This window comes from Nelumbo nucifera, chromosome 6 (assembly GCF_055504915.1).
Source record: "Nelumbo nucifera cultivar China Antique chromosome 6, China Antique-T2T, whole genome shotgun sequence".
NCBI classification, from domain to species: Eukaryota; Viridiplantae; Streptophyta; class Magnoliopsida; order Proteales; family Nelumbonaceae; genus Nelumbo; species Nelumbo nucifera.
In genome coordinates, this window is record NC_142654.1 from 2,064,013 (window position 1) to 2,136,101 (window position 72,089).

The window sequence follows — 72,089 nt, forward strand, 5'->3', positions numbered from 1 at the left end:
TTCTTAGTTTGGATGGTATCATTCTGAAGTTTTGCTTTGTCAAGAGGGATTGTGTTTCAGTAGCTCACTGTCTAGCTTCAAAAGGCTCGGCGGGGTTAGTTGTTTCCTGGTTTTCTCCTCCAATTTGGCTGGTTCCTCTGTTGGAGGCTGATTCTGTTTTATTAGGTTTTGGGGTTGATAGACCTCCGTGGGTTGCTGGTTTGTTTTATATTCTTTGGTTTGCTGTTTTGTTTTTCCTTTTCTGCCTATTCTTTGTTCTTGTTTGTTGTCTTCTTGTTTGCAATCCTTTTTATCAAAAAAATTGGAGAAAAATACCATGCCTGTAGGAGGTGGATGTAGCACACTGGTAGCCCATTATCCTTACAGCACTTATTCAAGTTAGTAAAAAGGAACCCCCCCCCAAAAAAAAAAAACCGACATCTTCCTAACCTTTAACAATTTGTGTAACTGTGCTCATTCAGAGAAACAAATTTGGTAGTGACTGACAGGCGAAATCCCTCAGTTGGTTCAGCACTGGCAGAACTACATTACCTAAGTCGGGTCGGTCCTTCCGCCGAAGCTCACAACACTTCAGCGCAAGTTTTGCAAACTCAACAGTCTCCTTCATCGGCCAGTCATTTACCCTAGGGTCCAACATCTCCTCCAGCTCACCAGCGTCCATTGCTTCCTCCATGTTATAAGCAAGTCCCATTGGAGGCTGTGCAGTGATGAGCTGCAAAAGGATGATGCCAAGGGCATAGACGTCAGACTTCATTCCCAGCAGTCCAGTCTTCTGATACTCAGGATCAATGTAACAGAAGGTCCCAGCAGCAGCCGTCATGCGATATTGGGTTATAGCTTCAGCAACAGAAGGCGGTAAAAGGCGTGCCAGGCCAACATCAGCAATTTTGCTATTGAAATTGGTGTCGAGAAGGATGTTCGCCGGCTTGAGGTCACGATGAACTAAAGGTTCTGGCTTCATCTGGTGTAGGTAGAGTAGTCCTGTTGCAATATCTGCAGCAATCTTAAAGCGTAACTGCCAGGTGAGAGGGGGAGTGTTGTTCCTGCAGAAGAGTCGATCTTCTAGGCTGCCATTAGCCATATATTCATATATAAGGCATCCATATTCAGGGCAGGCACCCAGAAGCATGACCATATTTGGGTGGCGGATGCAGCTCAAAACTTCCACCTAGACAAGTTGCATAACGTCATCATGGTAATGGCAGTAAAGTAGTGAAGTAGTAAAGTTAAAAATACTAAATACAAGGCAATAAATAAGAATCCATTTCAACTTGGAAATTCAACTTTTAAATATAGAGTTAAATTCAGGCAGATCAATGAAGAAACTATGTCAAGCTTTCACTCAACTGAACCTAATCTAGGCATCCAGTCAGATCAATGAAGAACCGACTTTATGGCAATCATCCACTCAACTGGCCCTATACTCGGCATCCAGTCAAGTTATCAGTTTGGAAATGAGTTCAACATGTATGTGGCCGTTATAGTTAGAACCACCAAGCATTACATAGAAACCAATATGGTGTCAAATAAAAAAAATGGTGGCAATTCAAGCTTATGGTTATTTGCCTGAATAAGATAAAAATTTTAGATTTTGGAACAGGCTGATAGGCATATCTTTGCGCCAAGGCAAATGCCAGGTTCTAAATTGTTTGAATATAGAGCACACCCACCCCTCGCAGTGGATAGTAACAGGAAATGGCACTGGATAGCAAGAAAAAAGACTTATATTGAGAGACAGAAATAATACCTCCTGCTGAAATTGTTTCATTCCTTGATCAGCATCAGACCTTAGAATCTTGATAGCAACAAGAGTGTGATCGAGAGTGGATTTGAAAACAGGTCCATATCCACCTTCACCAATCTTGAGATTATCTGAGAAATTATTTGTGGCCTTCTGAATTTCCACAATAGTATATCTCTTATACTGAAAATCTGGAGAAGCATCACAGACTTTCATCTTCTCCATTTGGGCAGCTTGATCTTCTCCCTGTGCTAATTTAAATCTCTCTTTCTCATTTCCTGCCATTTCCTCTGCAAAGTTTTCTCCTATCCCTTTCTTCCCAGCCATCCATGAGTCAAGATCTTTAGCCTGTATACCATAATGACAAATGAAACACAGAAGGAAAAGGTAAAGTCTTTAATGTATTACAGGGGATAAAAGAAATTCCATACAAAATAAATAAAAAAAAAAAAACTTAGCAGAAGTCATTAGTGCCTGCCTTGTTATGCACACCCATCATTGGATGAAATTCATGCTTCAGCCTACCTAATTCCGCTTCCTCTCCTTCCTGTGATTGCAAAAAGCAAGAGTCCAGTGACTCCCTGGTGAATATGAGACTAAGAAAACTGTTGGCAGGGTTCTAATTTCCAGATTCATAGGTTACAAAGACCACACAAACACAGATTGGAGTCATAGTAAGATATGCTGTAGAGTTCTGCATGTGTGAGAAAAACTTTTGATGCTAAATTTAGAAACCCCAAATTTTCAAAAAACAAAAAAAAAGTTCAGCAATAATAATAAGTTTTATTTTTCCCATTTTCTTGGGGGCAATCACCAAAGGGTTAAAGGCTTAAATTCACTAATTGGTCACAAGCTAAGAATTTTCCAATATTAATAAAGAAATCCCTAGTCTTTTATCTGAATAAAAGTGCTAATTTATCAACGGGGGGATCCAGAAAGCATGACTTCATTTATCAACTTAAACTTTTGTGCACTAAATACATGATGGGACCATTTAAAAAATAGTAGTAGGAAAAAAGTGGGCATTGCTGTCACCATGTCTGCATAGCACTGAAGTGAAGGGAAATGCATAAATTGCTGCTTGTTAGAAAGTTACAAAGACAAAATATGAAAACTTACGCATAAAGAAACTATTAAGAAACAAAACACACAAGGTTTAAAATGTCATTGTCGGTGGTCAGTCATCCAAATATAGAAAACATGTTGGAAATGTTAAAATGTTATATGAAAATATTGTAGATATTGTAAACATGGTAGAAGCATTGTGAAATGTGAAAAAAAAAATACACAATGATATTTTATGAAACAATAAAAGAAGCAATAAAAACACCTTTTTAGATTATTATCTTATTCCAAACCATCAAACAAGCCAAGAAACTAAGGTCAATAGACAAAATAATACACTGCAAAGTTGTCCTGTGGACTTTGAAAGTTTCAACTACATAATAAAGTTCAAGCAAAACTTAAACTCATAGAATATACAAATAATTCTAATAGATCAGCCAAATAATCTATTATACAATCAAAAATTGATATTATTGTCACATTCAAAAAGAAATTTTAGCCAGATCAAAGTGGTCATCATCTCCATTAGGCAGGTGATAATACTATTGTTCCACATATATAGAATACTATTGCCAACTCATCATGTTATTATACCACCATGTACATAATGCCACTAATTTTCATTGGGGAATATGTTGATTCCAGTAATATTTTGTGTTGGTACCCATAGAAATGGAAATATGTCATGGAAATATTAAGAAATATGTCGACATTTTAATCTCACCATATATGGATGTACATATCCATAGAGGATGTATTGTCTTCCAAAATTGATACTAACAAGCAATGATAAAAAATGGTACAAACAGGCCCTAAAGCAGGAAGTAGGTAGGTCAGAAGCATACCAGTGATTCTGCAGAGCAATAAGATTCAGTACTCTGGTGTGAAAGTTCATGCAAATTCAATCCTCCAGACAATTTCTGCTTTCTAAATGTACTCAAATCGAGGCTTCTAATATGTGCATTGGGATCTTGGTGCAGATTTGAGAAATGTGACTTCTGAACCCCAACATCTACATAATCTTGTTGGTAGTAATTAAGATGTTGATCAATGCCAGTCCTACCTGGGTTTGGACATGAAGCTGTACTTGGATATAAAAATTCTGGATTAATCCTTTTATGCATGTTGCCATCATAGCTTCTTGTAGAAAACTCCCCTTCTTGACCTCGTCCAATTCTTCTATTTCTCACCAACAGAAACATGATATCAGATAATGGCTCTAAACTAGGAAGAGAGCATAATAAAGCCCTACGAGAGAGAAAAAATGAGAAAATTTTTGCTTTGTAAGATTGGCTGATTGGGGATTTCAATAAGATCAGAAAATGGTAAAACTCCATTTATATATAGCAGACAAGCATATCCATGGTTGGTATTTGGCACCCATCAAGGGAACTTCTAAAGCCAACAATTGGATCCAAAAGGGTAGAGTTCAAATTTTGTTCTGGCAGATATCTTAGGTGTGCCAATTGGAGAGCAGGTTTTCCAAATGCCAAATTTATGCCACATGATATGCAAGGGTAAGATGATGTCCTCCTATTTTGCTTCTATTGTTCTTAAAGTTGTTTATTTGCTTCATAATTACTTGTAAGAATATTAAAGAAAAAGCATGGATGAGAAAGTGAAGTAGTTCAATAATTGCAACAATAGCTGGTACCTTGACTGCTTTTGAAGCTCGAATTCACTTCTAGGTTATTGCCAATCAAGATATGCAAATGGATTATGCCATTACCCAAATTCTACCTAATACTAAATACTTATATACATTTATAAATGGATAGGAACCAGAAACACCAAACATGATTAACCTCCAGTTTGGCAAATATAACTTAATCTGATCAATTAGGATTCTTTTTTTTTTTTGATGAGTAGATCATCTAGGATTCATCTGTACATAGTTCACCAGTTTCTGCCACGCGGAGGAATCATGTGGTCAATTGGACAAGGGACTGTCTAGATCAACCATGCCTTTACATACCCTGTCTATTATGCCCAGATACAGATACATACATGGACACGGTTATGGGGATGAAAACCTCTGTGACTTCTATACAGTGCACCCACAACCTGTTTATTATGCCCTGCTACAGTGCAAACCTCTACAATAGAATTGTCAGCTTCTATGAACCCACCAAATAGATTGTTCTTTTAAGAAGGTAAAAGTATTGTTTTGTATTGATAAAGAATGGAAAAAGAGAGTACATCATCCCATGTACAATGAGAACCTGTACATTGGGAATATACAGAAAAAAAAAAACATAGAAATCATCCAAAGAAAGGTCTTGCAAAAAAGAACCAAGTTGGACACCCTAAAATATTCTTTATACACCCAACCAATAACAAAAAAAACCTATAAGATTACTCTTAACTTCCTCTCTAAGTCAGAATACTTGTTATCTGTTAGAACTGTTAATATTTTATGTAGTATGTGCCGCAGGGGCACTAATGCCTTTTTACCTTTTTTATTATGTCACCCTATATATAGTAATAGAACTGGTGCCGCCAGAACACTTTTTTAGACTCCAACACTTTTTTATTATGTCACCCAGTGCAAATACTGGGTCTGAACAGATCGATCAATTTTCCTCTTCTTTTTCTTGCTGTCTTCCCCAGATTGGGTTCAAGAAATATACCTACAACTGATTCAGAAGAAATTTCTTTTTTCTCTCTCTTCCTCTTGGTCATGTACCAAAAAAATCTATAAAACTAAGGTGGCTGAATTCGTGAAGAAGGTTCAGTGGTTTTTTAACCCCTGTTTGTGGATTGTGTGATCCTTGTGACTGAATATGAGTTTCCTCTAGGTCACGAATGACCTGCTTTTGATGTGACAGCACTAGTTGTATTGTCTCCAGGTGGTTGTGGTGATTAAGTGGCCTAGGATTGTGGTGGACTGTGGCTGTTGGATCTTTTTTAGACTTGAAAACAAGCTTGGAACCTGTTTTCTGGGGGCAAATAGTGCTGTGTGTCCAGACTGTAGAGTAGTTTATGTGGACTGCAGTTCTAGTGTTCCCCAAGGGCTGACCTGTGTTAGAAGTGATTGTTGTGTGCTTCCATCAGTTGTATTTAGAGATGAACAGTGAATTTGATCATGTCCTCTGAAGAGTATGCATCTTCTGGTGTTTCCGCAAGTCCAAATGGTCTGAGTGGGGGGATTTCCCTATGGCTGTAATTCCCCTTGATGGACTTAAATACCTCAAGTGGTCTAAGGGAATTAAGCTCTACATTACTGCAAGAGGGAAGATAGGTTATATCAATGGTAAAGGGAAGGAGCCAAAGTTGGAAATGCTGAACATGATAGATGAGATCAAGAGAATAGTATGGTAATGTCGTGGCTCTTAGTTTCTATGCTGCAACAAGTGAGAAAGGCCTTCATGTGGGCTGAAACAACTTATGAAATATGGGAACGGACAAACCTACCTATTCAGAGCAGAGAAATTATGCAAAGATATATCAATTGCAAGCTGAATTGTCCACTTGTAAGCAGGGGGAGAGGAGTCTTTCAATATATTACTCAAATTTGACATCAATTTGGAAGGAGTTGCATCATTATCAAAGTGTGGATTGGAAATGTGATGGAGATGCAAAAGACTAGAAGTCTCTTGTCTCCCAACAGTAAATATTTGCTTTCCTCTTGGGGCTGAGTCCTATGTATAAGTCTATCAGGGTGCAAATTTTTGGAAGTAAGGATCTCCCTTCAATCAAGGAGATTTATGCCTTAGTACAATCTAAAAAGAATAGAAGAAATGTGATGAATTGTTTAGATGGGGAGCCAGTTGCCTTGGCAGTCAGAGGGGGTACAAATGAAAATGGTGGGAGTTCTTTTAAGAAGGGTGACTTCCAAATGAGGGTGGATGATAAGGATAAACTTTGGTGTACTCATTGCCAACGGTCCAAGGACACTAAAAAGACATGTTGGGATCTTCATGGAAAGCCTAAGTGAGCTCAAGAGTTAAGTAAAGTCAGCATCTAATCAGACTAAGAAACCAGTTTGGCAAAGTCAAAAGAAGTATAACAGCAAATATGGGCTCTCAAGAGACTTGCCCCACTATATCTCAGGAACGTCCCTCCAGTTCTGATCCCCACAAAGGAGTATTTTCACAGTGATCTCACTGAGTTCTTTGCTTCGCATGGGTCTCTTCACCTAAGTTCCTGTGCTAAAACACCTCAACAAAATGGTGTTGAAGAAAGAAAAAAAAAATCATCATCTTATTAAGGTTGCTCATGGACTATTATTACATATGCATGTTACCAAACGTTTCTGGATGGATGTTGTTATGTCTACTGCATATATCATCAACTATATGTCATCTCGGTTTTTAGAGTACAAGGCTCCACATCAACTTTTGTTTCCCAAGGCCCCTTTGTTCTCTATTCCTATATATGCCTTTGGGTGTTTTTGCTTTGTTCATGACTTGGCTCCTACTCATGGTAAGCTTGACTCTCGTGCTTTGGTCTGTTTTACACAAGTACTGTCTCCATTGATGTGTCCTTCTTCGAGAGTGAACCCTTCTTCCTTGTTTCTCCTCAAGGGGAGAGTAGGGATGAGGAGAACCATGTTCAGGTTCAACTTTCTCCTCTTCTTGATCCTCCTCCATTCCGTGTTTTCCTTTGCCACCATAAGGACTAGCAAAGTTTAAGAGCCATGGAACAATCTGAAGCTATGCTACCGACACCATCAGACTCTCTAGAGGAAAATTCCTCTCAGCCAAGTACTCTTGTTTCTATTAATATGCTTGGTCCTATTGAGATAGATTCTTCTGCTATTGATGATCTAGATATTCTTATTGCTAATAGAAACAGTGTTAGATCTTGTACTATTAATCATCCTATCTCTCACTTCATTTCCTATGATCATGTTTCACCTTCATTTCGTGCTTTTTTATCTCCATTGGCAGTGTTCCTAATGTTGCAAAAGCTTTATCCATACTTAAATGGATAGATGCAATGAAGGAAGAAATTAATGCCTTACAGAATAATGGCACTTGGGAGTTAGTAGATCTTCTTAAAGGAGAAGAACCAATGGGATGTAAGTGGGTCTTCATAGTGAAGCACAAGGATGATGGTATGATGGAAAGATACAAATCCAAATTGGTGGAAAAAGGGTTCACACAGGTGTATGGAGTGGACTATGCAAAGACCTTTGCCCTTGTAGCCAAGATGAACTCTATTAGAGTCCTCCTTTCACAGAAAACTAATTTCGACTAGGATCTTCACCAATTGGATATCAAGAATGCTTTCTCGAATGGTGATTTAGAGGATGAGGTATACATGACTCGGCCTCTTTATATGGGTTGAAGCAGTCATCACGGGCCTAGTCCAGTAGGTTTAATTTGGTCATATAGCAGATGGGGTTTAAACAATGCTAGTTTGACCATACATTGTTTGTAAAGAAAGGTGAAGGAAAATTTGCAACGTTGATAGTGTATGTTGACGACCTAGTGGTCATAAATGATTCGAAAACTGAAATATAGAAGTTGAAGGAGTTCTTAGCCATTTAGTTCAAGGTGAAAAATTTAGGTCCCTTGCACTATTTCCTTGGGATTGAAGTTGGCCGCTCGCAAAAGGGATTCTTTATTTCTCAAAGGAAATATGTCCTAGATCTATTAGAAGACACAGGCAAGTTAGGAGTGAAGCCAATTGATTCACCCATTGATCCTAATCATTGGTTGGGTGACAATCAGGGGGAGGCTATAAAAGATGTGAAGTAGTACCAAAGATTCATAGAGAGACATTTATATCTATCCATGACCAAACTTAACAATGCTTACGTTGGGGTTGTCCTCATTTAGTTTATGCATAACCCCAAGACCACACATTTTGAGGCTATTGAGAGGATTCTTAGTTACCTCAAGAAGTTTCTAGGGGCTGGTTTGTTATTCTAGAAGCATGGGCATTTGAAAGTTTGAAGTGTACACATGTTGACTGGGTAGGGGCAGTAGATGACAAAAAATCTACCGGTGGATATTGTACTTTTGTGGGAGGTAACTTAGTCACCTGGAGAAGTAAAAAACAGAGTATGGTGGCTAGGTCCAGTGTAGAAGCAGAGTACAGAGCTATGTCCCATGGAGTTTCTGAAATTATGTAGATAAAGAACCTATTAGGTGAATTGGGTTTTGTAGTTAAGAGTCTCATGTCACTCTATTGTGACAAAATGGCTGCCATCAATATTGCAACCAACCTAGTTCTCCATGATAGGACATAACACATTGAAGTGGACAAGCATTTTATTAGAGAGAAACTTGTAAGTGGATAAGTGTGCACTCCCTATATTAGCTCATATGAACAACTTGCAGATATCTTCACTAAGGGCCTTTATCACTTGCAGCACAATGGCTTGTGTGACAAGTTGGGCATGATTGAAATCGATGGCCCAAGTTGAGGGGGTGTATTAAAACTGTTAATATTTTATGTAGCATGTGTTGTAGGGGCACTAGTGTCTTTTTACCCTTTTATTATGTTGCCCTATATATAATAATAGAACCGGCATCACCAAAACACTTTTTTGGACTCAAATCCTTCTCTTCTCTCTCTCTCTCTCTCTCTCTCTCTTCTCTCCTTTCTCTCTTCTCTCTTCATTATTTTTCTACTTTTTTCCACTGATAATTATCAAATATATGATGATTTCTTTCCTTCCAGATTGTCCAAATGATGGCATCTAGGAAAGAATTCTGTAATAATTTTATCCTATTGTTCAGACCCTTAGTTATCCATCCTTTAAGAAGCTGTAAAACTGACTCGGGCAAGCAGAAGTGAATACCAAAATAGGACAATGCCATTCTCCACAGCTGATGAGAAAAGTTGCAATGGACAAAGAGATAATTTGAGGACTCCAGGATTCATTACATAAAGAGCAGAGACTTCTAGGCAAAAGCATCCTTCTCTTCTTATCATTTGGTTTGTAGTTAATCATCTTTCAAGACCTGCAGTCCATACCAAGAAGGCTATTTTTTATGGGATGTAGGAGCACCAAATGCTGGCTCAAGGAAAAGCATTTTCTTGCTTGAGTAAGAGATTCCCATAAAAGGCTGAACTGAAAACTTGCCTAATTTCTCCCAAGACCAAATTCTTTCATAATCTATTTGGATGTTAGACTTTATGCTTGGATGAGTCTTAACAACTAAGCAGCAGGCTAAATTCCCAGTCATTGAAATTTCTTCTAAAGGTAGGGCCCTTGATTACTCCATCATGTATGGTCAAAACACTCCTCAACAACAACATCCTTATTTTGGGCCATATCAAAGAGTGAAGGGAATCTTTATCTCAAAGTAAAATCCCTACACCATTTATCATCCCAGAATCTTATCTTGTTGCCTTTCCCTATCTTGTAACTAATTCCTTTCAAAAAATCAGGAAGAACTTCTAGAATACTACTTCAAATTGCACACCCCCTTGGGAAAATATCAGGCACTGAGTCCTAGGGGTGGCAGTGTTGACCCCAACTCATCTGACCCACCCAACCCACCCGCTTAAATATCCACCCATACCCACCCATTGAAGCAATGGGTCAAGATGGGTCGAATGACCCATTAGGGTCAGGGTGGGTTGTAACCCATAAACAAGGATAGGTGATGGGTCATGGTGGGTTGGTGGGTCAATATGGGTGGATTGGTATTCTACCCTTACCCAACCCAACCCAACCCACCCCACCCATTTACCACCCCTACTGAGTCTCACCCAAGACTTGTGAGTCCATATTTACCTGCTATGACCTTCTCCATAGGCTTCCACTTTCCTTGCTAAATATCTTGCACCATCTACCAAGGAGAGACTTGTTAATTTTTCTGACATTTCACAAAGCATTCCAGTTTACCAAGTGGAATTTAAAACTGTTCCTTCAACCAGCCCATAGGAAAGTCCTCAATTTCTTCTCTAGTTACTTCACAACACCAGCAGGGATTTGAAATAAAGACAAGTAATAGGGAGTGAAGACAAAATGCTTTTTAAAAATGTAAGTTTACCACCCTTTGATAAATATTTTGATTTCCAAATGGCCAACTTCTTGTCAAACATTTCAATGACTGCATCCCATATTCTCTTAGAGTTACTTTTTGCACCAAGTGGTAAACCAAGGTAAGTGGTGGGTAGCTTCCTTATTTTGCAGCCCAAAATATCAGCAAACTGATTAGCTATATTTCCTCCCCCTGTCAGCATTATTTCACTCTTAGATAGATTAATTTTGAGGCCTGATGTAGCTTAAACTTCACTTAGTATGTAACCCAGATAAATCAATTGATCAGCTGAAACATCACAGAAAAAAATGGTATTGTCTGCAAATTGAAGTAATGGAACCTGCTTCATGCCAGCACCAGCATTAAAACCTTGAATGAAATCGCCTTCTACTGCCCTTTAAGTGAGTTTACTCAATGCTTCCATTACAATACTAAATAAAAATGGAGACAGTGGGTTCCCTTGTCTTATACCCCTTGAATTTTTAAATTTCTCATAGGAGTCCATTAAAAGGGATATAAAAGGTAGGTGTGGTAACACATACCTTGATCCAGCTCCTCTATTTGGATTTGAAATTCATTCTACTCAACATTTAATCACGGAATCTCCAGCTAACATGATCAAAAGCCTTTTTGAGGTCACCTTGAAAACTATTCTTTCTCTACCCAGCCTTTTCCTCAAGCCAATCAGTTCATTTGCAATAAGGACTCTGACTAGTGTTTGTGTCCCTTCTGTAGATTCTCCTTGGGATGGTGAGATAATCTGACTCATCACTTTCTTCAGTCTTGCAACTAATACTTCTGCAGTGATTTTGTAAACACTTCCCAACAAGCTGATAGGTATAACTTTTTTTAGCTCAAAGGTGCCTTTTTTTTTGCATCAAAGTGATGAAGGTTGAATTCAAAATACCTTTCAAGGGCAGCCTTGGCAATGGAATGCTTCAAAAACTTTCATCAGGTCTTGTTTGATAAAGTTCCATCCCAACTTATAAATTTTCATTGTAAAACCATCTAGGCCTAGAGCCTTATCCCCCTCTATTTGAAAGATGGCATCCCTAACTTCCTCCTATGTAAATGGCTTTTCCAGGTCAGCTGCTTCTTCATCAGAGATTCTGTTGATGTCCAAACCATCCAGTCTTGGTCTTCTTTTCCTATGAACCTTATAAAGGCTTGTGTAGTAATCTGCAATGGCCCCCTTGATTCTTCCCTCATCCTCAAAAACCTCCTCATTCACATTCAACATCTTAGTACTTTTCACCCACCTTCTAGCACTGGCCATTTTGTGAAAGAAGGCAGTATAATTATCTCCTTCTTTTAACCAGAGACTCCTAGACCATTGCCTCTTTTTCACCTCCTCTTGAATTGAAAGCTTGTCAAAGTTCGTCTTGGGTTGTATCCTCTTTTCCTATTTTCTTCACTCCACATACCTCACTCTTCCTCGTTGTCAAGATCAATAATCTGCTACAAGTATTCTACTTTTTTAATATCAAGACTTCTTTAGGCCAAGTCTTATTTTTGGCTTCAGCTCTCTTAATTTCAAATGGAAAATGTGACTAGATGACCCTGTAAAGCTCATTTCCGTCCACCATTCCTGCAACAAATCTATAAAGCCTTCTTCCTTTAGCCACATTGTGTTCAAATCTGAAAGGCCCATAAGCTTTAGTGATGATACCTCTACTATCTAAATGGAGTGACATGTGGTCTGAGAGGGGTTTAGAGAGAGTGAATTGAGACAGATCCAGAAAACTGTCATCCCATTCAGGGGAGATTAGAAACTTGTCAAGTTTTACCAATGCAAGAGCTGCTTGGTTGTTTGTCCATGTGAAATTGGCACCAAAGAGAAACAAATACATCACACTCCACCTCTGAACAAAATTTGCAAACTCCCTCATACTTTGTCTCTTCTTACCAACCCATTTTTTTCAAGGGTGAATCTGATTGTATTGGAGTCCCCTCCCATGCACCAAGGGGTTGAGAGTTCACCTTCTCTAATACCCTCCAATTCCTCCCAAGACCTGGGTCCTGCTGCATTTATCAAATACTTCTATGGTGTCACAGTTCCGAATCACCAAAATTCCACCTGCCGTTCTAGTGGTTGGTAAAAAATTCCCAATCACACTGCCTTTGACCCCCTCTGACCTCACATACTTCTAACCAAAGAAGTTTCCACCTATTGTAGTCTAGTTTTATGCATGCAAGGAACATCCTATTACCATTTATTAAAAAAGTTAGCAGATTAGCATCCTCCTTCCCAAGTTAAGGCCTCTAACATTCCAGGAGATTACTTTCATATTTGTCATGGGGACTAGTAAGTCAAGATTTTTGTCTCCTACTCCTTGTGATCCGATTGTTAGAGTCATCCACCCTATCATTAAGCCCCCAAGCCAACCAAAATAGTTCTCAATCAACTCTCCTTCATTTTCTTCGCTTTTCTTCTAAAAATCTATTCTCAATCTCTATAAAGAGTTCTACCATTTCTCTCTTCATACTCTAGATGGAAAATGAGAAATTCCCAAAAGACAAACTTTAAACAACACCCAAGGAGGCATTTCCTCATCAAGAGGATTAGCCTTCCTGTATGGGCCTAGGCCAGGCTGAGCTGGGCATTGGGCCTATGACATCAAAAAATGAAAACTTAATTATTTATAAAACTTGTAAGTTATATGATGTATAATACATGAAAAACTATTGCATGGGCCCAAACTAGGCCAAGCTTAGCATGGCTTTGGGCCTATGACACAAAAAATAGGGTGTGGGCTTCATTCTAATTCCTAGGCTTGGCCTAGCTTGTCTTGGCTTGTCTATCCTTTAACTGATGAAGGCAAGGCCTTCATTCTAATTCCAGAGAAACGTGAGACTTGGGACAACACTCAAGTGTTACATTCACTAATGAGTGTTGTCTCAAGTTCCACACTGCTTAGGAATTTGAATGAAGGCCTTGCCTTCATCTATATAAACCCTTGCTTAGGAGGACAACTCTCATATCTCAGTTGACCCATGTCTTAACTCATGAATATGTATGATATAAATTAAAGTTTTAAATAAAATAAAATGTATTGTATATGTATAAACATAAAATATATATATAATAAAAAAAAGGGGCAACCTAGTGCACGAGGCTCCCACCAATGCGGGGTGTGAGGAGGGACAGATGTATGCAGCCTTACCCCTACACATATAGAGAGGTTTCCAAGATTTGAACCCTAGTCACCCAAGCCGCAATGGAGAAATATATATTATTATATCATATGTTGTATATTTTATTATTTTATATATTATTATAATATACATATGTAATATAGATATAATATTATAATATTAAATATATAAATTATTACATATAGGACATAACATAATATTTTATAATATAAATATTATATATATATATATATATTGCGGGCCAAGATAGCTTCTGAGTCGGGCCAAGAATGATCACCCCTAACTATAGCACCTCAACAATTCAATCGTTTGGCTTGAATAGAATACCGAGTTTGAGGTAGAGTGCGAGCCCATAGTGGATTGATCCTATGGGTTTTTAGGAGAGCCAAAATGTGAATTTACTCTGCCCACCCTTGGACTGGGAGTGCTTAGTGATGTGTCTAGTGAACCATCTCTTATAGGTGAAAGAAGGCTAAACAAGATTCTTTTTTACACCATTTGTCCAGCTGGTTTAACACCTACTTGAATTTGGATTCAGTCCTCACAAAACTGTCCTCATATCGTCCTACAGCCCTTTTCAGCCGTGAATTGGGAACATCTCTGTACTTGTATTTTTTTATTCATGAGGAGATATTCTCAATGCATAGCTGCAAGGGACTATTTAAAAAGCAAGGTCCCCTGTTTTATTCACTAACAAAGTTAGCCTAAGAGACCACAAAGATTGAGTGGCCAGATCAATCTCTAGTTTTCCATTGCTCATCGCCTCTAATGCATGGACTTTAGAGAGCATTGGGCAGGGATTGCCTTCCTCTTCTCCAATCAGCTCCACCTCCTCTAGCATCCCACTTGCTAGCAACCTTGTGTTTGGACTTTCTTCTTGAACAAGATGTTTGCCATATTTGATGGCCTTCCTTTTAAGCACCAAAGCCACCACATACCCCAATTGTCTTCCCCTTTCAGCATCATTGGGCCTAACTTTGGCCATAGAGAAGCCATCCAAATGTTGTCCCCAACACAGATGGGGGGTGGGGGTCCTGCCATCAAGTCTTCACCCTGATCCACTCCACTATGTTTTTCGCCAAGTTCAAGTTGTCCATCTCCACAAAGGCACCCTATCTTTCTCACCAGGCTCTCCAACCAAAGGTGACCCATAACTTTTACCCAATATTCAATGGGTTCCTTTCTCCCCAATTGACAACTGCCAAATTTGGGATCCCATAACTCCAAATGAATTCCATCAAACAAGTTTCTTGCCCCAATTTTCCAGATTCTAAGAGCCTCAATTTTGGATGGAAGTATGAAAAGGAATCAATTACTAGATATTTGCATCACTTAGCCTCACTTACACCCCAAAAGGAATGTCCTATCTTTTTACCACTCAACAATGGATGTCTTCCATTGATAAGTCTCTGGTGTTCACTAAACCAACCAGACATGCTTTAAGGAAGTCCAACCATTTACCAAACCTTATCCCTCTAGCCTAACATAGAAGCAGTTTGGATGAACTTTAACTAAGGCCTTTCCTTTGCTCATCCAAGTATTCTTTCATTTTGTCTCTACGAAGGAGGTTCCACTTTGTAGTGTAGGTCCAACAATCCTACATCTCAATCTACCTTTGCCCCTCCAACAAATAGGCCTTCCATTGAAAGTTCCCTTCATAATCTTTACGAGGAAGAAGGCCAAGATCCGCAATCAATGGCAACAATGAATCACTTTGTCAGTATCATGCCATGTCTCTTGCTTCTTGTTGAAGGCAACAAAGAAAGATTTGTTAGCTTGTTTGGATTAGGATCCAGCTTTTTGGTCATTGAGTGAAACCATAGCTCTAAGTTAGAAGGGATCATCTTTATGACTATTGGTACCACATCAACAATGGGGGAAAAAGCTCTAATACAAACCTCAGCTACCAAATCATCACTCATAGTAGGTCCTTGGGATAAAAACTTTGCACATTCTATGGTCAATTTCCTTAAGGATTACCTTACATCTTCCAAAGACCATCCCTCAGAACCTCTGCCAATGTTTTCCTTGATGGGAGTATGAAAAGGAACAAGTCACCAACAAGCTTTTTCACATTGACTCCATCTAATGGTCATCAAACCTTGAGGACTCATCTCTTCATCCCCACTACTTATTTTTCCCTTAAGAATCATCCAATAAGGAAGTTTCCCAAGAAACTTTTCCTCATTTCTACAAATCCAATTGCCATTTCAAGGAAATACTTCTTCCCCTTACACTAAATCTAGCATCTTTCCCACTCCAGCCACATCTCTCTATTCAGAGTATTTCAATATGATACCCCTTCTTTAATGTGGGCATCCTTCATTGAAACATTCCTTCTCCATTTACCTCATTCCTTGTAGTCCCCTAAAATGGCATGACTATGAAACTTGATTTCTTTTTTTTTTTTTTTGGTAGACTAAACTTGATTGAATTTCTCAACTTGCATATGCTCAAAAAGAAAAACTACTACTACCTGTTAAATTTGAGAAAAATGTTTCCAAATGTCCTCCTTCCTTGAAGCTTTCCTTTCTTCCAAGTCGATCTAAAGCCATGTGTGTTAAAAGGTCCCACTACTTTTGGAATTATCTTCCAATTTTTGCAGTCCAGATCTCCTACCCACAGGACACCACAGTCTCACAGTGGGAACACCTCTCATTCATGAGGAGATATTCCTAATGCGCGGCTGTGGTGTCCTGTGGGTAAGGAATCTGGACGCCAATTTTTGTGGTTATGAAGTAGGGTTCCTTTAGACTGACGTTTCAAATGGCAAAATTGTAATTTTATGTGTATATAATATGGTGCACACTTTGCCCATAGAGTGGAATAGAATGTTTTGTTGAATTACATGATTATGTTTATGTTTCTCCTTCCCCAAACCCTAATTTTATTGACGTCTCTTCTCTTTATTCTCTATCCGCTTGTTCCTCTCCTACTTGCAGATCTGATCAATTCTTTCACATCATCTGCTAATCCATCCTTCTAGAAGTCACCGCTTCACCACAGTCATCCCCTTCTACCCTCCCAAGTAAGTCTCCTTCCCTCTCTTGTTGAACTTCCTTCTCCCACCTTCCCAAGACAAACCTTAATCCTTCCTTTTCTTTGTTTATTGCAATTCTTTTATTAGTTTTGGCCTATGTTACCCAGATATGGAAAAGACAACTGGATGTTGTATCAAATATAGAATTTACACTAACAATTGAAGCATCTGACATGATATGGCACCCTTATACAGATATCCAGGTATCACAGCTTTTAGCATTAGTTCCTTTGTTTCTAACACCTACCAACTACTTCTAGAATTGTAGGATCACTCTATCCAACATCACTGGAATTGGTGACCACTAGGCCCATGCCAGGCCATCAACTGAAAGCCTAGGCCATGTATCATCACTACACAATCCCATCCCCCAAAGCTGGATACCCCCCCCCCCCCCCCCCCCCCCCCCCCCCCCCCGATGAAGGTGGGATTCAATCCCACATCTCCACTACAGTATTTTTTCTTAAATATTGCAAATTTGTTCTCAAAATATATCTTTGATCAGACATTTATAGATAACATGCCATAGTCACTTACTGGACATCACTTTTTACTTGGAGAGATGCTGCATTTGGATCACCTGTAAATCAAAATCAAGTTTCACTTTCACCAACTGATATGTCAGAAAACAAATGACTAGACAACAAGTGAAGCCAACTTTCTTATCAATCTAAAAGAGGAAAACCAAAAACAGAACAGGAAAAAAGTAACAAACTTTTAGTAGACTGAAAGTTTCCAGAAGATTCAAATTTGCGAGCTGGCCGTCTCTTCGTAGTATTAGGATGAGAAGCAGGTCGAACTGAAGATATCCTTCCCTTTGATATAATATATATAGAACAGAAATCTGGAGCAGCTTTTGAGACTGCAGTGGACACATCTGTACCCTTAAAGAAACTGCCAAATAAATTAAGACTTATGTGAAGAGAAATAGAGAATAGAGAGGCAATGGCAGACTTGATCAATGAAACTAAACAAAAGAAAACAACTAGTACCTTGTCAAGACATTTCTTGAACTTGCCCCAAGGACAAGTTTATCAACAGATTCTTCCACAACATAATCGACAATGGCTTTTGGTACATCTGTGTCATCTATGATGACCTCCTTGCATTGTAGCTGAATTAACAGAAGGAAAAAAACTCAAATTAGAGATGGGAGAGGAAAGTTTTTCTTTATTTGCTTATGTAGATAGTCCATTCTGAGTACAGATGAAAGAAACCCTGAAGTTTTTTTATAATAGAAAAAAATTAAATGAAATTCTAATAACTTAGGTTCTTCTTGGGCGTTGTCTAGAGCAATGTTGCAAGAAATGGACATATGAATTGGAATCTGATAAGTGTCCAGGAGTCCAACACAATGTGTTTGAAATTTTGGATAAGGAGCAGTTTGATAAGGGCTCAAGTGGCTGAACTGCATGACATATCACTTTGCCTATTAGTGGACAAAATAATAAAAATAATAAGACGTGCAAGGATATAGTGATCTACCCAACTTCAGTTTCAGCCATTGAAGAACCCACAAACTCCTTAAAAACTTATTCACTAAAAGACAAAGCAATAAGCTTTTCAGCTAGCCATTTTAGCTGTTATCAAACAGTAAGTGTTGTTTTTCACAATATGGAGAACTTTTTTATTCAAGAAATAACTAGGAGGTTGGCCATTCTTTCTCATTTGCTCAACATATCTCCCACTTTATGTTGTTCTAATAGAATTACATGTAATTAAGGTCACATTAAATTAAAAAAAAAAAAGTACTTTTACTGTAAATCTCATTCAATAAGTGACCTGCTAAATGTCAATACCCGCCTGTACTAGCATAGTTGTCCTTTCAAAAAATTTAAAGGCCCATGTGAAGTGAACTTCAAGATTACAAGTTCATAAAATTCAGACCTTTATGAAGGACTCCACATAAAGACATTAGAAAGTTCTAGTTTTACTTAAGCATCTTTTAAACAGTGCTAGTCTCTAATGCAAAATAATATTTATCTCTAATGAAAATTTTGACTTAGCATTCTAAAATGCCCTAAAAAAATCAACTTTTTGCAAGATTATCAATGATCAATAAGCTACCACCTAACCTCTCATAATATGCTCAATTATTTATACAATAATAATGCCATTGTGGCTCCTATCTACAGATTTTCATTGTCTGCAGATTAAAATAATTAAATGAAATTAGCCAAAGGAGAGTGGATCTCCCTTTATGCAGAAAATTTGATATTTTAATGCTAGGAAAACAATCCAGCACAAGTTCAAAGCAGCTGTAGATCATTTGCTCTAAGAGTTTCAACAATATCATTTTTCATCAGAAGATGTGAAGAAGCAGAGATCCTGCTCTTGCTATAAATTGCGAGAACATGTACCTATTGAAAGAAAATAAGAGCAATCAGGCTATTACATTCCAACCAGTGATATTTATTACCTCTGGCAAAATGCAACTGTACCCAGTTTTTAACGATTTGTTGCCTACCATACAGGAGTTCAAAATCTTTTTTTTTTTTTTTGTAAAAGTTCAAAGTCAGTGGTGGTAAATACATACCCCTCTTCTATTGCAGTAACACTGGAAAGGAAGGAATACTTCTTTTGTCTGCAGGTCAAACTGTTGAAGGAATGTAGATGCAACCTCTTCATTTACTTCTGAGAGAGGAACTTGTTTCCCAGCTTCACAAAAAAAAAAAAAAAAATACCAAAACAATGTCTTAGATAGAATCAGAAAGCATATTTAACAAGTTGGAATCTAAATATCAACAGAAGCCTATTAAAATGCAAGGAACAACCACAAGCAACTGAAATTTGTAACTTATCATCAAGTTTTTACAGCACCGAGAGAAATGAAAACATATGAAAAAACACTGACACATCAAGACCTCATCCCAGAATATAACTTGGATTCATTTTCCTAAATGAACTTATAAGATAGTAGGAACGTGAGAAAACAATCAGATCTCCCAAGTTGACACAGAACAGAGAGATTTCTAAAACAGGAAAAACGAAGCAATTATTTGACTTCATTAAAAACAAATTAACAAACATTGGCCGGGCAAATGGATTCCATTATACCAGTAACTAGATAACAAGAATAATAATAATAACAATAACAAAACTGCCAGTTGGGGCTAACTTGTAGTAGGGATTGTAGGAGGCTTGCGAACATGAAGGAGGACGAAGATCTGCCCCTTGGATATTAAATGATCTGCCGCCCATCTTAGCGCGTGCTGGCTGCCCTTGTCCGTGTCAATTGCAACGACCACCAGGCCCTGATCTTCAGTATTATCCTGAATGCGACGCCAAGTACTTCTCATCATTTTCAGAGCCTAGATTTAGGACAAACCAAGTTGATAATTTAGGACGAACCGAACTCTACAATTCGTTGTAATTGTAGAATTCGGTTCTCCTCCTCCTTCCTCTCTTCTTCTTCTTGGTCTGATAAGAGAAGGAAGAGGAGCAACAAATTGTAGAAATCGGTCCTCCTCCTCCTCCTTCTTGGTCTGATAAGAGAAAGAAGAGGAGCAGAAATTAGGGTTTTGTGAGAAGAGATGGTTGTAGGATCAGGTATTCCCAGGAAACGCAGAGAAGTCATGTGAACAAGCTCGTTGGTTCACTGAATTTAGCACTTTTTCCGTTTTCTGTTTCTTTTTTAGGCGTGAAATCTGGTCAGTTATGCTACACACCCTATTAATAACCGATCAAAAAGAAATTAAAAACCCAAATTAGCCTATCCATGGCCTCCTCCCTTTGGATTGGGGCCGTCTGTCTTCCGTGTCCTAACATGAGTCTCGATCTCCGTGTTTCTTTCCCGACCGAAAACTCTCTTCCTCCGCTTTCTCCACCACTGCCATTTAAGGCGCTGGTCAGCTCCTCTCTCTCTCTCTCTCTCCTCTATTACTAAATCACAGCAACGACCGCGACTCGTGATGGACAGGGCTAGAGGTGCTGGATGCAGGAGTCGCCGGCGAGCCCGAAGCTCAAGAGGCATTGAAATTGTTGGGAAGCAGGATGGCAGAGCATTTGGAGATTAGGAGTTTAGGACAATGATTGTGCGGTACATTGAGAAACAGGAGGTCAAACGTTTCTGTCGGAGAAAATCTGTAGCTTCTTCACTAGTGCCGTTATGAACCGTGAGAAGGAAAAACTGTGAGCCTTTTATTCTCTTTTTATGTTTTTGGCCTAGAGGATCAACACCCAAGATTGTCAGCACGAGAATATGAAGAGAAGACGAACTTATCCAACAACGGAGAGAATTTAAGTATGACGAAGACCAGTTGTTGACACCTTAGCTACATCGGGCCATGGCGTGGGCTCGTTGGTGCTGGTTATCTAACAGCACGACTGTCGTCGCCGGAAAACCAGAGAGGGATAGATAGCACAGAGAGTTCGAAGGAGGAGGAGTTCAAGGGGGGGGGGGGGGGGGGGGGGGAGAATGCTGCAAATGGTATTCATTAGTCCATGAATTGGTTCAAAACTACAAATTTCATACAATAAGGTTGTTTCATTCAACAAATTCAATTCCAAAGACATGACTTCTACTCCAGGATAGAGGATTGTAGTCTCAGTGATCAATTCCATAAGAATTTATTGCAACTCAACAGCTTGTGAGCTGCACGATTACAAAATTCTAGCATTCTAGAGGAGCAAATACTAGTAATCATCCTCCAATATGCCAGAAATTCTCGATGGAGGCTGAACCCCGGGGTCCAACAGATATTTTTAACAATCAATTGAGCATCACTTCTGAGTTTTGACAACCAACAATCACTAGGGTTGCTCATAAAAAATCGAAGAACCAAACTAAATCGAGAAAATTGAATTGAAAATAGATTATGAAAGAAATATGTTATAAATATATTGCATATATTATATATTTATAATATCCAATCAAAAGATATCTTGAAATTTGCAGGTTCGCTTATTGTCTTGGGGCATAAAAGGTTATGAAAGAAATGTGGGCCAAGAGCTTCGGTTTGAAAGAATTAAAGCTTAAGAGGGGCTCGGATCAATGGATGAACTGCTCAATGGATCAATGGCTCGATACCAAATGGAGTGGGGAGTGAACAATAATAATTGGGCAATAATTGAGAATGACTAAGGGTTCTGATAATTGAAGAGTTGTAGTAAAATTAGTATAATAACAGAGATTTAGACTGAGGGAGGCAATATGCTATGCATGAAAATAGCAAAACAGTGAAGGCTATAACCCGAAGACTGCAATTTCCTGGGAGAGATCACTTGGCTAAAAACCTAGAACCCAAATTGAATAAATTAGACATCTACTAGTGCCACCAAGGTCAGGACCCTTAAACTTAAGTCGAAGTCACGTTAAGCCATGAAAACTTATTGAAAGGCCGTTGAAGTTAACTGACTGTTGAAGGTAAAGTGGCAAGATAGGATGAGGAGATTGTTTAGGTCAGCATCTAACTCAGAAGATAGTTCTGAAGAATGTAGCACTAGTTCTTCCCTAACCAAGTCCTTGTCTATAAAAAATATGGAAGAGATAAACTTTAGCAATATAGAAAAATCCCTTCAGAATTGGACCATACCTATAGCACCTTCAGAGATATATAAAAAGGGAGTTTTTAGTCTAAAAACAGACTTCAATATTAAAACTATAGAAAGAGCGATAACACTAGGAAATGAATCAAAAGACTTCCACCTTATAGACCAAAAAACAATAGAGGCCTATAAGAGAAAAGTCGAATGCCATTTCATCCATTTTGGCCTAGTACAGGTAGCCATCAAACCATTGACCCAATTAGGACTTCAAATAGTTGTTTTGGCATGTCTAAGAGATTCTAGACTTAATAAATTCAGTGATTCCTTAATAAGAGTAATTGCGAGTAGCCTTAGTCAAGAACCCATATATTTCAATGCCTTCCCTAATTTCATAGTATCTTTAATGGACCCTTAACCTTGAGGCTACAAACCCAAGGTTTCAAAGTGAAACCATGATCAGAAAACTTAGCATTAGTTTACAAAATTTATTTCAAGACCATTAATACCATTTGTCCTAATACTAGGATAACGGGAACAAGGGGAATGACAATTTTGTTCCAAACAAATGCTAGAAATAATGTTGCGATTCCTAGACAAATTATGTGGAAAGATGTAAAGTTACCAAACAGGTGGCTAATAGCCAATGTCGAGCCTCCCAAACCCGTGGAATCCATTGAATTAGCTTCAGTATTCAGTGAGAAAGACGGATCTATAGAGCTATGGTTTAAAAGAGTCTCGACTTGATCAAGACCTTAACATACAGAACCATTAGAAGTGAGATCTTCTTATTCTAAAAGGTTGGTGGATCTAACAAAATCACCTCCCCCCCCCCCCCCTCCAGGTATAATATATGCCACATATGAAACACCAATAGTTGATGCATCATCATCAGCTTATCACACAACCCAGAATCAAGTCTCCTAAGTAAAGTCCTACGAACCAATAGAGACTGACTTTGAGATTAATCGTTTTAGAAATAGAGGAAGAATTTCAAATAGATAAAGACCTTATTATGCTACATTTTAATTCCCAACCAATAAGAAAGAAATGGATCTTTGAAAATTTCTCTAAATTTGGGAGAGATCATACTAGAGAATTCTGGTATGAAGATATAATAGAAGCTAAGGAAAATATTCCTTTTTGGAATTGGTTTATACAACAAAAACAATTTAAAAATATAAGACCCCCAGAAGAAGAATTAGGGGGATGTTTGGAACTGTGGCCGTTTTAAAAAAAAATGGTGCCACGTCAGATCCACATAGGTGTTTCAATAAACGTCCATGTATCTCATTGTTTGGTTCAGCCGATTATTAATTTGGCATTTCATGCATCGGTGAACCGTTTCCCCCAACGGTTGACTAATGTTTATCCTATGTGGTGCTTACTTGTCAGCATATACATGAAAAATGGTGATGAAAATCACCTTACCAAACAGCATAGTGTTGCTCACTGCTTACATGGCAGAAGCGCTCTTTTGTGAAAAATAGGTCTTGGAAGCATGGGCGTTTTTTCTTGAAAATCGGTCCCAAAAAGCACCCTAGATCTATGTGCAACAAATAAACTTTCAAAAGCTTGGAAAACTACTTCTACAAATAAAATTGTAGAATCAGTACATCCTCCTTTAGAAGCAACAAAAATAGGGAAAGAAAAACTAATAGGTAGTCCAATAAAAATTCTTCTATAATAAAAGAAGTTGAGAAGGTGATACTAGAACATTGTTCTCAAATAATAGAGCAAAACAAGTATACTAACATTTGCTTTAATGTTTTAGACAAATAAACAAATCGAATTGAAACCCTATTTAAGTTCCTTGAAAGTTTTTAATCAAAAAACAATAATAATTAAAAAAGAAAAACCAATGGGGATGGTAAAAGACTTTCCTCGAGACATGAGAATCAAGTGAAATGTGTTATACTTGTCCAAAATGAGTTACAAGGATGTTGCAACAAAGATGATTTCATTCCACAATTCCAATTGGAAAAAGGGAGAATCTTCAAAAACATCACCTAAAAAATTGAAAGAAGAAGAAGAAAAAACATTTGATAATCACTCCATAGATTTATTAAGTGAGGAATAAGAAATTGAAACAAAATCAGAAATAGAAAAAGTTGATGCACCCTCAATAAAGCTTAATAAGCTCTAATATAAGAGTAAACTAGTGGGGACCCGTGCGATGCACAAGATTTATTAAGCGAAAGCTAAATAATAGAAATGGTCATTTACTAAAATACTCCTTATAGTTTCATGGATTTACTAAAATCTACCCTATAGTTAACATTTTACTAAAACACCACTTATAGTTTGCAATGAATTTAATCAATCATCCATTAGATGACAATGGAAAATGACTGTGTTGACCCTAATGTTCATTTAAATAAATTTAATCAAAAGAAAATAAAAATAAAGATACAATTTTTGCCTTTAATAAGAAACGAGCAACCACTCTATTGGCTATATTTAGTCAATTTTGTTTTTTGTACAAAAAAAGTGTTAAGGGTATTTTTTGAATAACAAATCATGGGCATAATGACAAAGCAAACACTCCTTAATGAAAGGTTGATTAAGTAAATAAGTTGTAAAATATATGGGATATTTTAGTAAAATGAAAACTATAAGGTAGATTTAAGTAAATATGTAAAACTATAAGGTGTGTTCTAATAAATGACCTTAATAGAAACACATAAAAGTATACAATTCTTTTATATTTTCAACTTTTTAAATAATTATTCATATTTTATATACTACTTTTAATAAATTTTTTATAATACAAAAATAACAATAATTATTCTAGGTAGGTTTATTCATCAAACTGAGGAAACCGACCAACCCGATCAACTCAACCCAAGTTGGTCGATTTTCTAGTATTTAAGGTTGGCTTTGGTTCAAAAATTTTCCAATTCGACCAAGTTGGATCAATTTCACTTTGACCATATGTAAACCAACCAAAATCGAATGACCTAACCATGGATATATATTAATATTTTATATTTTAAATATAATTTTTAATATGGAAATGTGAGAAATTTCCCATATTTCTTAGTCTAAAATGTTTTTATATCATAAATCTAATTTTTAAATTTATTTTTTAATAATTGCAATATAATTTTTAAAACTTAATTAAATTTTTAAGTTTAGATCTTTTGAACCGACTGACCAAACCAAAAAATCTAGCTCATCACCTTGTCTCAAAAGACAAAAGCAGAAAAGACAAGCATCTCAATTAAAGATGCCCTCAAGATAAGATCAAATTTGAAAGAGATTTTGGAAACAACTTTCCTACCTATAAATAAGGATCGTCTTCTCATCCCAGGGACATGGCTGAGAATTGTGTTCTAAGGGTGTTTTCATTCTGAGTAGTCTTCTTGTGTTCTTCTGAGTGTTTTGTGAGCATTTTCTTATCTGAGTGTATTTCATCTGAGTGAAAGTTCTTATGAGGTTTGACAAGTGTAATTGTTAAGTTGTGCTTCCGGTGTGCTTTTCGCTTTGTAAGTTGAATGTTTCTGTGAACTTATTTTTCTTGTAATCCTAGTATGTTCTTCATTTTATAAGAAATCGAATTATATTGTTTTGTTGCTTTCATGCATAGCATATTGCCTCCCTCTGTCTGAATCTCTGTTATTAATACTACTCGATTACTATAACCCTTCGATTATCAAAGCCCTCAGTCGTTCTCAATTATTGCACAATTATTATTGCTCACTGTCCACTCCACTTGGTATTAGAGCCCATTGATCAATTGAGCCATTCATCCACTGATCCAAGCCCCTCTTAAGCTTTAATTCTTTCAGACTAGAACTCTTGGTCCATATTTCTTCCATAACCTTTTATGCCCCAAGACAATAAGCCTAGAACTTCAACTTGCAAACTTTAGAGATATCTTTTAATCAAATACTACCTAGAACCTTTAGCTAAAACCCAAGGACTACAACTTCCTCGGAGAGATCACTTGGCTAGAACCCAAGTTGGATAGGCTAGACATCTACCAGTGCCACCAAGGCTAGGAGATTTCTTGAAATAACTCTCCTGCCTATAAATAAGTATCATCTTCTCATCCCAGGGACACGACTGAGAATTGTGTTCTAAGGGTGTTTTCCTTATGAATAGTCTTCTTGTGTTTTTCTGAGTGTTTTGTGAGCATTTTCTTGTCTGAGTGTGTTTCATCTAAGTGAGAGTTCTTGTGAGGTTTGACGAGTGTAATTGTTAAGTTGTGTTTCCAGTGTTCTTTTGGTGTGTTTTTCATTTTGTAAGTTGAATGTTTCTGTAAACTTCTTTTTTTTGTAATCCTAGTATGCTCTTTCTTTAATAAGAAATAGAATTATACTATTTTGTTGTTTTCATGCATAGCATATTGCCTCCCTCAGTCTGAATTTTTGTTGTTGTTTTTGGAAGCATGTTGTAACAACCAGGGGCTTTGTACTTGTAAATATGAGAGAAATACAGAAGAAGAGTCAGATAGTGTCAATATGCTATCATTAGATGAAGAACATCTATTACAAATATTAGAAGATATTCCTGTTGAGGAAATCAAGAGAAAACATCTACTTATGAGGAAGGATATAGCGAAACAAAAATTCCCACTAAAGTCGGACCAATCTAGATGAATAGAAAATTATTATAAATTTGCAAAAGGGAGATTCAACAATTATTAACTAAAGACTTAATTAGACCAACTAAGTCCCCTTGGAGGTTTGTACCGTTTTTATGTAGAAAGTGCAGCCAAAATAGAAAGAGGAGTACTAAGGCTAGTGATTAATTATAAACCACTAAACAAAGCCTTGAGATGAATCAAATACCTTATCCCTAATAAATAGGTTGTATGACGCAGAAATATTTTTCAAGTTCGACCTAAAGTTAGGTTATTGGCAAATTTAAATAAGTGAGAAGGACATGTATAAAACAGCCTTCACAGTTCCTTTCGGGCATTATGAATGGATTGCATATATTATATATTTATAGTATTTAAATATAATATATATATTTACAATATTATATATATATAATATATTATAAATATAAAAAATCGAAAAATTGAAGAATTGAACTGATAAAAAACCGAAACTGATCATCATTTAACTAGTGATACCGATTCCATTTCGGTTTGAAGATATAGAAAAACGAGTAGAACCCATTTGAAAAAAACCATGGTTTGGTTGTTGTGAGCACCTCTAACAATCACTACAAAGAGACTTAGGTCATGTTTGGGATTGCTTAAAAATAAATGCTTATTTGGTCCATAAAGCATTTATTGATATTTGGGAAATAAGCCCGAAATAAGTGCTTATTTTAAAAATAAGGCTTATTTTTTAAGCCCAAATTTCCAGCTTTTTTAAGTGCTTATACAATAAGCACTTATTCAATTTTTTCTTTCAAAATTATCCCTAGTTGAATTTTATAAAATTACTTTTATAAAAGTACTTTCGTAAAAATGCTTTTATTAAAGTGCTTTCATAAAAGTATTTTTACAAAAATGCTTTCATAAAAGTACTTTCACAAAAGTGATTTCATAAAAGTACTTTTATAAAAGTGCTTTCGTAAAATTTGAAAGAAAGTGAAAGACAAATTAGTCACAAGTACTTATTTAAGTGCTTATTGGAGAAAAAGACTACCAAAAGCCCAATATGTAAGCACTTGAAAAAGTTGGGTGTCAAGTGCAAATAAGTGTTTACTCGAATAAGCACTTGTTTTTATGCACTTATTTTTAACATAAGCACTCCAAACATGGCCTTACTGCATTAGCATTTCCCCTCCTAATTCCTAGCCACCACTCCAATTCCAATAACACTTTCCTTGGCTCCATCAACATTACATTGATCTTGATCACTCTAACCAAAGGTTTTTGCCATCTTCTACATATGAGAGCCATTATGCTATGATTCCTTGTAACGTTGTCAAACCCTCTCCTAGTGCCATTGATGAATAAGAAATAACCTAATTGCTCATATATCATGTTCATGCTTTTAAAGCAAAAGATCGAGATTGAGGTAGCGTTTGATTACACTTTTCAAACCTTTGAAGTCTGAAAATGTTACTTTTCAGACGCCACCTATGTTTGTGTTTGAGTTTGAAAGGATGATCTGAAATGTATTTTCAAATCTGAAATTCTAAGACCACAGCCCAGCACTTAACGTGCTTAGATGCGTTTCAGACCTGATGCAAAGTCCAAAATGCCCATGAATAATTTCAAATAGACAAGGTATGCCCCTTAAACCCAAAATTATCTCATTCGAGTTCTTCCTCTTGAACGACAAAGGGATTTGCCGTATTGCACTTTCAGTCTAAGGTTTCACAAAGTAGAAAAGCATCTGCCACATCTAATTTTCTTGTCATTCTGCACTTTCAATTCTTCAATCTGATTTCACAATCTTCCTTGTTTCTATCATTTTTTGTTCCTTCAGTTCTGATTTCAAAATCTAGGGCACAAAACCAGTTGATTCAATCTTTGCAGCCATGAATATCTTTTGACTTGCAGGAGATAGACACATTTGTTCAGTATCTTGGTGCTACTTCTCAAAATCTATGCTACCGAATTGTGTTCAATTGATGCAAATTTCTCCATTTGGACTAGAGAAAATTTTTTCCCAAAGCGAAATCCCTCAATGTTTTCTAGGGTTTTTGTTAAGTTGATTCAGGTGGTAAAGTTGAATTCTTCTTCTTCTCGAATCTTGTTGTTGCAATTAGGGATTTCGCTTAAGGCGTAGGAGCTGTACGCGCTAGTGTTTCTAGGTTGGTACTTGGATCTCCTCACTAACTTCATGCTCAGTCCAAGGTAAGAAGAACAAAAGTGACAGGAATCTGGAATTGATTTGATTTTACTATTTGGTCTTTTCAATTTGGGTTTAACATGTTGTATTTTGTTTTGTTGTCTCTCTTTGGGAAAAAGGATTGGTGAGCGATAGTGATGGGATTCCACAAATTCTTTTAGCCCTGATCGTTATTAATTATTGATTATTTCATTTTTTATTAATTACTAAATATGTTAATAGTTTTTAAGATATTAATTTACTAATTATTAAATATTATTTAATGGATTGATAGAATTTATTTGTATTTTTAATATTAATTTATTTTTTAATAATTTATTTTTATTTTTAAAATTTATATGTGTTTGTAAATTATTTTTTAATAATTTATTCATAAATTTCAATATAATTTTGAATTTAATAATTTTTTTATTTTTAAAATTGTTATTTGTATTAGTTATTAATTATTTTAATTTTTTACTAATTATTAATAATTTTTATTTGTATTAATTATTAATTAATATTAGTATTTATTCATATTTTTCATATTATTTTGAATTTAATAAATTATTTTAGTGTAAGTTGAACTCAAAATTACCAAATTGTCTATTGTAGGGGTAAAGTAGTAAAGTTAGGGAATTTCAAATGCTAAAGGATTGATCCAACACAAACAACTTAGCTATTCAGAATCTCTAAAAAGTAGAAAAGCATCCATGCTGCTTTTAGATTTTAGAACAAATAATATCTTTTTAACTTTTCCAAATTTCAGATTTAAGATTTATCAAACGCCACATGAGTATCTAATCTTAATTAATGGCAAAAATCATATGTTCTAGTGTTGCATCACTTAGATGGCTCAAATCATTGATTGATTTATGGTTACCACTTTGAACAAACCAAATGTTTGGTTTAATTCCGTACATCACTTAGATAAGCAAGATTAATCCATTACACTAGGAGGCCACTTTGTTTGATTTTGGGCTGGTTTGGTTGAAATCTTGTGGTTGAGATTAACACATTGATTTCAGGACACCATTTTAATGGCTTAATAATCTTGCCCATCCAAGCAATGTACATTGACTTCAAATAATCTTTTTCAAGGGCAAAATTCTTAAACTATCTTTATAGTTTAGCTAATTGACTAACTCTATCCTTGCTATTTACATATTGTCTTAGAGTATTCCTAAATTTCTAACAATTGTCTAAAATTTCCCTTACCGTTAACTTTTTGTCAAGTTTCATTGCATGTGACATCACATGATTGATATATTTTCCAAAAATTCTTAAAAGGAAAAATTGCCCATTAGTACCATGTACTTTGGGCCTACTAGCACTTTAGTCCCCAAATTTTAAAATGTGACGATTCAATACTCAAACTTTTAAAACATGACAATCTAATACTTGCTGTTAATTAACTGTTAATTAGCTATTAAGTGGCATTTGAAAAAAACACAAATGCCCTTGAATGTCATCAAATTTTTTTATCAACCATCTAAACATTGACAAAAAATTAACGGTTCCAAATCTTTGCCTTTTCTGTTCAAAAAAATTGGAATTATATTTGAATGGACATTATAATGACCTCGATCTTTTTAAATAGAAGAGGCAAGAATTTAAGACTATTAATGACAAATCCTAAAATGGAACAAGTTTCTTTTCTCCTCCCATCTCTGGTTTTAGATCCTGAAATTAGAATTTTCAGGGTCATCAACAACATCTGAAGATTCCCTACACAAGTCCAAATCCGTCCGATACGAAGAACTGATGACAAATGTGTTCCTTCCCCCTTCTTCAATATCACAAATATTAAATTTTTGTTGCTCGATTGTTGTTGGCAAAGAGCAGTCCAGTCTAGTCTCGAAACTGGAGTAAAAATCCAGGTCTTACAGTTATGGATCTTGCTTGCAAGATGGGTTGTGCTTGGTCGCCTCCGTCGGGTTTAGGCCAGCGACACTCCAGTCCATCTCAGTTATCAAGTAATAACAGATTTCAGCGGCACTTAGATTCTCAAATCTTGCTTCCCCTTCTTCTAGCATTGGCTTGCGGTAGAGGACGTCTGCCCCGTTGACGACTACGACAACAAAGGGGGCTGACAATTCCAATGGCAGCTTATCGATATAGAATGGACTGTTCTCTGTTGGGAAAATCGATACAGAATGGTGGATTTTATAACTAAGGTGTACACCTCGGGGAATCTGAGAAAGTATTGTAAGAAGCACGGATGTCTCGATCAAGACCTTGAAGAAATGATCGAAACAGATCCTAAGGGTTTGGGATATCTCCACACTCATGACCCCTGCATCATTCATAGAGATCTGCAGCAACGTCTTCATCAACGGGAACATCGGGTAGGTGAAGATAAGGGATTTGGGGTTCGCGACGATAATGGGAAGGAAACACGACGCAGCACACTCGATGTTGGGACACCAGACTCCGGAGCTGTACGAAGAGGAGTACACACGGTTCATAGCACCGAATCAAGGAGTTCAAATCTGCGCCCCACCGGCTCTCGCCCCACAAATGCCCCACACGTCGAACGTTCGCCATCTGTCCCTTCGCACGCAGTTAGCTTGTCCCGCATGCGGACCCCAAAACTATCCCAAAATCGAATTCAAATCTCAAAACCCTCGTTTCCACACTTCACATTCCCGCGTGCTTGAACAGCCGGTCCCCTGACCCCTCGTTCTTCTCCCTTCACCCGAGTTCTCTTCTCCTTTTCCGGCACCGGCGACTTACAATGACAACCGGCGATCACCCCCTTCTTTGTTTATTTGTTTTTGGGCCGTGCAGCCCGATAAGAGAGCTCTCTGTCCAGTGTCCAACACATCTTCTGCTCTCGCTCCCTTGTATTATGCGCAACACTTGGCGTTGGATTTTATCACTCTGAATTCTTTATTCTGAATCCTCCGCCGGAACCGGAGGATCCTGTACGTCACATTAGTCTTTTACACCTACAAACCCAGTAGTTTATCGTAATTTTTTCGGAGAAGTCTTACGAGACTGTAGACTGTAAAAAATTTGAACTGGCTTAAACGATGGATGATTCAATCGAGCGGCGACCCCTGAAAACCCTCAAAAAGCTCAAGGAAATGCGGTCTCCCTCTGTCAAATCAAATGTAAAGAGAAGAAGAAGAAGAAGAAACAGTTTTTTTTTTTTTTTAAATGCAATCAAACTATTAGTATTTATTATCCGATTTAAAGAACCAATGCAAACAAATTAATCCTTTATACAGACATCCATTATACTATAAATAAAGAAACCCAAAACAAAGTCAAGCAGACTTAAGACTATTTTCTTCCCTCATCCTCGTAAATTTTCTGAAAGAAATGGAAAAACAGAAACACTTTCCTTTTCTTTGTTTTAATGGGTTCCACGGTTGATCATCTCCCTGTATTGATTCAACGACTCCTGCCTCTGCAACCTCATCTCTTCATTGAATTTCTTTATAAATGCTTCCACCCGCCGGTTCAGCTCGTCTTGATTCAGCGACGGTTCTTTCCGAAGCTTCCCCGAACCACCCGGGGACGGACTCAGCGACGTCTCCAGATTAGTACGGTCCCTGAACGTCTCTGCTTTCTTCACTTTCGCGGGGGTTGGCTCTTGCGTTCCTTGGCTCGGGTTGCTGTGGCGACCGTGTATTTCCCACGTCTCCCACTTCTTCAGATGCCTCGTTAGTGGCATCGGCCGGCCGGCCGTTATCATCTTCCACGTGTTCTCCAGCGTATCGTTTCGTTTCGGCTTCGTCACCCGTAACGCCCTTCCACCTAATCAGTAGTCACAGTAAACAATGCCATCGGAATGTTAATATTTTCCCAAATACATTTCTATGAACTTTTTCTCTATAAATTGCGATTTCTGTTCACGCATTTGTCTTGATCGAATAGTGCCAGAACTATAATTGAAAATTGGAATCTTTATATTTCTCCATAGATTTTAGCGGCAAATAAACGCGGTTTTTTTTCTCATCACATATAATGTCCATAAATTATGAAAAGCGAAAAGAAATAAAAAAAAAACAAAGTAGCAAAAACTGAAAAAGAAAAGAAACCAGAAGCATTCCCGCCGGGGGGCCAGCCGGATTCATGGCAATACGACGGGAAAATCTCCTTCCACCGCCGAGGAAATTGATGCAAATTATAAACAAAGAAAATGGGCTTCTGATAACGTGCACCAAGAAGGCCGGTACGGTACATGTTACCTTCTCGCTAAAAGTCTTATCTTTATAATATATTGACAATGAGTTCAGAGAGAGAAAGAGTGAAAGTGTAGTAATACCTTCAGGGATAGCTCTGACGATTTTCCGACCAAACCTTACAGAAACCAGTGGTTTCTCGGTTGGGAAGGAATATTCCGTTGGAACCTCCGTCGAATCCCTCCGCTGCGGAGTCCAAGTCAATCTAGAGATAACAAAATCATCCTCGTCATACTCCTCCGGAGCTTTCGTCAGAGGAGTTTCAACCTCCGGATGATCGCCGGTGCCGAAAAAGGAGAAGATAACTCGGGTGAAGGGAGAAGAACGAGGGGGTCAGGGGACGAGCTAACGGCCGTTCCATTAGCCCCGCATGCGGGATAAGCTAACTGCGTGCGAAGGGACAGATGACGGACGTTCGGCGTGTGAGGCATTTGTGGGGCGAGAGTCTAGTAGCAGGTGGGGCGCAGATTTGAACTCCGAATGAGTCTAAGTGCTCCGTTGCAAGTGGTAGAATGGTAGCTGGCATCATTAGTTCACCAAGCCTCAGCCATCATCAATCTCGTCATCTTATATATTGAAATAAATCGGCAATGGGACAAAAAGCCGTGGAGGTTTTTGATGGTATGGAAGCACTTAATTGGAAGGTTGTTTGGATGTTGATCGCTTAGCGAATTGATTCAAACTATAAGAAAGTGGATCAGAGAATTTAGGGTGGTTAATCTGACGAGGTCGTTCTGATGCTTAAATTAGTATTGTATTCTGATAGCAAGCTGAAATCTGAAATTTAAGTAAGTTAGTGAGGAAATAATCGTAAGTACATTTTGTTATGGGGGCTAATGCCCTTATATAGTTGGTTTACCGTGAGTCTCACGAAACCTCTCCGAGATCCTTGGACTGAGCAGTAGGAGTCCGTTCCACTTTGGAAGGTGGGTAATGTGTTGGCCGATAAACCTCCTCGTGTCCACCTGAATCGGGCGGGATGAGGATAAGATCTACAGATGCGTGGCGTGATCTGAAAGGCTCGAAGACAACTGGTGGTCTTCTAGAATCTACTACGTGTCACCTCGAAAAATACGGGCATTCGAGATACCCTATCCTCGGAGCAATCCGAAGTGATTGGGACACCCGAGGTGACCGGTCTGTCAAGGTGGTCAGAAGCGCTGAGTCATCACCTGGCTGGCAATTTTCGTTCACGTGTCATCTGTTCATTAGGTTCGGGCCAAATCACCCCTCATCAATTTTTTTACCTTTCTCAATGTTGCCTTTACCTTCCAAACCTGCGAATATCGAAAGAAATTGACGAAGTTTCAAGAGCGTGATTTCAATACAGTGAAAACTTTTCTAGAGGGGTAGAAGGTGGTGTCTCAATGTACATACTCCCTTCCTTCCTCTTTCTCTCTCTCGACCTATACTTTCTCTCTCTCCCCCCCCCCCCTTTTCTTGTTTTATTTTGAAAAAGGAAAATTCTCGATTAGTACCTTATATTTTGGCTCAAGTGACAATTTGGTTTTCGAACTTTAAAATGTGATAGTCTAGTAACCAAACTTTTAAAATGTGACAATCTAGTATTCGAACTTTTAAAAATGTGACAATTCAATATCTGCCGTTAACCAGTCTACTAATCCTAGCCTTCGAATGCCATCTAATTCTCTTTATCAACCACCCAAATGTTGACAAAGTCTTAAATCCTAGCCTCTTGTATTCAAAAAAGTCAGTGACTGTTTAGAAGAATCTAGAATTTGGGACTGTTCATTTTATTGTCAATGTTTGGACGGTTGATAAAGAGAATTAGATGCACTTTTAGGGCATTTTTGACTTTTCAAATGTCACTTAACGGCTGATTAACGAACTAGTTAACGACAGGTATTGGATTGTCACATTTTGAAAGTTCGAGTACTGGATTGTCACATTTTGAAAGTTCGGGTACTGAATTATCACATTTTAAAGTTCGGGGACCAAATTGCCACTCGAGCCAAAGTACAAGGTACTGATTAGGAATTTTTCCCTTTTGAAAATTTGAAGGAGAATAAAGGATAAAATAGTTTGTTTGCCTTTTCATTAATGGACGTTAATGGCGAGGAGGTTTTAGACAATCGTTAAAAAACTTTGTGGTACTCTAAGGCGATATGTAAATAATAAGGGTAGAGTTAGTCAATTAGTTAAACCATTAATTAATCTCCATTCTCTTGTTTTATCTAAAAAAATTGGCATAGTTAGCTAATAAGGATTAATACTATCATTTTAGTTTTGAGGAACAGTTAAGTATTCATTATCACTATCTCTCTCTTCCCTTATTAAGGGTCTGTTTGGTTCATAGTCAGAATCAGAATCAAAATCCTCTGGAATTGGAATCGGAATGGTCCATTCCCATAATCAGTTTGGTTTAGACAAGAATGGGGATGGGAGTTAAAATCAGCAAGAATGGGATTTCGTTTCCAAGGGAGGGGCAAGGAATGACCATTCCCTCAAATGGGGGAGTGCCATTCCAACAGGAATGGGAATGGGATTCCAATTCCACCCAACCAAACAGTTGGAACCGGAATAACCCATTCCGGTTCTGATTCCAGACCCCTATTCCCAAAAACCAAACAGGGCCAAAATTCTGCTTCTCTTTTAGTTCTCTTTGAATTCATATTTAACTCTATGTAATAAGATAGAGATATAAATTTGATGAGTTATGTCAGGTTAAGGCCTAAGGATGGCATGCGTTCGGTTTGGGACGTTTTGTAAATTTTATATGCTAACCACCTTCTTAAACCTCCCAACTTGTATATGTTCCAAAACCCATAGTGGTTTGATTTTAAGAATCCAAACCCTCCTCACATATAAAAATGCAAAATCCTTCCCAGCCTTACCCTCCTTGCACTCAATGGTAGGGAGGATTGGGTTTAGAACCCATATCTAATTTTCTATTATTTCTTATTATATATAAGCAATAAATAATTAAAATAACACAAAACAAACATCAACATTTCCAAATATTTGATTAAGACATATAAAATATACAAACTATTAATTGTCCTTTAGATAAAATTTAAAACATTATTAAATTCAACACCAAATACATGAAGCCCATATGTTTTCCATCAATATGCAAGTTGGGGGGTTGTATTTAGTGTAACACCATACCCTACTTATACTTGTACGAGTTATAAAATCCCAAAATCCATTCCCACCCCAAAATCCATCCTTCAATAAAAAAAAACCCATCCTGGCAAAACAAATGCCCACTAGATAGGGTAGAAATCGTCATCCCTATTACGGCCCAACCCTAAAATATATAGACCTCATGCATGTACCAACACCAAAGTTAAAGCCCAAATTTATCAATCCAAACCCACCTTTAGCTAAACCTAACACAACTTATAATGGGATTGAATGGATTTAGTTAAGATTGGATGGATTATTCAAATATAGAACCTTTATTGCCTATGTTTCATATTTTGGGTTTGACTATGATATCAAAAAGAAACTCTTAACCAATCAACGACTGTCTAAAGCCTAGTAACCAATCAGGTGGTATGATCAAGATTGATTGGAAGGTTTTGATTGTTAATAGCTCTTGTGATATCATGTTTATCTAATATAGATTTCCCCTCACTTTTTAGCATTTATTTTGGTTTTATCGTAAATTAGATACCATTGAAATTATAAAATTCAAATTAATCTATCTATTAAGATTTTTTTGGTAGGACCTATCTATTAAATGTGATGTATTTTGTTTTTCTTCATCTCTTATTTTAATAAAAATATCAGTTATATATCACTCATTTTGGATCTTATATAGCATAGTTATTGATGAAGGATGATTTGATCCAACCTATGAAACGGTGACACGTAGATGTTGACTTAGCATGAGCGACAGCCCAGCGTTGAAGCCCGGTGCGACCAAGTGACGGGCCTATGAAGCAGTCCGCTACGTTACAGCTCACGAGGGGAGGAGTCCGCCGCAACGCGAACTCCGGGTTCCCCATGCTATCTTTGAAGAGATACTCCGAGGCAACTATAGCTCGCGAGCTAAAGTTATTAGCTCGCCCGAGCTCCCTAGTAGACAAGTCATTCCGAGGACCACTTCCATTAAGGGTAATCCTGGAGTGTCTCAAGCTCGCCACAAAATAGCTTGCGAACGAACCGCACTAGCACTCTTCAGGAAGCTTTCGACTGATAGACCGTACCGGTCAGACTGCGCCATATCCTCTACTGACGGCGCAGTCCCAGTCCTTTCGACAGTCTGCGTCCACATCTCTCAGCAGACAAAGGCGTGCCTGCCACTTTGAAAACATGTCACTCACCCGGGCGAGGCGTACGCCACAACGGCCACCTGCGCAGCCCTGACAGGTAACGGCTGTGGCAGGAGCCCAGTGATGGTTATGCCCGACCTAATGTGAGTGTCCCTATAAAAGCCCTCAGGGCAGAAGAGAAACCTTCTTCTTGAATCTCTGACCTCTTGAATATAGTGGTAACGCGCTATCTACACTCTTAGCTTTTCGCCTTTTCCTTGCTTCTACCGAGTACTGACTTAAGCGTCGGAGCGTTCCCGCTGGGAAACCCCCCGGGAGTTCTTCCTCTTTCCTCTCATCTCAGGTACCTCTCAGGAGCCATGTAAGTGCCAGTTAGGAGTGACCGGATTGCGTTACATCATTTACATAAACTCTAAAAAAATAATCGATTGATATTTTATGAATTATTGTCAAGTCTTCTTTTTCAAAGTCTCTTATAGCAATACGTATCTTTTGAAATTTTTACTTTTAAAAATAAAAAAAAGGCCTTCCACGAACATGAGATTAATGCATTATTAAAAAATTAATATTCGTTTTTTTATATGAAAAGTAAAGATAACAATTAATCAACTGTACGAATGTAATATATGGACAAATAAACGAATAAATGAATAAAAAAATAAATTAATGCAGTCTCTTTATTATAGAGAAAAACTTTAACTGTTGGGGACAATAACTATGCTGTTGAGAGAATTTTTAAGAATGCCACGTTATTATGATAATGAATGAATTAATAATTACATGTTAATTTTATTTTATTAAAAATTAAAATATATGCGTAAAACTGAACTGCCCAGTCTCAACAATGCTGTTGGGCCCCAACAGCCAAAGTTACCCCTTGCTATTCACTTGGTCGCTATAACCCTATAACCCTTCAGCTTTTCATTATCCTTTTAGTGGATCCTACTGGGGCCCAGTGGCTACTAGCCTACTAGACACTCCAAAGAATGATGATTAGAAGGTCCACGGCGACTGATAAAATGTGGCGCCGCCCGTGTCAGTCTCCTCCACCCCCGGCCCCGAATCTCCTCTCTCTTCTTCCGCCGGGAAGTAATTATTCGCCGGAAACCCATCAAACGATGAACCGTCATAAACGTATCTATTTTCTGGCAAGAACGTCAACGATTCTATCCTCTCGCATCCACCCGCCATGGACACTGAATCCACCACCGCAGTCTCTGCCGTGGCTACCATCGTCCTCCCGGGCCGTACCTCCTCCGGCGCTATTGGAACCTGGTGGGCATAACTAGCTGCCGCAGCCTGAATCTGCGAAGGGGTGAGGTCTCCGGCCGAGGGAATATCCGGAGGTGTCGTGGGAAAGTTGAGCTTGCACGAGGGTCCACGCAAGCAGAAAACGGCTGCGTCGTAGGCTCTAGCAGCCTTATCCGGCGTGTCGTAGGAGCCCAACCAGATTCTATCTCGGCTTTTCGGGAGTCGGACTTCGGCTACCCACTTTCCCCATTTTCTCATTCGAACTCCCTTGTAACCTCCGTTACTTCCCTTAACTGCGTGGTCCTTCCTTTCGGCGCTAAGCAACCCACCACTACCTGTTGATGATGGCTTCACCATACTTGATTACTTGCCCTCGGTTCCGGTACGGTCTCGATTTCGACCAAATCAAATTGGGTCGGTTTGTGAGCTTGAGAAATCGAAGTTGGGTTTGGCGTTTCAAGTTTGGAAACACTGCTGTTGCCCTCTTTTATATTTATATTTAGCCATTTAGGTGTGACTTTTTGAGAGACCGAGTGCAAGATCGCGTTGACGGATATTTGATGACTAAGATAGTGAGCAGACCCACGGAGTAGACACGAGTCAGAAGAAATTTGAAATAAAACAAGGAAATTTCCGGATAACGGCAGAACCAGGAAGGGAGAGGGAGATATAAGTCAGTGAGGTTGTTGGGCGGTTTCTTTAGCTTAGGATTGAGAATTTTTGAGATTCCTTTTTCAGAGTGTTATTTTTTTTTTAAACCACGTGTTAGTAGTTCCTACTTCTTACATGACTTCTAGAAAAAGACGTTTACATGTAATGAAAAAGTAAACGGCAAATCTATGATGTGAAAAAGATATGGTATGGAAAGATTAAGTTCTAGAAAATAATAAATTCTGGATATGATATAAAATAATAAATACTTTGACCGCCGCTAAGTTCTAAAAACGGTAAAGACCAAAGAGGAAAAATACAGAACATTGTTACAGTCCAAATCCTTCCGTCCCTAGGGTGGGTGCCATTAACAACGATTGCAGGACAAAAAATTCTCGTGTTGAAATGTTTATACCAAACTGCTAGCATAGCTCTTCCATATTAAATTTGAGTCCAGGTTCAGTGTCTTTTATTCCGCAAATGAGAATAAAAGTAACAAATCGGCAAATCTTGCTGTTTTGATGACTTCAGTGTATACTATATCCAATTGACTGAGCTAAAGATTCAGAAGTCTTGAAGTTGAGATATGTTCTAGAGCAGAATTAATAAACGTTAATTACACTATAAAAATGAAGCCATTACCGATTCAAATTCAAAATGAGCTGCAGGTGTTTTGAAAAAAGCTCAGTACTAAAGTGAAGAAGTAACGATGGCCACTTGAAATAATTATTTGGTCTGCAATCGTTTGTTAATGCACCAGGTTAGAGGCGGCTTGGTTTGCAACTGTTTTCTTTGTACTCATCAATCAAGATTTCATATGCTTCACACATTTCTTGAGAGTTTTCTATAGCAATGTCTTCACAGACACCTATGGAAGTCGACATTTATGGAGTTATAGATTTGTGCCCATCCACAATAAACTTTTCTAATTTCTTCATCCCATGTTTAAGGAGATATGTGAAATAGAGCGTATAACTCTCTCTATTTGGAGTTCCGATTTCTTCTTCTTTCATTCTATGTTAAACAAAGAAAAGGGGGTTAGGGTTTTATAGACGACATTAAAATTTGCAATGGAATATTGTCTTGTGGTTAAAGTTTTCACTTTTCCTTTTATTATTTTAAGTATTAAAGAGCAAAACTAGAAGATTTAAACTGACCGTTTAAATGGCTTGCATATCTGATAGAGTTCTATACAAATTCTGATGTGTCTCAATTTGATTGGGAGTGCACCCCTGCACAAAGGAAATCCTAACTCTAGAAAATGCTAAGGGAGTTGTTCGGTATGGTGGTTGGTGGGTCCTCCTTTCCTCTCACTGCTTTGACGGTTTATGATATATGAAAAGATATGATATCGGAAAATTTTGTGACCGACCAACTGTTGAAAGTATCATGGACTTTGATCGGTGGATGGTAAAGTCTCCGAAGGCCCTTAGAGGATGGATGGGAAAAGAAAAGAAGGGAGAGAATGATGGATATAGAGGACAGTGGGAAAAGAGCATAGGAGAGAGAGAGAGATCTCCAAAGAAATCGTAGGGTTAGGGTTATATGGTTGTTTGACGTGGGAGAATTTTTTTCCCTTTTTATAGAGAGGACCTTAAGGCTGTAAAGAGAATGATCTAAAATGAGACATTTCCTATTAGGAAAGGAGATCTTTACCTTTATATTGACTATTAAAAGAGCATAATCGGGATTTCGTTACATGTCCAGTAAGATCTTTAAAAAACATAGTTTCCTTTCTCCTCAGGATTCTCACGTGGCACATATAGACTACGTCCCTTTACGGGTTTCCCTATGGCTATGTGTTAAGGATAAGATTTGAATTTGACTAGCGTGCTTAGGTGTTTACTTAATCGCCTTCGAGATGCCTCTTCGAGATGCCTCATCGTAGCACGCTGTGACAAAAAGGAATGTTGATTTCCCATAAGCGAGTGTCGTTGGCCTCGAGGTCTATCCACCATTCGTTACAGCATGGGTTGTCATTTTGTATCCGTCGCAAGGTGCCATTTTGTGTCAATCGCAAGCCTCTGGCGACACTCATTGCTCATCGTGGGTCCCAAGAGGTGTTTTATGCTCATCGCATGTCTTGGATGGCCCTTTGTGCTCATTGCAGATCCCATAAAGCATTTCATGTCCATCACACGTCTCGACTGGCTTTGAGTGCTCATCACAAGTGTATGAGCTTTCCATTATTTTTATAGTGTTTTTGTACCATTATGGTGGTATCCAAATCGGGATTCCTCTATATGGTTTTCCTTTGACGTCCTCATCGTAATTCCGATGATGATAAACTACATGTACTTACAACCGGTATTATAAACGTGAAACCTTGTATTTATGAAAATTAATGAGTGGGTTTTGATTGGTCAAAGCTTTTTGAGTATCATGTATTTTTAGCAGCATAGATTTTTATTTTATTATACATATATTATTCTTAATATTCTGGTGTATTTTTTAATATAAATTATTTATAAGCTTTTTTAAATATATATTTTATCATGTATAATGTATTTATTGAAATTAAATGGCTTGCAAGTAATTTAATGGATAAAATATTTGAAAATTCTATTCATTTTTTTTTATTAAAGTAACATCTTTATTTTAATTTTTTTTTATTGATGAAAATTTTGTAAGCTTGTGGGTTCCATTTTAACATTTCATGGGTTAACATGCGAATGGGATTGGCATTCTCACATGTGGTATAATAAGAAACTAGCAATACATTGGGTTAAGTAGAAATATGGTTAGGTATGGATTTAGGGTATGGAATAACCCAGGCCTAGGCACAAGCTATATCCCTTATCAGATGTGTAAGGCCCAACCTAGCTAATCCAACCTATGATCACTCTTAATATAGGGCTGTAAGTTGAGTTGCCAAATTTGAAGAATTTTAACTACATCAGGCTTGGGTTGGAGTTAAGGCCCATTAAAGAATTATCAAACTCCCAACCCAACCTGACCCAAGTTGTCCTTAACCTAACCTTTTCCATCAATTCAATCCCTACTTTTATTAAAGAGCCAAAGGAGGTTAACAGAGTCAAAGAGATTTAAGAGGAAATTAGGAATTTAATGGGAGAGGGAAGATGTTTCAAACATTGACTATGGAGAGAGAGAGAGAGAGAAAGAGCGCAATAATGGATTTTTTTTTTAGAATCAATTAAGGCTTGAGGTTTTTATTGAGTAATGATGGATTTTGTTGAAGGCAATTAAGACCTGAAATTAGGGGTGTTCAATTGGTGAGTTCAGTTTGGTTAAAAAATGAGCCTACTTGTATGCTATATTTATATTAATATTTAGTATTAAAATATATCAACATTTATAATTAAAATACATATTATATATTAATATAAATAAATATATATATATACTAATATTAATATCAAAATTTATGATTAAAATATAAATATATGTATTTTTTTATTAATTCAATTTTCAATTCAGTTTAGTTGAAATTTTGTCCTAATTGAACTGGAAACCAATATTTTTTAAATCACTAAACTGAAAAACGAACAAACCAAACTGAATTGGCTTATTTGGTTTGGTAACCAAATTTAAACACCCCTACCTAAAATAGTTTTAATTTTGGCTTCTTATTTTTGACAATTTAATTTAGAAATAACCAACCACGTGTGAGAAATGAGAGGAGGAGGTATATGCAAGCTTTGTGGTGAGAGGACCCCTTACCTCCCCTCTTTCTTCTTTCTAATCTAGATATAGATAGAATCACTGGAGATGATATTCTAAAATCTATACATAGTAATAGGAAACCAAAGAGATGTTGTTAGGTTAAGTACATTATGACAGATTTTTAAGTTTAAATAGTTTTGTTTTATTTATTAACAACTAAAAATCAAGGTTTTTTTCTTTTGAAATTTAGGGATTATCATTATTAATATAATTTAAAAGTTTCATTGTTATTCAATTTTGATGCTTAATTAGGAGTCAATTCGGACTAGGTTAGGTCGGGTTGAGGTCAACCCTACCCAAGTTGTTGATATTAATACATATATGTATTATAATTAATTGATAAATTAATAATCAAAATTTGCTGCTAATTAACTAAAAGTATTCAAAGTTATTGTTAATATTTAAAATTTTAACAATTGTATTTTTCATTTAATGTTGATTGATTTGTAGAAAATAATTATTGTTAATTTAATATGAACAAATAGTTTTTGATAAATTTAATTTTACTAAACATTTTTAGTAATTTTAATAATTGTTACTATTTTCATTATTTTAAATGAAATTTTGATTGGCTTTAAATAAATAAAAATAATTACAAAAGCTAATATTTTTATTAATTTCACTAATAATTAACAATTATATAGGAATGGCAATGGCGTGGGCCACCCCATCCATGTCCCCGCCTCGTAGTCAAGACAATCTACCCCATCCCTGCCTCGTACCCAGTGTTAGGTGAGTTTAGGGTGAGGCACCCACTCCCCATTAGGGACGGGAAATCCTCGAATTTCCCCACCCCGTCCTTAGTGTTGAGTAAGTTTAGGGCAAGACACCCACTCCAATATTAAATGAATTAATAATTTCATTTTCCAACATTATAATATTTTATCCCTAATGATAGCAGTAACTAAAATTTTATAGTTTGGTAGTTGTTAAATATAATTCTCAATATTATATAAATTAGTTAAAGAGTTTTCAATTTCCATAAAATGTTGTTAATTAACATGAATATAACAGTATTTATTCAAAATATTTTAAAAAGTAATTATGAGTTAATTAATACTAATATTTATTAATTTTTGGTAATTTATTAAATTTTGGTTAATAGTCATTAAATATCGGTTGGATTAGATATTAAATTTATTTAACTATTTATTAATTAATATGAATATTTTAGATGAATAGAGTGGATAGGAGAGATTTTAGGAATATTTTTAGGCAATTCGGTTAGGAATGGTAACATAGCTTAATAGAAATGGTGGAAAGGGGGAGGAGAGAAAGAGAGTATATATAGCGAAGCAGTCCACGTTAGCAAAGCTTCTCCTTGCTCCAATCTCTCCATTCCCCCTTCCCACCAATCTCAAACTGCCACTCAGCAGCATATTTCACGTCATACTGTTGATGAATATAGAAGGAACGTGTTTTGTTAGGAAAACTCGACATTGAATAGACGTGGGAAGTGGATTTCACGTAATTGATTGAACTGTGATTGTTTGAATCATCCTATATGGAAATAGGGAAAAACTATGATATGGAAAAGTTATGATACCAAAACCGACCTACACCGGTTTTATTAATTCTTAATTAATTAATTAATTAGCATTTATTAATTACATTAACAATTAATTAACGTATTTAAGTAAGTTAAGTAGTAATTAATTAATAACTAAATAACTATTAATTACATTAGTTAATAAATAATCATCACTTATTAATAATAATAACCAAAACTTCAATATTTATAAACAATTAAAATAAGTAATGGTTACTGAATATTTACTTTTTATACTTATTTTCAGTAATAATAATATTAATTATTATACTTAATAATTAAATATTATAATACTGAAAATTTGTTACAATAAGTCTGAATTTATAATATTACTAAAAATATTATTATTTTCAGTAATATAATATTATTACTTAATTTAAAATATTATGTCAGTAATTAGTTTCAGCATTTAGTGAAAATAATTACCTACAATAAGTCTGACTTTTCAAAATTTCACATTTTTTATAAATTATTTGTAAATACTGTAAAAGGTAATTATTATGTTAGTAATTATTGTATATTTTTCAGGAAAAAAGTTAAAAACTGAAAAATGATAACTAATTATTTTGAAACCCGAAATTTCAAAATAATTATTGAAAATTACTGAAATTTGTTGATGGTTATTGAAATTACTTATTTTAATTATTGTCAGTAATTATTATTTTCAAATTTTAACATTTTCAGAAATTAATGTAATTAATTAATTACCAATTAATAAAACCACACTAGGTTGATTTTAAATATTGTTTTGAAACCTGAAATTATTGAAAATAAAAAATAATAATATCAAAATGCAAAATTTTAAAACAATTATTGTGAGAACTAGTTAGAATAGTTCTGATAATTGGTGATATTAGTAGTCTTAAGTTCTGAAAATTCTGATGATAATTGGTTTTAAATATTGTTTTGAAATATGAAATTATTGAAAATAAAAATAATAATATCAAAATACAAAAATTAAAAATAGTTACTGAATATTTTTTATATTTTCAAGTATATTTTGTAATATTTATTATAATTTAAAATAACTAATAATTACTGAATATTTTTTATAATTTATTATAACTAATATCAAAATCTAAAAATTCCAAATAATTATTGAAAATTTGAATTGCTGAAAATAGTATTACTTTTCAATAATAGTACTTAAAATAAGTCTAAACTTTCAATAATAAGTCTTATAAGTGTGTAATATTATAAATATTGTTGAAATTTACCCCTTCAACAAATGATATAAGGGTTTAGTTTTCCTTTTAAATTCCTTTGTCATCATAATTGATATTGGTATTTCCACCCCACTAATATTAAATATAGAACTAATCCCAACGTTCACTCCAAAAATCCCTTACCCCTTACCTTTCTTCTTAAATAAATGCCTTCCACCCTATCAGGTCCTGGGAAGGTAGGAAGTAAGGCTCCTTTTGTTAGTGCAGCTCCTTGACGTTGGACTTGAAATCCGAACACAAGGAGCTCTAATTGAAAAGCTGGTGAGGACAATATAGGACTGAGTCCATGCCATAATTGGATGATACCATTTGCTTCAACCTTTATATTTGATTGTCGGTTCTAGATATGATACAATCATGCTTCTCAAGGGGAAAGAAGTATCAAAAGTAGTGGTCATTGTTTGTGGCAAAAGGATCATTTTTGGTTTTCTATTTAGTTGTTGCGAGAGGTTCATCTATGTTGTCTTACTGAAAGGTTTGTTCTATAAATTTGGTTATATTTGTTCTGTACTTGCTTCTCATAGAATCAATACACCAGAAAGAGTAATTTTTTTTTAGCTAGGTATATTAAAAAACACCACTATCTCAGTTGGATTTTTTTTTTAGCTAGGTATATTTGTTCTCTCCATTTTGCTTACTCTACCATTCCCTGTCCATATCATACAAGCTCTTTTATAGGGTTCATTACAAACCTACGCTATATATCGAGAGATGTTTCATACTATTACATTTTGCAGGGCTTTTCAAGTATTTCATTAGCTTCCAAAATTTCAAGGAGTGCAACATAAGAGAGCTTGAGAGAGCTGAGTTTATTGGAGGAACTGCCTTAATTATACTAAGAAGGTGTTCGTTTAATCGATTTTTTTTTTAATCTTTTGAAGTTTTAAAGATTTTAGTTTGTTCCTTCTCTCGGAGGTGCATTATACATTTGGTTTGATATGTATTATCACCTAACATGAAGTAGAGAGTCACAACATTCCTCAAGTTAGGATTATGAGATCGATACTTAAGTTGCTAATTTCTAAAGATGTATGATGATGAATCTAATGTTTATTTCCCCTTGATGTACGATTGAATAGTAATAAGTTAGAGGACATTCGACCATAGGGGGGATTCACACGTAACTGCATTTACCTTCACAAGAGGTTAATTTATTTGAAGGCCGCTGATGGCGAGACACTTCTTTAGATTAAGATGACAGATTCTCAGTGAATTGATCTTGCCTATCCCCCATCTCTCCACATTTTCCTCTCAACCTTCTTTCCCTCCCTGGGTGATAAAAATCAATGATAGCTCGGGGGGAAATAAAAACAAAATGGCAGTTTTTATATTTCAGGGTATGGGTTTATGTTTGTGTTTGTTATTTTTATGTTTTCTTTAATGAAGAAAATGACATGTCTTGCTCCAGATACTATAATGCTTTTCTGGTATGATCGCCCTACTGTTCTTACGTCCTTTAATTTTTATTTTTGGTTCTTGCTGCAGGCATTTTCTGCAATTCATGAGCGAATTTTTTTGGCGTTATTAATGGTGGAATATAATTTTTCTTTTGAAGATCTGGGTTTTCACCGTTCATGATATTTGGGTTGTTATTGATGTTGTAGGCGGTGGTTGGATTGAACTATATAAGGGTTGGAGCTTTGCCTCAACGTGCTCACCCTCCTTAATTTGTTGAACCAGTAGATATTTCGATGCATAGGAACTAATTAAGCTGGTTTGATATACCTTTGACATGAATGTTTTGATGTAGTGATTAATTCCAAATTAAAGTTAGAAGTAAGGAAAGTAGAAAAAGAAGTTAATTGTTATGATCAATATTCTTTCCTTTTCGGCATTACCAACTTGAAGAAAAAGTAAAAGGAAAATAAGAGAGAAACCAAAATTTAGGCTTTTGTTATGGAGTTTTTCATGGAATTATTCGAGGTTTGCTGCATTGATAGGTGGAGGGAGCCCATCGGGTCAATATTTTTGGCCATTTTGTCGTTCAGGTTAAAACCATGAAATCCCTATCAATTAACAGGTTTCACACTATGAAGGGCTAGCTGTATTATCTACATGCATGTTAAAATAAAGTTTAGAACAACATTCTTTTCACACATAAAAAGGCCATCGGAGGTCAATGGTTTTGGTTGTTGATCTTGGTCCAAAGTGGTTAAAAGAAGTGTGATTTGAACCTAAATTACCTTAATATATAAACTTAATTAATGTTGTTTTATTGTAACAGTAAAATAATTATTATTTATTGATGTTGTTTTATCTTTTTACACTAATTAAATTATTTTACTGTTATTGTTCACTTTTACGTTGATTTATTATTGATCTTCTTAATTTGACATTAGTTTTTCCCATTCATTTCATGCGGCCCGGCCTTTACCCTTAGAGTATCATCATCATATCATGTCCTTTTGGATATACCATTTTCGGATCCAAGGTTTAATAATCAGATATGGATGTCGGATGTAGCTGGATCCAATACAATTACAAGTTGACCCGAAGTGAGTTATATGTATGATTACATTTCTTTTAATCCTTTCCATTAACATGCATATTCAATATTAAATTTTTACGTTAAACAAAACGTATTTACCATCATGCTCAAGCTCAACAAATTAATTACATCTATTGCGGAACATATATCATATATTAGTTAGATCGACTAAATTACTAAGTATACACTACAACAAAGTATGGCTTAATCATGCCATACCAAAAAATCGGATGACATCACGATATAAAACAGTATAGCTGGGACATCTGCGCCTAAATCAACTTCCCAGCAAAAAAGAGCAGATCGGCCGGCAACTAAAACTCACCGGAATCTCCACTAACGCTGTTACGACTCTTACTAAAAATTCCAAAGAAAGGAGTGTTGAGGATAATATTGATAATCCCCACTACCACTATTTTCGTCCTCATAATCTACAACAGAAGTTGCTGGCGCGGGGAAATAATCACCAGAATAATCGTCAAACCCAGAAAAGGCCCCGAATTCCGACACGCTATCTTCAGAGCCCACCGTCGTCAACATGTCGAAGAACGACCAGTCGATGGAGACATCGCTATCTGCCGGGGCACCTCCATCGGAAACCGACGATGGCGACGGATACTCCAAAAGGGTATCTGTCTGTGTCCTCAACTGAGCGGGAGGTGCCTTGTGCGTCTCATTCTCCCCATTAGCGAACCGAGCCGCAGCGGCCTGAATTTCAGGGGGGGTAAGCGACCGACCACAGGGGATATCAGGTGGGTTATCGGGGAAATTGAATTTCGCATTGCAACCACGTAAGCAAAAGAGGGCAGCGTCGAAGGCCCTCGCTGCCTTCTCGGCGGTGTCGTAGGAACCCAGCCAAATCCTCTCGCGGCTGTTTGGTAGCCGGATTTCGGAAACCCACTTCCCCCACTTACGTTTCCTTACACCCTTATACAGAGAATCGCTTTTCTCAGCAGGTTTTCCGGTTGTCGGTTTCACCATATCCGACGTTGAGAATGGGTTGTGGTCAGAGAGAGATGATAAGCAAACAAGAATTCAGCTTTGGTGATTGGAGAGCAGAATTACGGCTTATTTATATCTTTGCGTTGACCTCGGTCAGTATCTTCCAAGCGTGTTGATGTGGAATTCAAAAAAGCGTACAAAAGGTGTATACGTGGCGGGATGAGAGATGAGATGACGTGGAGTTACGCGGTGTGCAAATGTGTAGATAAAAAGCACGTTTTGTTTACCACGCGTGGGCGTGGCCCGTGCCTCAGTGTCAGACTGTCAGTGGGAGGGTCAGGGCCCAGGGGGCAGGAGCCGGATAAGAGTTGAGACAAAAACAACGAAGATGGTGGGTTCTGCCAACGTACCCTACCCCCCCACCCCACCCAGGCACCCCTCCCTCGTCCTTGCAGGTAAAGTCAAACGAGGGAAACAATACCGACCCAATAATTAAATTAAAATACCGAATTTGAATCTATACTACAATAATCAATGTAACATGGTCAGTAATGAAGGTGTAGGACCCTGAACAAGCCGAGGAGCGGACGGTGGGGTGAGTGGCTTGTGGCTTGTCACTTGTGGGAGGGGAGAAGCGGTTAGACCCGATATGGGCCGCCTAAAGAGGGAATCGGTCGGGTTAAGCGTGATTCTGGTCTCCTATTCGAAAATGGGTCGCCATTGATCTTATGGTTACTTAAATAATGAATGAAGGATTTTTCTAGAATCCTCTAGTTAATTTGCCTTCTCAACATACGTGGTCAGCTGTCAGCCACTGTTCTTTATGTATAAATCTTCGCTGCCTGAGTTTACTATTACGTGACTTGGGTTGGTTCTGAGTTTGGTTTAAGTCGAGTTAATCGGGTATAACCTACCCAATGATCGGGTCCCACCTAATAAGATCCATATATAATTATTGACAATTTGGTCTTTTTTTTCCAGGGCTATATGATTAAAAAGAAAGTTAACAAAATGATTAAAAAGGTCAAATGCGCAAGAAACTGCCAGGTGGGTAAGAAAGAAAAGTCACGTGAGAAAAACCATACAATATTATAATTCATCCCCATCATCATCATCATCAATCAATCAATTCATAACCACATGGATCCATTGTATCAGTCCTGTCATGCGATTCCTATGTGCGTTGTCAACTTTTATTTTAGGTAAATTATCTATTGTCAAGTTATGACCATAAATCATTTCCAACTACAGCCAAAAAATAAAAGAGGGAAAATCTATACGTGGGAAAATTATGGTTAGTTCTTTTTTTGGATATCATATCTTTTTCATATCATAATTGAATCCAGAACTGTACATTTTGTGTAAGGGTTTATTTTCTTTTAGGCTCAGTTTGTAAGGAGTACAATGCATGCAAAACCATACATTTTGTATTATTTTATATATACTAGTAAAAGTGTATATGACAATATCAATTGATGATGATAATAGTCAACAACCACTTACTGGTTGAACCATTAACCTATTTAACTAGGAAAATGAACTATGATTAAGACATTAATTCATTTTTTTCTTTGTATTTTAATCATTTCTATCTTTACTAACAAAAATTCTTATTTTTCAAACATATTTTTTGTTTAATATGAAGAATATATAATATTAATGCACGTTCAAATTTTTCTATAAAATTTATAAAAAAAATCTATATTTTTATTTTTATTATTTAATTTATGAGATAATAAAAATTACTTATTTACCAAGAGGATATGCAATTCCAATATATTGTTTGAATATTGGGTTTTAATGTTGTGGTCAAATCAATTATTTATATATAATATACATGTTATTTATTATTTATTTATAAATATGTTATTTATGTTGTATTTTTGTAAACTTTTTATATAATGGAAATAGTTGAAGAAATACTTATATTTTTTTGTTTTTGTTTTTTATTTCAACTGTTATGTTTTTCTTTTTTTAATAATTTATTACTTTTAAAAAATATTAAATCAGATCGTATCAAATTCGAATATCTAACATCTTGATCGGATTCGGATTCCGATTCGAATCAATATTATTGAGATCCAATTGAATCTATAGATCAGATCAAATCCGAATCAAATCTGATTTGATTTGTTCGCGTCCCTACCAAACCACTTGCCTACGATGACCTAACTAATTAAATTATTAAATCATTTGACATGGTTAGTCGGGTCATGTGTTAGACATTAATGCCCTTTATTTTTTATCCTAATTTTTACCCATTTCTATCATTAATGAAAATAATTATCATTAATCACACTTTTTTATATGGTGAATATATAATATTATAGAATGTACCCAAAATTATCAATAAATTTATACATTTTCTAGAATTTTATGTATTTTATTATTTAATAATAACATCCATTTGACATGGATAGTTTAACCACCAATCCACCACTTGGATGGAAAAACCATTTTTCCTTTTCGGTTGTTTTTAAATCATGTATTCTATTTTCATCATCGATAAAAGTAATTCTTACATCAAACTGGTTTTAAATTTTGCATTTCATTTATATCATTGATAAAATAATTATTATTTATCATACTTATTTTTGTTTATATTATTAGTATATAATATTATAGATGTGCCCAAAATTATTTCATATTTTTTGTACTATTCTATTTTAAAAAAATTATTTTTAATTATACATCATGGGTTAACCTATTTGACTTGAAAGGTTAAACCACTAACTCATCCCCTAGATAGGAAGATGGTTTAATTTTTCATCGGTTTTAAGTTGTATATTTGATGTCCATCATTAATAAAATTATGTCTATTTTATCATAGTTATTTTTTAATATGACAAATATATAATAATAGAAACCTGTCCAATTGCTTTTTCAAAATTTTTTCTATATTTTTTTGTATTTTTTATATTTCTAAATTTGTATTATTTATTTATGATATCATGAAATTATTCATTTGACCCAAATGGTTGAAGTACTTACCCATGACCTAGATGGAAAATATGATTTCATTTCTAGGTTTATTTTAAAAATATAAAATTCCATTCTATTAATAATTATTGTGTATGAATTTATTAGTGGAATTTAATGATGATAAACATAAGTATTTTTTATATTTTTAAAATTGTATTATTTATTTATGACATCATGAAATTCTCCATTTGACCCAATTGGTTGAACTACTTACCCACTACCAAGATCAAAAATATGATTTCATTTCTGTGTTTATTTTAAAAATATAAAATTTCATTCTATTAATAATTATTGTATATGGATTTTTTAGTGGAATTTAATGATGATAAGCAAAAGTATAAATGTTGGATTCAATGATAGAAAATGTGATTTATTTAATGACTTTAATGTGAGACTTAATGAGAGGTAATTGAATGTACTTAATGGTATTCTTTTAATTCTTTCTACACTTTCAATGGAGATGAACTAAATTCAAGAAAAAAGATATTTCAGAAAAGAAAAATTCCAGAAGCCAATACCTCCTCCTTTGCACATTTATAAGTAGTATAGATATAGATTTGTATTGTTCATATTTGTATTTGCATATTTTCCAAACTGAGATTTAAAGACAAAACCAGAATTAGTGTACAAACATTCCTTGGTAATTTGGATCTATTATTTATGTGTTTCTAATACGGGTACCATTAGAATGGGCTTATGATATTATACTAGTTTATTTCAAGGATTAAAATATCGATGCACACCGATGCTCATGTTTTAAATATTTCAAACACGGTTAAAGCTTATACTCAGTTTTGTTTTTCTTTTTTATTTTATAATGACCAGTGGATTGGAGAAGAGGGCTGCGATGTTTTATATGTGCAAAAAAAAAAAAAAAATCTACACAATGGCATATCCAAATGTATTTGGTTATACAGATATACCTTGTATTAGTTGTATTGATATTTTAGTTAGACAAGACCCGACAAAGTTTTTATAGACTCACACGTCACAAAGGTCCAAACTAACAAAATAGACCAATGGGTAAAATCATTTGGATAATAAATGACTTGCACTTGCACGTGCCAAATATGCAGGTCTTGGTTCCATGAGCCATAGGAATACATAATTGTCTGAGGATCCATTTGATTCGCACTTGGAATAACAATTGGAATTGAAATGGTCTATTTTCATAGCTTGTTTGGTTCAGATAGGTATTGGGATCAGGTAGAATGAGATCTCATTTTCAAGGGAGGGAGAGAGAATGACTGATGAAGGAAGATTTGGCCCGACCTCCTGACCACCCAACACGTGGCAGAAGCAACAGCTCGGCATGGCAGTATGCTCGAGGTGAGAGATCTGAGAGGAGGAACTAACAGTCCGAGCTCCCCAAAAGGAGGCCAAACTCCCCCTTTGACCCTGAGCCTTACGAGGAGCGCAAGGGGCCAAAAACCCGAACTGGCCCGCCCCAAGGCAGTTCAGGCCACACCTCTACCCGAACTCAAGACTTCATCTCGCACACCACCCCAACACTTCGGCTCCAAGCCGCCGAACTAAATAATCGTACCTGACACCAAAGGGGTCCGTATCCTGAGGCAGCGCACCTGACTGACTTAGGATCTGACGCTTGACAGCCGCACTTCAACAGCCACCTGCCACCGCCACCTCTAGTCACAGAGACGACTCTGACAAAAAGAGTAGTGGCGGTTGTCTGCCCCAGCAGAGGTGATGACACCCGAACTGGCAGAAGTGCAGAGGTAATGATGCTCGACCTGACAGGAGCTTGGGAGTGAGTGCGCGAAGTGGTTATAAAAGGCTCTCTTCCCCCCCCCCCCCCCCCAAGAAGGAGGTATGTGAACTTTGCGCCATCTGGTTTATTATCTTGCCTTTGAGGATACTAACTTGAGCTTCGGAGCACTCTCATCGGGTCCCTCCCCGGAGATACTCGCTTTCTTCCCCGTTTCAGGCACCTTCTGCTCCAGCCAGAGGTAAGATCGTTGACAAATAGGACCGGCCGGATTGTACACCATCAATGACCATTCACTAAAATGGGGGAATGCCATTCCACCAAGAATGGGAATGAGATTCTGATCCTGCCCAACCAAACAGTTGGGGCCATTATGATTCCAATTCCAAACCCCTATTCCTGCAAAGCAAATGGGACATGAATTCGTTCCTAGGAAATGGGATACGGTTCTGATGAATTCATACAAGGGGATCTTATCTCTCTGTTTGTATTGACAATGGAATGTTTATCCTGTTTAATTCTGAGGAAGGTACATAAAATTGAGACAATTAAAATTCATAGGAAAACCCTACTATTTCACATTTTCTATTTTTTTGATGTTCTTTTGTTTGATAAAGTGAATAGAGAAGAAATAACTTATTTTGTGGTTTTGTTGAAGGAATTTAAAAGAATTTCAATGTTCAATATTAAAAAAATTAGGAATTTGGTTTACTAAGTATACCCTCACAAAAAGAGCTAAAATGATTCAAAGGCAGATGAAAATGTCTTCTTTACCAAAAGATTGTAAATGTTGGCAGTTCACCTACTTTGGAAGAAACAAAAATCGGCTTCACTAAGTTTTATTTCAGACAAAATGAGAGATAAATTGGCTAAATTGAAAGCTGCTTCTTTGTCTTTTGCAATATAAGAAAAAGGTCTTAATTCATTCTATGCATTGTATGAGTGTAATTCGATTTCTAAATAGGGTTATGAAAGGAGATGGAAAGAATCCAACAAAATTTTTGGTGGAATTGTGTGATGGAAAACAGAAAAAAAAAGTTAAATGGACCAATTGGGAGAATCTTTGTGTTCCTAAGAAGGAGGGGGTTCGGGATTTAAGAGAGCTGAGATTTTAATATTTAAATTAGCTTGGAGATATCTGTCTGGAAATAATAATTCTTGGCGGGTCAAGTTGTTGCGAAGTGGGTATTTGACTAATAAGGAAAAATTCGAAGGAAGATAAATGCCTCTTCGACCTGAAAAACTATAGCGAATGTGTGGATTAATTGTGCAAGTTCATTCTGGTTCCAATCTCAATGTGTGGATTAATTGTTCCTTGGATTTTGGAGAATAACTATTTTAGGCCTCCTAACTCCTATTGGTCCCTCTACCTAAAATGACAAGAATCTTTTGGTGAAAGATCTGATTCATCAAGGAATTAGTGGGGACTTGAAATCAAAGTGAAACTGATGTAGGTGTTCTTGAAAGGGGATGTGGATGCAATCTGTAAAACAATTTGTTTTGAATGAGTGGAGATCTACTGATCATACTATTTTAAAATTAATAAGGTCTGGAAATTGAAAATCCCTCCTACGTTTCAAATGTTTGGATGGAGATTGTGTAGTCTTACTTGTTTAATAGAGGTGTTAATGTGGATGTTTTGTGTTCTCTTTGTTATAAACAATTCATCACTTTTTTTTTTTTTTTGTGCTTGTTCTGTTCTAGGACAGTTTTTATTTTCTGGCCCGTGGTCTTTTCATATTCTGGACAGTTGTAATATTCCATTTTTGCAGTTTTTGTTGTTTCTTTTAGATTCAGGTTTAAGTTTGTGTGATTTAACTGATCATGTTGGGAGTGTTTGGTAATTGGTAAAGTAGCAGGTTGCATGCATTTTGGGTTCATTAATATAAATTTATGAGAAATATATGTTTCTACATCATATGTGAATGCCATTTCAACTAAAAAAATACATATGAGAAATATCAAATTTGGTGTTTTAGTTAGAAATAGCAATTTGCATTGACAAACTCAAAACATTTTCTATACATATCAAATAAAAAAACCTCTCCCTCACAAATTTATATTGATTAACTCATAATGCAATACCACTCTACCAAATACCTCCATTGTGTCCCAATTATTAACTAGGGGTGTCAATTGGATTGGATTTGGTCCAATCCAATGTGAGTCCATTATAAATGGACCAGGTCCAATCTAATCCAATGAATGTTTTGGACTAGTTCAATTTAATTTTTGGACCGTTCAATCTGTTTAAATTCATTTTGATTTTGATTTAGATTGGTTTCAACCCAAACCTGGTCCATTGACACATATATTCTTAGCTTATATCAATGGACCAGATATTTGCTTAATCCAACCCAATCTAATATAAATTTATTATGGATGGACCAGGTCCAATTCAATATAATAAATATTTTGGACCAGATTGGTCCAATCCAATATATCTTGTTGGTCCATCCAATTTGTCCAAATTAGTTTTAGATTGGATGGGGTCCAATCCAAAACTGGTCCATTGACACCCTTATTATTAACTATTGCTTTTTATTTTGTGTGAAAAGCTAGAAATGATGTTATCTCTCTTAATGTGAATAGATCAAGAATTGGACTTATAATCCTACCCCAAACATTTTTAACAAATAAAGGTTATTTGGCGTTCTCCAGTTGTTGACGTTGTGTGCAGAGAATTCATGAGTTTTCTCTCCCGATATCTGCTTCTTCAGCATTTTGTCTGCTACTTAATGATGATTTTTTCCTATTGTTTACTAGTCACTTTTTATTGTTTGCTACTTGTATCAAGATAATTTATTTGAACGAAAATTGCCTTATCAGACTAAAAGTAAACTTCTTTAATGGGTAAGGATTTGCCTCTTGTTCTGAGGAATATATTTTTTGTTGGATTTTAATCTTATTAGAGATTAAATTCAATGGGTTTGATTGGTCAATTACATGAGAAATTATACTTGCACACTTATTTTGGAAAATAGCTTTTTTTCTTACTAAAATCAGTTTTGAACTTGTTCCACATCGGAAAATTACAAGTTTTGATTTGGGTTTTTTAATAGGAACTGATTTACACTCCATAGAAATAGAAGAGAGTATGGAGGATTGGTACCGCACAACATGTGCGCACGCGTATATGCAGCGCAATGAGGTGCTTTAGAGGCGCACTTTGCTCGCAAAGGGCAGATTTGGCTTTTTTGGTGCAATGCTGACCGTTAACGGCCATGATTCGTTCGGGTGTGATCAAGAGGCACAATTCAAATTTAACAGTCATTAACTATTAACTACCTTTTAAACAGTCACAATGTTTGAAATTGTGACTGTTCAGGGTGCCTTTCTCTGAATCAGCACCTTCATTTTCTTCATAACTCTTCATAAACTATTTAAGGAGCATGAATAAAGCTTTTCAAACGACATTTTAGAAAATCACTCATTCACTTTCTCTCAATCCGGTCTGCTACAGTCTCATAGAAGGTTTCTTCGAAGACTCTTCAACTTTGCTGGTTGAAGATTCTCGCCCAAAGCTATGTTGTATCCTGAGAACGGATTTGCCTGTAACCCAACAACAACCTCAATAAAACTGAGTGGGGACAAATAACGTTCTAAAGACTGTATCTTCAAACACACTTTAAAACTTTTTCTCCAAATTCCAGTGACTCCATTTCCCAACATTTTTCGGTCGATGGAGACGTGGATAATAATCGTTGAGGCCTTTTTTTTTTCTATTCTCAGATATGAAAGGTATAATTAGAATCTTATAAGTCAGACTTTATTATTAGCGTAAAAATAGAAAATATCATGGTAAATGAAAGCCACTTACCCTTGCCCTCTTCAATCGAACTGTATAATGTAATTCTCATATGTATCAGAGCTCTATTGACAATATAGTCAAAATGTCAGCCACAACTAATAAGTAATAAGTCAATTGATGAGGGGTAATTTAGTTCACTAATCATCTTGTGACACGTGGCCTTCGAGTGACATTTTGGCATTGAAGATTGGTCGAGATGTAGGAGTCAATGGCGACCTGTGAGGACAACCCACTGACTTGGACCAACAATATGTTATCAACCCGAGATCTCCAGAGTGCGTATACCTCGACCGTTAGACCGGCCTACTGCATTGCACGCCCCAGAGTTAATCAAGCAGTTTGTAACCTCCGTGCAAATCTCGTAACCGGCGTATTAATGTGCCCGACCAAACAGAAACGGTTCTGCAAAATGGTTAGACCCATTATAAGCGGGCTCTGACAATCGAAATATATATAAAGCACTCATTTCTACCTGAGAAAGTACGCACGATAATACTCTCAAGATCTCTCATTCTCTCAAGAATTCTCTAAACACCTCCTGACTTAAACATTGGAGTGCCCTCCCCAAGTAAAAACAACCCGAACACTCTAATATTCTCTCTTTCAAAAACACATGAGCTCGGCCACTTTTAATTCGGTCCGGCACAGCTCGGCCCTGACAAAAAACCTTCCAAAATCTGAATCTGAATCACCTGACACGAGGGAACAGACAAATCACACAACATCATCAACCAACAACCTCTCTCTTCATATGGTATTAGAGCTCTATTAACAAACGTCTCAGATCCTGAAAACGTTGGCCACAACTAATAACTCAATCAACAACCTCTCCTCATATGGTATTAGAGCTCTATTCTCAGTGTTTTTTAATTGATTTCGATAGTGCCCGATGGAAAACGCAAACGCTTCTATTTTTTGGATATGTGGAGGGAAGGCAGTGTTTCCTGTCCATCTGCTGAAAATATTGGAACTGCTCAAACAAGATCCCGCAGATCTTCAGCTGGGTTACTCGATCCCTCGCTTCGCTCACTTAGGTTGTTGGGTTGTAAAACCAGAGTTATATAGCAGCAAAGAAATCTGGGATACTTTGGAAAGCTTGTATCCTCGATCGTCGAGGCACTGCTAGTGCCGCCGTCCATCTTCAAAATGAACTTGCCAATATACTTAATAGTATTCGCAAGAATGGTTCTTATTAGCCACCCCAAACAACCTAACCTCCACTCTAGATCGATCGATCGATCGAGATGCCACTCTAACCACTCTTATTGCCATTCCCATCACTACTTCCTATCCACTTGCATGCTATATTGTAATTTTCCATATGTAATTATCCTCTCCTAGTCTCCTTGCAAGAGCCTATAAATACACCATGCAGTAACTGAACGAGCTATCGATACATCATATATACATGGTATATAGCAAGAGCCTGAGCAGATCTACGTCTTTTCTTTTTTTTCCCCTTGACTTTTGCCACTATGTCGTCCAACTCCGGCATCTCTCCTATGATCGCTGCTTCTGCAAGCCCTGCGGCATCCATTCCCATTTGCACTCAACCTGTCTCAGCTTATTATAATGGTCAAACTTGGGCCTGTGTTTCAGGCCTGGATCTACTATTTCAAGCCCGGCCCAGCTTTCAATATTTAAATACACATATTTTATGTATAATATATATATATATATATATATATATATATATATGTTATTTTATATTATATAATGTATAAAATAAATTTACATGCATGTATATGTCATTTAATATAAAATATTATATATACATATAAAAGACATAGGTCCGAAATCAGGTCTGTGTAAATTTTGACCTAGACTTAGGCCCTTATCATAAGTGCAAAGCTTGGCCCGGCCCAATCAATGATCACCCCTAATTTATACATATAACACGCATATAAGACTTGCACCCAAGATAGAAACATCACATACATGCAACTAAAAAGCTTAAGCTAGTGATTTATGGGCCACTCCTTTATATAAATCCCTTATTCCTCCCATTCCTTTCCAATGTGAGATTCTCTTTAATTATTCATACGTAAATCCCAAACAGTTTGTCCATCTTCCAATTCCTCTAATGGGGGCGGTGTGTGGCAACTAACTTGCTGCTTGAACCCACACATTGTATGTTAACTCGTACTCAATATAGTAAAGTTATTTACTAGCCTAATCCGAAATATGCTATGCTAACTAGTTCCGCCCAAAATTTGGTTTTTTCATGGTCAGATTGGCAAGCTTAATTCGACACATATAGCTGCTATCTCATGCTTTGGAGTTTGAATAATTAAACGTGACAAACGCCTAATGAAGCTAATGGTAGTCAACTAAAGCTTAGCTCCACCAAAATTTGGCTTTGTAGTCAAACGGACATAGACAGCTAGCTTTGTTTTGTTTCAGTTTTATAGTTTAGCTAGACCTGACAAAAAATTGACCCAATCCAACCCGAAAAAACAGGGTTGGATTATTTATTTATTAGAAGTTTCTACTCTTTAATTTTTTTTATTTAGTCTTTACTTTTTATCGTTCTCTTTAAATTGTTAAATGTTCAGGTTTTTTATTTTATATTTGGAATTTTAAGATTAATTGTTTTAATTTTGACATTTTTTATGTAATTTTTTTTATTTTTTTAATTTCAATTATTTTTTGGAATGACCCTAATTGACCCATGGGTCAACCTTAACCCGAACATTTAGGGTTAGGGTCTAGCATTTGACAACCCGACCCGAAATTCAACCCGAAGTGCATTGACCCAACTCGAACCCGACCCACCAACCCAATTGCCATGTCTGAGTTTAGCACAAGCATACATGTTTGAACTTTGTTGATGAATGCTTATGTGTATACTATGTGAGATATAACTTCATCTTCTTCGTCATCAACCTTAGCTATCTCTTACAAATTATCAAACACAATCAAGTCATACACGGCGACTGGCATAGAACCAGCAGGCTCTATAACTAATATGACCTTACATCATCCTACGTACAAACTAGCTTAATTATTAAGTATAGTTACAAACCAACTTAAGTGTGGTGGTTAGGCTATGTAGGAGTGGTCTCCTTGAAAGCCAAAGGAAGACTAGAGGCAAGAGATAGTTTGGAGGCTAGGGCAAATGTGGATGATAAGATGATAGGATCGAATGATGATTCTATTATGAGATGGATCCTCATTTATAGGGACAGATCCCGAGGTCCCAAAAGAAAAGAGCCAAAAGTGTTTGATTCCCACTAAGAAAGGGATTATTGGATTCGCTGTCAGTTATTAAAGAGCACTGCTAGTGTTTCGCCACGTGTCTTATGAGATCTCTCAAGGACGAAAATTCCTTTTGTTTGAGGATTCTCATAATCCGCATGTGCTACTTCCTTTCATGACCCATTTAATCGACGTAGCACAAGTGATGTCACCATTTAGTGGGCACGCCTTTGCTAGGTCCATGGGATGCCCTTTCACGCGCATAATTCAAAGACGCACGTGTAACTAATATTTGTTCCTGGTCTACAATGACTTCTATGTTTGTCGCGGCTTTGTAATGGCTTCAAACTCATCGTGGCTTTGTGCATGTATAAAGCTCGTCGCAAACCTATGCGTGTCTAAGGTTTATCGTAGGTTTGTGTGTCTCTAAATCTCATCGCCAATTTGCAGTAATCAAAGTTCATTGCGAATTTACATTAGCCAGGGTTCATCGCGAACCAACTTGAGTATGGGTTTGTTGCAATCATTAGGGCTGAGCATAATTCGGTTAAAACCGAATAGCCGAACCGAAAATTTTGGTTTTGGTTTTTTTGGTTCGCTTTTTTTAGTTTTTGGTTAAATCGGTTCGACTATTTCAGTTTTTTGTTATTTTGGTTTTCAGTTTCAGTTAACCGAATTAACCAAACTTTTTATTATTATATATAATGTATAATATACAATATGTAATATATAATATGTAATATGTAATATGTAATATATAATATATATTAATATATTAATATATAATATACTGAAATTCGATTTCATAATATATAATATATAATATATATTATAATATATATATAATAAAGTATATATTATTAAAATTCAATTTTAACCAAAATAACCAAAAACTGGACCAAAAATTTTGGTTTTTCTAAATTTCGGATTTTATTTTTTTAGTTCAGTTTTTAAAATTTCGGTCTATTCAGTTCGGTTTTTAACCGAATAAACCGAATGCTCACACCTAGCAATCATGCGATGAGTTATAAACTCATTGCAAATGTCCGATGAATTATAAGCCCATCACAAGTAACTGATGAGTTATGAACTCATCACAAGCGTCCATGTGATATCAATTTGGTATCCTCTGTACTCTGATGGTCTTAGTGATCACTATGTACCTACATTAGCCCCCCTGCTTATCAGTAAGTGGAATCTTACTGATAAGCATCTTGCCTAGTCAACAAGCAATCATACATTTGGCTTATTGGTAACTTCGGATGGGAATTGTGGCGTTTTGGGTTGAATTTTCATCCATTATATGATTCAGCCCCCTTGTCTTTTGACAATTTACTTTCTCTCAGTAAGCAGTTTTGGTTTGGTTTGTTAGCGAAGTTCTCAGCCCCCCGTCTAATAGCAGGAAGTAAATTGTCGAAAGACAAGCAATAAACAGTAAAGTATAGGGGTCCACCCCCCTGTGTTTGCCCAAGTGATTACTGTGTTTGCCCAAGTGATGCCTATTGTGAATACACTGTGTGAGTTGGGAGCATTTTGCTTGGTGGTTTTTCACATTCAGTTACGATTAGGGGATTGAGAAAGCTATTATGCACCGATGATGTGGTTTTCATCATTAAGATTTTTCATAACCGTCATCTCCTCATAAAAGCTCTGTGTTCGCACATGTGGCTCAGATAAGAGATGTAACATTGAAAGTGGTGGTTGTTGACGTGGCTTTACTTTGAAATTAATGCGTTGTTTTGTTCCACCCTTCTAGGGGTATAGCTGTAAATTTATATACCCTCATTTTCCATTAGGCACCGGCTGAAAGACTATGATCATATCGGTTCGTCTTCCCCGACATCATTTAGCTTTCCAAACACGTATAAGGGTTCTATAAAAGGGTGGTACGCATTCTACCGTTCCCCTCTATATTCTTTGTTATTCTCGGTCATTTCGCTTTCTCTCCTTCTGTCTTCAGTAATTTCTCAGTCAGTTTCCTTCCTTGTTCTACTCCTTGTTCATTTGTTTTTTGACCATGGATCCTTGCTAGAAGAACATTGAGTGCCCGCTCGTGGAATTCATTAGAGTCATTGATACAACGAAAATGTTGTTTGAGCGAGAGGTGGCCAATTGTGGTAAGGGTTTTGGCCTCCTATACCAGTGTCTAGGGGAGAGGAAGGGGGTTTTGATACCATTGAGGACAGGGAGTTAGTGTGTTTGTATGGGCGTGTAGGGCATTTGGTATTGTATAAACGTCAGGAGCCAAGGTCCGATACTTCAAAGTCCTGGGTTAGCTATTCGGGTTGGGCACACTACGTCCTAGAAAATCCTATGTATTGCTGTCTATTGTAGGACATCGAGCACTTGTGCTTTGTGGATTGTTTCATCGATCTTCCCAGCAAAGAGGGGGTAAAATATGTCAAACCCCTTTTGGAGCATTGGTGTTGCTACACCCACACATTTGTGGGGGCATTCGATGAATTTGCTATCACCGCGTAGCCTTCGCATGGAGCATGCGGCTTCGTGGAACCGGTGATAGCATCACGGAACTGGCCACGACATCCTAGAACCAGCTAGGGTATGTGTGAGTGCACCTAGGGTTGCTAGGACCTTCGGATGGAGCATGCGGTATCGCGGAACTGGCCACGACATTGTGGAACTGGGCGCGACATCCTAGAATCGGTCAGGGTATGTGTGAGTGCACCTGGGGTTGCCAAGGCCTTCGCATGGAGCATGCGGCATCACGGAACCAGCCAGGGTAAGTGTAAGTGCGCTTGGGGTTTCCAGGGCCTTCGCATGGAGCATGCGACATCGTGGAACTGGCCACGGTATTGTAGAACCGGCCACAACATCTTGGAACCGGCCATGGTATGTATGTATTTATGTATATATATGCATATGATAAGCACATTCGATATTCATCGCAAGTTGGAGTCAATAATGTGTTCATTCGAAAAATTATATTTTCATTGCACAATTCAAAATACATAATAACGTATCATATTTTTATCTCATAATTATAGCATATAACATGTTCAACTTAGAATATGCCCTAATGTATCATAAGATCATTGCAAAATCTGAAGTCAATAATATGCATTCGAAATACATCGCATTTTATTTCATATTGAGTATGCATACAAAGAAATCAAAATACACTATTCTGAATATAATACACCTCGCATATACATATGACAACTGCTCTTTTCAAAAATATAAAACATGTTTATAAGTATACATGACATATCTTTTACAACGCTAGTCATAGTATGGTTTCAACCAGTGGCCATTCACAGTCTCATCCTCCTCTCCTTTGTCCGCATTTTTTAGTACATAGTATCTCGATGGGTGGACTTCCTGGATTACGTATGGTCCTACCCAATTAGGTGCAAACTTTCTCTTAGATTTTCCCTATCTAACATGGAGTGTTGTTTTGAGGACTTTGTCACCTTCTTTAAATTTTCTAGTCTTTACAAATTTATTAAAGTTAGAAGCCATGGTTTGTTTGTACTTGATTTGTTTTTGCAACAAGTTCTCCCTTTCTTCATCGATGAACTCTAGCCTGTCACTGAGCATTTGATTCATATCCTTTGTTTGGAACCGTTTTCCCATCACAAAGGCTACGCGGGCAGAGACCATATGTATCTTTACTGGTAGCATTGCTTCCTACCCATACACCAGAGAATAAGATGTTACCTGTGTTTTCTAATCGTCGTGCGATAAGCTCAAAGAGTCTTAGACAACTTTTTTGACCAGTCCTTTTGGTTATCTGCCACCATCTTGCTTAGCATTCTCAATAATGTTTTGTTTGTGGCCTCTGCCTTCCCGTTCCCTTGTGGATAATAGATCGTAGATGTGCCCAATCTCGCCCTGCGCTGTCCCAACAAGTCTTGGACTTCCTAATTCTTTGTGGATAAGTCGTTATCTATCAAAATCCTCATTGGGACCCCAAACCGATGGACTATGTATTGCCTAAAAAGTTTGCGATGTTTTCTACGCAAATTCTTTGTAAGGGTATGGCCTCTATCCACTTTGTGAAATAGTATGTGGCCACTATAATGAAACAGTACCCTAGGAAGGTGGATGCATCTTGCCTATTAGATCTACCCCTAAGTATGGAAAGGCTATGGTTTAATGATGGAGTGAAGGTCATTGGCAAGTCAGTGTATCTTCTTAGCATGCACTTGGCACTTGTGACACCTTTGCACACTCTTTTGGGTATCCTCTACCATGGTAGGCCAGTAGAATCCTAAGTGCAAAATGTGGTTGTGTAAGGCCATTTGTCCTTGGTGTGGGGCTGGTTCAGAGCTATGGGTCGCATCCAGAACTTCTTTTACCTCCTCGCCAACTAAGCATCGCAGAGGTTTTCTAGTATGGGATTTCCTGTAGAGCGCTTCGTTGTGAAGGTAAAATCTTTTTGCCTTTGCTAGAAGTTTTCTTTTTAGAACTGGGTCGGCTGGTATGGTCTTGTTTTCTATGTAGTCTATGTACATGCTTCTCCAGTCTTCTTTGCCCACCGTGAGGCACTCATTTCCGTCTACCTCTGGGATACATTTTTTGCATCCGTTCTGTATCTTGGTTGCATCTGACTTCATCGCAAGCCATTAATACCCCAACCTCTATAGTCTCCTATACAATGTGTCCATTACATCACTGCAATAAGCTTTGTGAGTCTCGTCCAAGACCACTTCCGCTTCCTTAGGTCCTAAGCACCTCGTCCTAACCCCATCCGCCAGCCTATGGTACAACACTCCGTTCACTAGTTGAAACCTTAAAACTATCTTGCTGTCTTGCATCGCCGTCATCGTGTTGTTCAACTATTGTATTACACCATGTCTCCAATCATCTGTTGTAATTTCATCCTTATTCTCTACCCAATGTCCCAATCTCTCAGTCGAGGGTTGTTAATGTACCTAGATTGTAATGTTGATTGGGTTCTCACTGGGTTGGATTTTTTACTCCAAGGTGGCTAGCGCATCATCATATCTGTTCTTGGCTCTATTATGGGGATTGTAAGTTACCTCTAGGTCTCTTGTTAGCCTCTGGACCAAGGTCCTATATGACAAGATTGTTAATTCTTTGACTGTAGTGTTGTCGTCCATCTGCCCGATCACTAATTTTGAATCTCCCACCACTTTGACTTTCTTAGACACGGAGTCTCTTGCTACGGCTAGTCCTAGTACCAAGCTTCATATTCTACTATATTGTGGTTGCAACAAAATTGTAGCTTGAATGAGTAAGTCGAGGTATTGACAGTGGGTGAAGTCAGTGTCTCTGGCCCGGTTGAGGTGCTAGTACTACTCCCATCAAAGGCTAATGTCCACTCTCCGTCTTTGACCACTGCGATCATAGAAAGTTCTCGAGGTACTTCTAAGAAAATAGGGAAACTGTCATTGGTGGGGAAAGCAGCCAAAAGGTCCACTACTGCTTGACACTTGATGGCTCGGGGTTGGGTATATTCAATTGTGTACTCACTGAGCTGCATCGTCCACTTGACCAACCTCCCAGAAAGAGGAGGTCAAACTATGAAGAATCTGATAGCGTCACTCCGTGTGATCAACTTCACCTTCTGGCCTACGATGTAATGACTAAACTTCTACGCAACGAATACTAGTAACAGACACCACGGCTCCATATGGGAATAATTTCTTTTAGCTGGTTTCAAAGTCCCGTTGACATAATAAATCGGGCATTCAACACCTTCGTCACTATCCTGTGCCAACAAACATCCTACGACCACAAAGTTTGATGCAATGTATACCTTAAACTCTCGACTGCTTTTGGGTGGTGACATGGTTGGGGCTTTGGCTAAGGTTTCTTTCAGTTGGTCAAAGGCATCCTGATGCTCTGTTGTCCACTTAAAGTCCACAAACTTCTTGGTCAGCTTTAGCAACGGCATCACCGTGTGCGCAAGGCCAGGGATAAACCTTTTGAGATATGACACATTTCCCATAAAAGTTTTCAATTGGGACTCATTGCTCAAAGGCGGTAAGTCTAAGATTGCCTTCACCTTGTCTTCATTTGGGTGGATCCCTGTTTGATCTACTCTATAGCCCAAAAACATTCCGGATTGTACTCCAAATGCACACTTTAAAGGGTTAAGTCTTAGATTGAAGGTTCTACACCGATCGAACACTTTTCTCAGTACCTTAGAGTGATCTTCCTTCCTCTTTGCCTTGACTACTATATCATCCACATAGCACTCAATCTCCTTATGCATCATGTCGTGGAAGACACTTGTCATTGCTCTATGGTATGTGACTCTTGCATTCTTCAGGCCAAAAGGCATCATCTTATGGTAAACGTTCCCAATCGGTGTCTTAAAAGCCATATGGGATGCGTCTATAGGGTCCATAAAGATCTGGTTGTATCCGCTGTAGGCATCTAAGAAGGAGAATAGTTGATTCCCTATCGTCGAGTCTATCAGAATATCCATGTTCGGCAAGGGGAATTCGCCCTTGGGGCAGGCCCTGTTCAAGTCTCTAAAGTCGACGCAACACCTATGTCAGGGGTGAAAGAAGTTAGCTCACAGTATTGTTTTAAAAACCTAACTAGGTAACTGAAGTGTAGATACTAATATAAGCTGCCCATTTTTCTTTTTGACTAGGACTATATTGGCTAGCCACTACGGGTGCGCTATAGGTTTGATAAACCCTACTTTTAGAAGTCGTTCAACCTCTTCCTTGATTTTCAAGGCTACCTCTGACTTGAAGATTCTCTGAGACTACTTTATTGGTTTAACCTTTGGATCTATGCACAAGGAGTGTCTAACAAGGTTCAAGTCTAGACTCGGCATTTGGTCATATGACCAAGTGAAGATGTCTTGAAACTTTGTGAAAGAAAACACAAATCAACCTAATCCTAAACATATCTTGGTGTCTTGTGATGAAGAAAGGTCTTTACCTTTCAATAGTTCGATTAACCCTTCCTTGTCTTCAGGTCTTAACTTGGCTGATATATACATTGGCATCTTCTCTGTCCCTTATGTGGCCATGTTGATTTCCTCTAATGGTTCTTCCACCGCATCGATAGAATCTCGCATGTATTTGGGAGGTGCTTGAACTGCATCGTAGTATTCTATGGTTTCTTCTTTATGTTCCTATTTTCGAAAGTGAATTTTAGTATTTCTAATTTTGTTGTTAATTATGCGCTAGTATTTTAGCATTGTACCTTCGATGCTTGTGGTATTTGTTCAAGTTGTAAGGTGTCCTTTTGCGATGAAACCATCACGATGTCCTTTTGTAGAGGTGGCTCGATGAAATAGTTATAGTTGAAACATTGTTCGCAAACATGATTTCATTAAAAAGATGCTATAGTTGTTCCATATAGAGTGCATGATCAATATGAGCACAATATACGCAATTTTGAGTAGGATCTCAGATATACACATGGTAAATATATTTTTGACAACAAAGCCTTTTGACGGTAACAAGCACAAGTCATATTTCATTTAGGGAAATATAGTGCAATTACCAGAAGATGGATTATAACTTGCGGTCAAATATAAAGTCATACCTTAGGGATGGCCTTTTTGGTTGTTGGCGACTCGCCATCCTCGTAATCCGCAATGATGGTTAGTAGCTTTTCCCATCATCATCGGTCACCCACACACACCTAGTCCTTTTCTTCCTCTCCGACACAATCGAGGGTTTGCACGCAAGGCTCGACAATTGTACTCCTTCCACTTTGGCTATCCTTGTCTCCCCTTCGTCGGCTAGCTCTGTATAGTAAATCGCATCCTATAGGTGAGCCTCTGACTTGTCGAAGGGAACTCTAGTCACTAGAATTCTTACCGCACACCCCTTCTGTTTGGCTTTAATGCATTGGTGGTATGTTGATGGGTCTAAGTCTAGGCCATGTATCAGTGGCCGCCCCAACATGGTGTGATATGCGGTTCTCCCTAAGATTACTTGGAATTCCTGCTTGATCAAGAATGACCCTATCGCAACCGGCAACTCAATAGACCCCTCTATGATAGATGCGTTTCCGTTGAAGTTTGTCACTTCCATAAGTAAACCTTTGACCATCTCCTTCTGAATATTCATCAGTTTTAACGTGTGGATGGATATCAGGTTTATAGAATTCCTCGGGTCGACCATAGACCTTCTCATCTCAAAGCCCCCCCCCCCCTTCATTGTAACATACAAGGGTCGGTTATGGTGGAGGTCAATGGCCAGCATGTCATCTTGTGTGAACTCAACGCTTGTTCTATTGGACTGGTGGGGCTCTAGTGGTCTTCTAAATGTCTCTGCCAACGCCTTGATCGTGAGCCTCCTTGTTGAGGCACTGGCGCCTTGCTTGTTAAAGAACTACTAGAGTTTTGAGCTTTGTTTGAATCTTTGTATTAACATATCCAAGCGATCTTGGCCCGGTGCCCCAACAATGTTGATGCTTCCCCCTTGAGTGTGAGCCAGGAGGGGGTCTGTCTCTACCTGTGTAGGATTTCTTTTGACAAAATCATCAAGTTTTACCTTTTGTACAAACAATCTTCTTAAAGAAAAACAATCCATTAGGTCATGGAGCGGAGATTGGTGGAAATTGCATCATCTCCCCCCACGCCTCTCCTTTTCTGGGTTAACTCTTGATGGTGGTGGTGGTAGGTTAATCACTCTGTCTTCTACAAGCTTATTCATGACCATTACTACCTCCTCTTTGGAATAGGGTAAAGAGGGAGAGATAGGTAGGTTATTCCTTCTTCCTTGGGGGTTTTTGCGGTAGTAGGGCCCTTGCCTGGGCCCTCCAATGTTGCTAGGTTTCCTATCAACGACATAAGCCTCGTTTCTTCCATATTGCCCCAAGATTCGTGTAGACTAGGCCGAGGTATTTTTAACAATGTTTATTGTCCTCTTTGTGCACCTCCACAACTAGTTGAACGTCTCGATTTCCACATTTTCAATGCCTATCCTATAGGCGGGTTGCATCCCCTACATGCATTGTTCGACAAAACCTTTCTCAGTAGTGTGTTCATCGAAGACGGAATGAGTCAGTTTCTAGAACCTCAAGACATAGGCCAGAAGGTCCTCCCCTGCATGTTGCTCCATGTTGCGCAGGTCAGCCATGGTTAGTCTGCATTCTAATGTGAACCACTTCGATAGAAATTTCTTGGCCAACTCTGCCCACGAGTCGATGCTACCGACGGTGAGGTTGACAAACCAAGTGTACGTTGGCTCGGTCAGAGATTTAGAGAACTCTCTGACCTTCAAGTATCCATTGAGGGTGAAGGTTCCTAGGACATCCTCGAAATTGTTTACGTGTTCCTAGGGGCTTCCCTTCTGTCCATCATATTGCGGCCATTGTTGGGGAGGCACGTAACCGACAGGGTAGGACTTGTAAAGAATTCGGTCAGAGTAAGGCTTCTACAGGACAATCGTGGCGTGTGCTTGGTTCCGGCTCTCCACCATCAATCCCTGGACATACTCCTTTAGCTCATCGCGGCTGAGTGGTGCTTTTGTTGCTAGATCTGCCTGAGTGACGATACAGGATTGCTCGACGGTGGGCTGGCTGATTTGGACAGGTACTGGATTAACCCTGGTAGGTTGCTCAGGCATAGCAGGGTTCGGGTTGGTGCAATGATGGCTAGCAGGGACAAACGCTGACAGGGTAGCTAGGGTAAAGGGGGAATGTTTGGTCCGAGTAGACTGTTGGAGGAGTTGTAGGGTGGCCCTCGTCTCGATTTGCATCTATTCTCTGTGGTCAAACCGAGACTCAAACTCGTAAAATTTATTTGACAGTATCTCGATATCGACTTGCTCAATCGATTCCATCCCATATTGGTCCCCAACTTCTAGGTTGGTGTTCTCTTGGGTATTGTCGTGCTCTTCAAGAATAGGTGAGAGGTTCATCCTGCGAGCGGCCATCCTTCATGATCAAGGACTAACCATAAATTCTAATGTAAGTGTGGTGGTTAGGATACATAGGAGTGGTCTCCTTGAAAGACAAAGGAAGACTAGAGGCAAGAAGTGGGTTGGAAGCTAGGGCAAATGTGGATGATAGGATGATAGGATCGAATGATGGTTCTGCTATGAGAGGGACCCTCATTTATAGGGAGAGATCCCAAGGTCCCAAAAGGAAAGAGCCAAAAGTGTTTAATTCCCACTAGGAACGGGAATATTGGATTCATTGTCGGTTATTAAGGAGCACTGCTAGGGTTTTGCCGCATGTCTTATGAGATCTCTCAAGGACAAACTTTCCTTACGTCTGAGGATTCTCATAATCCGTGTGTACTACTTCCTTTTGTGAGCCATTTAACCGACATGGCATGGGTGACATCTCCATTTGGTGGGCATGCCTTTGCTAGGTCCGCGGAATGCCCTGTCACGCGCGTAATTCAAAGATGCACGTGTAACTAATATTTGTTCTTGGTCTACAATGACTTCTACTTTTGTCACGACTTTGTAATGGGTTTGAACTCATCACAGCTTTGCACATGTATAAAATTCGTCAAACCTATGTGTGTCTAAGGTTTATCGCAAGTTTGTGTGTGTCTAAGGTTTATCGTAGGTTTGTGCGTGTCTAAATCTCATCGCCGATTTGCACTAATCGAAGTTCATCGCGAATTTACATTAGCCAGAGTTCATCACGAATCATTTTGAGTATGGGTTTGTTGCAGTCATGTGATGAATTTATGACTCATCGCAGACGTCCGATGAATTATAAGCCCATCGCAAGTAACTGATGAATTATGAACTCATCACAAGCGTCCATGTGGTATCAATTTGGTACCTTTGTATTCTGATGGTCTGAACGATCACTATGTACCTACACATAGAGATACTCTCAATGCACAGTTGCAAAGAGATTGTGAGAACGGGTTTATGATGATTAAATTCAAATTCAATAACGTAATATAGTTGTAAAAATTGGATAAATACAAATACATGTTTAATACTGGTGTATTTGATATTGACCGCTAATTGGACATTTGCATGCACCTACACATAATCTTTCCTCTCTTAGGCTGTGTATGAGTTTCCTTTCTTTATCTTTTACT

The 72,089-nt window shown here is 37.3% G+C and overlaps 3 protein-coding genes across 6 annotated transcripts; all 3 read right to left on the reverse strand.

The window, feature by feature from the left end:
• Positions 1-286: 286 nt before the first annotated feature.
• LOC104609293 (U-box domain-containing protein 52-like) lies at positions 287-21,841 on the reverse strand. 4 transcript variants are annotated; one of them, XM_019199761.2, is made up of 9 exons: positions 20,067-21,841; positions 19,485-19,606; positions 17,941-18,062; positions 17,664-17,860; positions 17,486-17,528; positions 3,652-3,985; positions 2,220-2,288; positions 1,748-2,089; positions 287-1,168 (listed from the first exon to the last, which is right to left on the reverse strand). In XM_019199761.2, exons 1-9 carry the CDS (start codon positions 20,248-20,250, stop codon positions 458-460), a joined length of 2,124 nt encoding a protein of 707 aa, XP_019055306.2. In that variant the 5' UTR covers positions 20,251-21,841; the 3' UTR covers positions 287-457. The 4 variants fall into 4 exon arrangements, with proteins under 4 accessions (XP_019055306.2, XP_088746040.1, XP_010273872.2 ...); XM_088889914.1 differs by having other exon boundaries at positions 3,652-3,982; positions 17,664-17,842; positions 20,067-21,741; XM_010275570.3 differs by having other exon boundaries at positions 17,664-17,842; positions 20,067-21,741.
• Positions 21,842-38,327: 16,486 nt separating this feature from the next.
• Positions 38,328-39,334, reverse strand: LOC104609294 (ethylene-responsive transcription factor ERF017). Its single transcript, XM_010275572.3, has one exon. The coding sequence runs from the start codon at positions 39,215-39,217 to the stop codon at positions 38,603-38,605; it is 615 nt and encodes a 204-aa protein (XP_010273874.1). The 5' UTR covers positions 39,218-39,334; the 3' UTR covers positions 38,328-38,602.
• A 9,196-nt stretch (positions 39,335-48,530) lies between these two features.
• On the reverse strand, positions 48,531-49,511 carry LOC104609295 (ethylene-responsive transcription factor ERF017-like). Its single transcript, XM_010275573.3, has one exon. It carries the CDS (start codon positions 49,437-49,439, stop codon positions 48,816-48,818), a length of 624 nt encoding a protein of 207 aa, XP_010273875.1. The 5' UTR covers positions 49,440-49,511; the 3' UTR covers positions 48,531-48,815.
• Between the last annotated feature and the right edge of the window lie 22,578 nt (positions 49,512-72,089).

Coding starts and splice junctions, on each gene's coding strand:
- LOC104609293 (XM_019199761.2), bottom strand. CDS start 20,250: ATGATGAGAAGTACTTGGCGTCGCATTCAGGATAATACTGAAGATCAG. Junction 18,063..19,484: donor GTTACTGCAATAGAAGAGGG/GTATGTATTTAC, acceptor CTGTTAATTCAG/CTACAATGCAAGGAGGTCAT. Junction 17,529..17,663: donor AAACTTTCAGTCTACTAAAA/GTTTGTTACTTT, acceptor TTTGATTTACAG/GTGATCCAAATGCAGCATCT.
- LOC104609294 (XM_010275572.3), bottom strand. CDS start 39,217: ATGGTGAAGCCATCATCAACAGGTAGTGGTGGGTTGCTTAGCGCCGAA.
- LOC104609295 (XM_010275573.3), bottom strand. CDS start 49,439: ATGGTGAAACCGACAACCGGAAAACCTGCTGAGAAAAGCGATTCTCTG.